General features: G+C 38.8%; 1 protein-coding gene across 1 annotated transcript; it reads right to left on the bottom strand.

Annotated features, from left to right (window-relative positions):
- Positions 1-18,439: 18,439 nt before the first annotated feature.
- b4galt6 (UDP-Gal:betaGlcNAc beta 1,4- galactosyltransferase, polypeptide 6) lies at positions 18,440-50,808 on the bottom strand. The gene is made up of 9 exons (XM_056266421.1): positions 50,130-50,808; positions 43,384-43,500; positions 38,659-38,772; positions 30,183-30,304; positions 29,987-30,103; positions 25,425-25,612; positions 23,727-23,849; positions 23,040-23,141; positions 18,440-19,429 (listed from the first exon to the last, which is right to left on the bottom strand). The coding sequence occupies exons 1-9, from the start codon at positions 50,242-50,244 to the stop codon at positions 19,282-19,284; spliced, it is 1,146 nt and encodes a 381-aa protein (XP_056122396.1). The 5' UTR covers positions 50,245-50,808; the 3' UTR covers positions 18,440-19,281.
- Between the last annotated feature and the right edge of the window lie 1,461 nt (positions 50,809-52,269).

Below are 52,269 nucleotides of genomic sequence, written 5' to 3'. Positions count from 1 at the left end.
CTAAACTGCCAATTCTCGAGTGACACCTGCTCATAAAACAAAGAGGTAAAAGGAAAAAGACCGATGACGATAAACAAGCGAAAAAGAAAGATTTACACAGAGCCCATTGACTCGGTGTCAAAACTCGAGCCGCATAACATGTAGATAAAATGTCACGCACTCTGCTGAGCAACAATTGAAACCTGCTAATTCACTGGCTTGTCGTGTTGCTGAAATAATGTACTAGCACACCTTATCTAGCATTATATATCGCTAGAATAATTACTTACATACTGTAACGTTAGTTACCGTTATATTAACGTTATCTTACTAGCTATTTATAACTTATAGAAAGAGTGCAACGTTATAAAGTTACATGTAGGCTATTGCAAAATACATAATGATTTGAGGACCAAGTTTGTAGTCAAAGTATGGGCAGGCCATAGTCAATGTAAACATATTGTTGACATTTAGTCCCTATTAGTGAATGTGCCATATAACTTTTATCCGCTGTTATGGGTGGCCCTGTTTACTAGCCTGCGCGTTCACGACGGGCTCCGCTGTGGAGGACGAGCTGTGGAGGGAGGGCTGTAGCGCAGCAGAGAGCAAGGGGGCGGGACCTGAAAGTTGTGCTTGTTCAAATTTTCAGGCTAAGTCAACGTTTTCTCAAAACTCCCTACTGCAGCTTTAAACTCATTTTCCGTGAGAAATTCATCCAAGGTTGGGAACATGTCTACATTACCCCCATCAACCTGCCCTCTTCATCACTCCAATTTCCTCACAAACCCCACAATTTTATTGGACATTGTTAGTAGGTTTGAATTTGGGCCCTGAAGAGACGAATTAAGGGTATTGAGTCTTTCAAAAATGTCAGAAAGGTATGCAAGATCTGTGAGCCACTTTGGGTCAGTAAAAAATTTTGCAAAAGTAACGATTCGTATTCTGAGTGACCCCATTTCTTTGCATAATAGGCCAAACAGTCTTGTTTTTATGGGGCAAGTCTTGATGAAATTGACAATTTGTGTTTCTGTTTTAAGCACTGCGTTCAATTCGTCAGGAAGAGTTTTTGCTGCAAGGACCTCCCGGTGGATAATACAGTGGGTGAAACGCACATGCGGAGCTATTTCACGAAGCAAAGCAGCGAGCCCTTTATTTTTTCCCTAACATGGCTCCCGCTCCGTCTGTGCACACACCGACACAGTTGTCCCAACAAAGACCAAGTTCGTCCAATTTACCATTGAGTTTTTCAAAAATATCTCCTCCGGTGCATGTTTTTTCCATTGCTGAGCAAAATAACAGATCTTCAAGCAATTTTCTCTCATGACGGTAGCGAACAAATACAAGTAGTTGCGAGGAGTTTGAGATGTCTGTCGACTTGTCTAAATGCAATGGGAAAAAAAAAATTCCTTCCCGTATTCTCTCAATTAGTTGACATTTGATTTCGGTTGCCATTTCAGTAATACGGCAGCTCAGTGCTGTCTGATACTGGAATTTGTTCACTGGCAAACTTATCTCCAAACATATTTCTACAGATGGCCATTGCTGCTGTACGAATGAGGCTCTCTGCAATTGTATGAGGCAACTAAATACGCCACCTCATATGATGCTGTAAGCGCTTTGACTGCCACAGTGGTTTGGCTGGTCATAGTTTGTTTTTAATTTTTGAATCCTGATTGTTTACGGCGAAAAAAGTCAACCGGTTTATCTTTTAACGGTTTGTAAATGACGTATTAGTTTCACAGGTTTCAAACTGTCATTTGCAAGCACCTCAGAACAAACAACACAATGTGGACGTGGTTCGTGATTAATGCATGTGATGCACGTGAATCCGTATTTTATGTACTGTTCGTCATACTTTCGTCGTTTTGATGCACCCAGGCCTTTGGTTTTTGCTATTAATCCTCTCTGCGTGGACGTGGAGGGTTCGACATCAATTTGCGTTGTTTCAAGTTGTACGGGTTCGGTCGGACACTCTTCTTCTTTTTTGCCTGACGGTTCACCCGTTTTATCACTGGTATTATTACGTTTAAGCCACCGGCCCACCGGTCCATTTTTGTTTTGTTTTAATATTTAGCTTGAACTCGATCGCGTCAACTCTGCTCTGTAGCCAACTAATATGTAGGTCGCCTCGCCTGATTAGCTGCGGGACTAGATTGCCCCCTCTATTGGATGACTAAACAAAGATTTGCTATCTTACATTCACGTTTCACTTAAGCCTCTGAATTCACAGTTTCTCGCTCCCCCAGGTTGAAAACCCCTGTCCTAGATAACCATTTTAAAGAAAAATTCATTAGCATGACTTACAAATTGTTTACTGTATATATCATCACGCATACCAATTGCATCATATTCTAGAGTCTGGCAATTATTCAATTCAATTTAAACCATGCATTATGTTGCGGTCTCTTTAGTCAAGTTTATTTGTATAGCACTGTTCACAATATACATCGGTTCAACGCGGCTTTGCAGAAAGTCGTACTGTAATAATGCCTTAGTATTGTATACCATAGAGCAAATTATGATTAAATAAAACGATCACACAACAGATCCTCTGTATTTAAGACCTAGTTATATTGTATTTATATGTTACAGAACATATATCACATTGACTCGGGCACATGTCTGAGCGTTCAAAGGCAATTAAAGGGATAGTTCACCCTAAAATGAAAAAGAAGTCAAAAATTACTCACCCTGGTGTTATTACTCACCAACTGCCATAAGCTGGGAGTAAGTCACACATGTTCAAGTCAAAAGTCAGTCTCAAGTCCCTACCATCAACTCTCAAGCAAGTCTGCAAGTCTAAGTCAAGTCAGTAGTTCACTTCAAGCAAGTCAAGTCCTGCTAAGGGTCAAGTCGAAGTCAAGTTACAATACCAAACAGAAAAAAAATATACAACCTTATTTATTTTTCCCTCAGAAACCTTTCTTATATCGTAATAGTAATTCATATAATTTATTATAGGGTGTATTTATGATTATCAAAATGTGGAATTATTATTATAATAACAATTATACGAAAACATTTGAAGATAAATCATTTGAAGCTAAATTCACAAGTGTAATGCATTAATTATATTGGTTTTATAGTAAATGTCATATGTTTAACTTTGCTTATATATTTTTTTTATGGAATATCACCGGCAGACATTAACTTTCCCATTAAGAGCCAATATGTGACCCCTTAGATAGATTTCCAGGGGCATTTTTTCCTAACTATGTTCTAACATATTTTTTTCTAACCATCCATTTATACTGCAATTACAACACCATATAATGTTATGAGATTAATGATTTAAATATAATCATTTTAATATAGAGAAAATTAGATGCTAAAAAATAAAAAAAATTATGAAATTAAAACCGCCAATAGGTGACGCCAAATCACCGTCTCAATGTACGAGTCATAGAAGCATTCATTCAATTGATTCGTTTAAAACGTAACGTTAGATTCATTCTGGAAGTAAGCCACTCTTTGTTTACTGAACTGTTTACTAAATACCATATGTTATAAATATAAAAATAACTCATAGCCTACTAGGGCCATTTTTTCCACCACATCTTGAATTTTGGGTGCATATTAATTCTGCTGGCATTTTACCAGATAATCTGACCCTGCTTCAAGAGAAACATAAAACACGACATATTAACAGTTTCTTATGTTGTTTTACGTCATTGGAAAGAGCGACATATGTGGCTTTAAAGCACGATTTGAAAGAAACTGTGGCAAATGTCTGTGTGAATTTATGCACGTTATAAATACCAATTAAGCCATCACTAATTATTATCATTTTAATCTATTGACAGCCTTAAACTTAATTTGAAAACATAATTTGTATAAAGAGGCATGCGGTTTTGACCACTGATCTCTAGATTAAACGTTAGTCATATTAACTATAACAAACAGCAGAGGTGGGAGTAAGTCACACATGTGCAAGTCACAAGCAAGTCTCAAGTCTTAACCTTCGAGTCTCAAGCAAGTCCAAGTCATTTTTTTATAAAAGCAAGCAAGTCAAGTCAAGTCGTAGCTTGGGTCACAAGTCACTGGCAAGTCATACAAACGTTTGATGATTTCACTGAATTTATATATTAAAATAAGTTAAAACTACATAAGTTGTGGACTATGGTTTTATTTGCAACATATTTTTTTTTAAATATGCATTTCCACATACAGCTGAGTGGTTACTACAATAAAAAAATAAAAAATAAAAAAAAAATACAATTTCAAGCTTACATAGCCTAAAATGTAAATGTAACTGAAATTAGGCCAACATTAAAGCATGAGAAAATAAATATGCCTCAAACATTGCAGAAGACCATTAAAAGGTATTAAACAATTCACAATTCAAGTATAATGGTTCCTATGCCACCAAATGGCATTCTTCAAACTGGCATCCCCTTTATATAAGTTATATAACAGCCGTTGGCATTTAGCCTATTATGAAGTTAAAACCGCCAATAGGTGGCGCCAAATCACCGTCTTAATGTACGAGTCATAGAAGCAGTCAACTGATTTGTTCAAAATGACAGATTCGTTCTGGAACTAAGCAACTAGGTCATTGAATCACAAATACGCATAACTCTTTCTGTGGCTTGTTTGGAACTATTGTCATTGGAGAAATAGAGCAAAAACAGAAAATATTTGGAATATTATGTCTAAAATGTCACATCACAATATTCACTCTTTGTTTACTGAACTGTTTTATAAAATCATCACATTGGCAATCGCGCCAATAATCTGGAAATATTTTTTATATATGTTATAATAATGAAAATAACTCATACTAGGGCCATTTTTCCACTACATTTTGAATTTTGGGTGCATATTAATTCTGCTGGCATTTTTTGCCACCAACCCCCTGATAACATTAAGAGAAACATAAACGACAAAACTAACAGTTTTCTATATTGTTTTTCGTCATTGGAAAGAACAACATTTTTGGCTTTAAAGCATGATTTAAAAAGAAATGTGGCAAATGTTATACAAAACATATACCATCATTAATTATCATTTGAATATTGACAACATTAAGCTACATTTGAAAACATAATTGTGTATAAAGAGGCATGCTGTTTTGACCAAGGGGGTAATCCATCGACCGGAAGTTGAAGCCGGCCGGGTGCCGCCATGTTGTAGCAGAACTTCACTTGCGTTAGCATTTCCATTGACTCCCATTCATTTTGGCGTCACTTTGACAGCAAATAACTTTACATCTGAGGCGTTTAAAGACTCCATTTGTCCATTATTTATTTCTAAAGAAACACGACAATGTATAAAGGGCTCCATTACCTTCTATGTTACATTATGGCCCCGTAGAAACAGATTTAGTAAATATAGGCTAACGATTGCGTCATAACCACTCGACTCTCTGTCGCGCTGTACAGAAATGACCGTACAGACAGGAGGAGAAGCTCGCAGGCAATCGGGGGGACGTCCCGTCAAGGGAGAAGCCCATAGATAATGAGTCCATAAAAGCAACGGAATACTTACTCCTGCTCACTCACGATAAAGGACTCTTTGCTCAAGTTCCCCGTCTCTGCAAGATTAACGTTGGCAGTTTTCACGCACAGCTACTAGAAGAGTAACGTCTGTCAGACAGGTTGCTCACGCCATCAAGCTTAGTTTGAGTCGGTCTGAGTCTGCGCGTCAGGAACGGAAGTGCTCAAAAATCGCTAAAAATGGGCTTCAACTGTCTCAACTGAGTTCCAATGAGATGGCTCTGTCCACTTCTTATACTGTCTATGGTTTTGACCAATATTATTCTCTCTAAATTTAAAGATAGTCAAATTAACTATAACAAACAGGTTAAACAAGTCATAGCTTAGCTACTTTTAGATGCGGTGAATGAAGTTCCGACTGTTCGAGGTTGTGATGGTCGTCCGATATCCCTTGCCAGTTATTATGCGTACAACAAATCTTCTTGCAAGAATATGGTCATTTTCTAGTGTTTATATCCAAAAAGATACGATGCAGGGAGATGTTTTTGTATTTAGCGCGCTCACCGCGATGTAGGCTATTTCTGGACTTGTGCAGCGTCACGCAATCGCGCAGAATCTGATGACTGACGTCAATGGTTCCGTTGCTTTCATTTTGTTCATCAATTGATGTTGCGATGATTTATATAAAAATGTATATCAAGTCATTCTCGAGTCATACAGTTCAAGTCAAGTCAAGTCTCAAGTCATTGGATCTCAAGTCAAAGTCAAGTCGAGTCATTTTCTTAATTTAGTCAAGCAAGTCTCAAGTCCTTAAATTTGCGACTCGAGTCTGACTCGAGTCAAGTCATGTGACTCGAGTCCCCCATCTCTGACAAACAGATTAAACAACCTATCTTACTTTTAGACGTGGTGAATGAAGTTCGAGGTTGATCGTCGTGTCCGATATCCCTTGCCAGTTATTATGCGTAGGCTACAGCAAATCTTCTTGTAGAAATATGGTCAATTTCTAGTGTTTATATCCAAAAAGAAACGATGGGAGATGTTTTTGTTTTTAGCGCGCTCACCGCGATGTAAGTGTTGCCAGATTGGGACGGTGATTTCCAGCCTAAAAGCTCACCAAAACCCGCCCACTACAAGAAAAAACCGCCCAAAATTTTACTGCCAAAATAATGTGATATAATTTCATTACCATGTCATTTAAGGTTGATAAGCACAATTTGTATCTCCTTAAAACAAAATAACGAAAAAAAAAAAAAAAAAAAAAAATTCCAGCAAAACAGATCAAAACAGGGCAATAATTAAGGAGAATTAGCCAATATGACTAAAATGTCCAGGTGGACACTGTCAAAACGGCAATCAAGAAATGAACCGATGACTTTAACCCTCGGAAGTACACATTGCAGAACATAACGCAGAATTTAGCAGTCAAAACGGATTCATTGTTGATTCAAACCTTTTTCAGCAGCTGTCAGGGACAAGTAGAGTGCAGTCTGGATGGTGTAAAGTTGCAGATGTTTGGTTAGGCTAGTGTGCACATGGACAGGAATCGTCCCATATTTGATTTCAATTCAAGTCATTCAACTGTGCTCTCCTCTCAGAGTTATATTCACCATAGAGTGATCTCCTTCCACGTGTGCGTTTTTTAGAGTTGCTCACTACTGTACACTCTTTTGTATAGTAGGCTATGCATTAGCGCGGGAAGGGGGGTGCTGCGGGGGCTGCAGCCCCCCTCGTCATAGCCTCAGCCCCCCCTGGTGGTGGGCTGTGGACTATAATATTGTACTTAAAAACGTAATAGAATTTTTTTTTTAAATAGACATAACATACTGTGTTTGATATGGGATAAAAATGATGTGCAGTGTATAAGATATAAACTAATGATTAATTATTTTAATATTCCGCGTGAATCGTTGATATACGCCTACTCCTCAGGAAGTGCTTCCGTCACCTGACACTCGTTTCGGTCATGGCTAGCAATAAGCAGCAGAAACGTATTTCTGACTTTTTTTCGAGTAACACCACGGTTAAGAAAAGTAAAATAAATAGTAGTTATGAGATAAATTCTCAAACAAAGGATGTCAACAACAACGACGATGAAACGGCGACTGAACCCGCGCCAAAGGCTGACACTGACACAAACTCGGTTCAGACTAGCGTCGTTAGTAGGCCTAGTGCTATGTCAGCATCCGCGAGCAGCGAGGTTTGTGAGCTGGACGTTAGCATGAACTCTGCTGAGGTCGGGACACACGATTGGATGGCTGCCAGGGAAGATGACAAGCCCTACCAACCCAGGATGAAATTTCCAGGCAGGAGATTTGGTGGGGAAACGTTTGAGCGTTCATTTCAATGTGGATGATTTGACAAATGGAAATGGCTGCATTACATTAGAGAATCTGACGCTGTGACTTGTTTTATATGTGCTAAAGCCACGGATAAAGGATTAATGCGCCTCCCCAACGACAATCAAAGCTCCTTTGTAAAGGTTGGTGGTGGATATAGTAACTGGAAGAAAGCTCGTGACAAATTTGCTCAACATGAGTTATCCGAATTGCACTCGGATTCAGTGCGTGCTTTGGAATCCTTAAAATTAACACCAATCAACGCTGTGATCTCGGATATTGCCGCTCGAGACCAGGCTACGGGTAGGGCTGTGCTGGAGCTTTTTTTCCGCTCAATTAAGCTCCTGGGCCGCGAAGGGTTGCCACTCAGAGGGCACGCTCACCGAGATGGAGTCCTCTGGCAGTTAATGCTGGAGAGGACACACGCTCTCCCGAAAGAAAGAGAATGGATGTTACGGAGAGACAATTGGATGTCCGATACAATTCAAAACGAAATTCTCTGGATGTTTGCTCATGCCATACAACGTGAAATCATGTCTCAAACTAGCCACTGTTCTTTCTTTGGACTCACAGCTGACGGAACAACCGATATCAGCGCGAGCGAGCAATTTTCATGTTGTTTGCAGTTTGTGGATTCAGATGATTTAAGGGCACAAAACGTCTTTCTTGGATTTTATAACGCGAGTGACTCATCTGCAGAAACATTGTTTTCATGCATTAAAGACATATTTATCCGTTTAAACATACCTCTGGAACGTTTGGCAGGATATTGTTTTGATGGTGCGTCCAACATGTCTGGCCGGATAAATGGTGTGCAGGCAAAGCTAAAAGCAGAGTGTCCAGGGTCCCTATATGTGCATTGCAGTAACCATGCTTTGGACCTCGTTCTGCAAGAGGTAGCAAGGGAAGTGAGACTCATTGCAGACACATTGAATTTTGTTCAGGGAGTGTCTGTGGTCATTTCAGAATCAGCCAAACGTAAGCAGTTGTTCAGGTCTCTTTTTGGCTCTGAAGATGTGGTGTGCAATCTTCTGGGGCTTTGCCCAACTCGATGGTGCATCCGCAGCTCTGCGATTTCAAGAGTCATCTCTGCGTATGCTACACTACTGGGGCCGGTTGCACCAGATGTGCGTAAGTTACAACTTAGCCTAGTTTTGACGTAAATGGGCACTAAGTTACAACTTACGCAATACTAAATATTTTTCCGTTGCACCATTAAACTTAGTTTAAACGTAACTCTACGTTCCAACTAAATATTTATGGCAGCTCCGATCAGGAGTAACGGTTGGAATAAAATATAAGACAGACTGAACTGCATCAATAAGCTCTTGTTTTACCTGACAGACTTCAATTCTTTAGACATATGATAATGCTGACATTTACACTCGCTTACATTTTAAGAGAGAGAACATTATGTGAAAAGATGACTTTGTTAGCAGCTCTTTAACACGAACCCGTCCTAAACAGCGCCGGTGTGTGCATCGGTCCATGTTGTGCATGTCAAATATCAGTCATAATCAATAAACGTAATTTCTTGTTTTTTGTATGAATATTTATTTATTGATCCTTATTAATTTCATTTCAAAAACAGTTTCTGAATGTTATTTATATATAAAAACACTTATGTTATTCATGATCAAGTATCGTATTAAATGGAAACTTATTTTTACCGTTAGTAACGTGAGGCAAAAGAAGTTAGAATGAAGGATAAACTGAAATTCACGGCATTTCAACACAACTTCTGCTCACGTATTTGAAGGCTGCTATTGGTTCATCAAGGCTAAACGTCATATTATGCGACTACGCATTACTTTACGGAGAGTTTACGAACTACTAGCTAAGTTCTACCTTACGAACAAATGGTGCAACGGAATAAAGTACAGAGTTAGTTACAAACTAGCTAGTAGTTACTAAGCCTCTAGTGTGGACTTTACGTTACAATTTAAGAAAGAAGTTACGAACGGCTGGTGCAACCCTACCCTGGAGACCCTAAAGACTCTGGAGCGAGACAAGTCAGTTAGGGCTGAGATTCGGTCTAAGATATCCGGATTGTGCACACAAGCTAAACAAGCAAGGACATATTTTGGATTAGTGTGCAGCCAGGCAGTTTTTGAGCCTTCTGAAGCAGTGGCCCGAAGTCTGCAGAGTGAAACATCAACTGCACGCGCAGCCCTTGAGTGTGTCACAGTCCTCCAGCAACATATGCAGAGACTTCGGGGGGATGACTCTTTCAAAGAGCTGATGGAGAAGGTTAACACCGCTGCAAGATGCAACAATTTGAAAATGCCAAATCCCTCCAGATTGAGCAAAACCCCAGCTCGCATCCGCAACACTTCAGAACCAGAGGCTCTGGTGTGCGAATCTGGAGAAGTACAGTGGCGACGTCAGTTCTTTGAAGCAGTAGACTTAATCCAAACTGAGCTTAAAAGAAGATTTGATCAAAATGGAATGAAAGTGGCTGCACAAAGAGAAACTACTCTTATCGAAGCTGCAAACCAAAACCTGTCTGGACTAAATGAAGAAATGCAACTCCCGGAAAAGTTTGATCGATCACGCCTACAAATGCAACTAACTCTACTGGGTGACCTAACGGTTCACTGCAGTGAAAGAGGTTGCTGAATTCATTTCATCATTGCATCCCCAAACTAGAGAGCTATTTAAAGAAGTTGAGGCATTCGTTGAGCTTTGTTTATGTCTACCTGTGTCAGCTGCTCCATCAGAAAGATCATTCTCAGCACTCAGACGACTGAAAACCTGGACCCGAAGTACCACAAGCCAGAAGAGGTTGACACATCTGGCGCTAATGCACATACATACTGACATTCTGGACAGGCTGGATATACCATCTCTTGTTCGGAGATTCATCAGCAACACACCTGAACGCAAGGCCGTGTTTGGTGCACTTTAAATCGAGGTAAGAAATTGTTTTAAATCCTCTATACTGCCGCCAAGCATTTTAACGTTATTTATTTCTGTATGCTGTTGCCTATTCATCGTAGTCCTGTGGCTGAAGAAGCCTAGGCTAGCATAAGGCAACACATCACTAAATATTATGCATGTATTATAGTGATTATATATGACATTAGTTAATTTATTTTCTTTTTTCCCCCCAGAAATGATCATCCCTGTTCTCAGTGGCGGTTTCTACCAGAAGCCAAGGGAAGCCAGTCATCCCCTATATCCAATCTCGTCCGACAATCACTTTTATCGTAAATAAAACATTTTATTTGACTTGTGACTTGGCCTCTCATTTTACGTGATTGATGATTGATGAAGTGGGCATCAAGCTGAGTTTCGGCACCCTCCAAGTTCACGTGCAATGCATGCAAGGGGCGGGGTTAGGGGTAGGCCATCGTGGGGTCCGGATAACAGGAAAGTACCTCAAAATTAAGATACAATTTATATAAAACGAAAATCTTTTAAAAAGAGTCTTTCTACATAACAAAACTCAATGAAGTGGTCAAAATCATGTCTTACCCCTCATATCTCCAGACATTGCGCATCTCATTATGTGTTAGCCTATAATATTTAAACATAAATATGAAACTAAATATGTTTACTTTAAAGGCTACAACACGTTTACAGCAGGCACGGCGCCAGGATTCCAGGTTTGGATGGGCGGATGGGCCAGACCAATTGTGCATGGGCCTTAAATTAAAAACGTTATCCAATCACTGTTTAACCTAATAAGAATTACTGACTAATATACTGTTATATTATCTGTACGTATAAATAATATAGATTTTAATAGCTTGATGCTCTTTGAATATTATCAACATGATTGATATTCAAACTGGTATGCTTTTTTTTAGTTTGTTTATATGCAGTCCAAGTTTCGGATTCTCTTAATGAATGAAGATTATTGGTACCCGTCTAGTTATTTCCTTACACGCAAATGCAGAACACACAAGGCTAGTTGGCAGTCAGCTGTAGTCTTCGCAGTGTTTCTCAAGCGCAGCTTCTTAAAGCAGCACTAGGTTACTTTTCAACCTTCATAATATATTTCCAAGTCTCTTGTGATGGTACATCGACTTACAATAGGTTGAATGACACGTCTGCCATAGCCTGACGGGGTCTGTAGCGTTTTTAATCGTACTTAAACTTCGGGTTTCGGGTAGTAACCGGCGAACAAAGAGAACTACAAAATTCGACTGCTTTACGGCATATACGTCACTTCCACCACCACCCCCACTTCCTTAAAATCGGACGTGCGAGCCAAATGTTATAGTCAAGGCCGAAGCAGCACAGAAAAACAAGAAAGCAAAGGTTTTATCGGAGCAAAGCAAAAAGAGAAAAAGAGAAAGTGATCGCGTTAAAGGCAGAACGAGGATCAACATTGGGCCAGCATTTTCTCGCTGGCGTGAGCTGGAGGAGGAGGAGGGGTGCCCGACCGATGCGGACTTGGCAAAAAAAAAAAATCAAAATCAAATGAAAGCCTGTGTCTAAACGGCGTGCACAAGTTTGGTAGGGGCTACATTCTTGCAAGTAAATATATAAGATGTACAAAATCATATTTTAGGATACCTAACATGTCTGTGATATTTGTTTATTTGTCTTGCCTCAAGCTATAATGCAAATCGATTTGTAAAATTTGCAGATTCATTTATGGTAGCTTGATATTATAATATTGACGATATATGGTTATTATCAACCACTCAAACATTGCATTGAAGTATCATATAGATTCAGTAAAACGGTAACCAATAGACTAGGCTACTATAATGACGCTGGCTTGTAAACGTGATCATCGCGATCATTTGTCGTTAGAAAAAAAAGAAAACCCATGAAATTATATTCATATGACATGCTGAAATATAGAGTAGGGGGAGGCTGCAGACCTGGAGCCGGCAGATATACGCCCCTGGCAGTTTTACGACCCTGTTGTTCCTGATGCGTCCAGTAGAGGGATATACTGCGAAATAACATAATTAAATCGACGCTTAATAAGCCGTCCATAGACTTGACAATTTTGTGTTTTTTGTTAATTTAAATATAAACGTTATAGTGTAGATCTGCACGGATTAAATTATCTGTTTAACAAAAAAACAAGGGGGGTAAACGGACATCAAAAGAGATTGAATTAGGTTACACAAATCAATGTAATATTACATTTTGTGAATATAAAAACATGTAAGGTTCTTTACAACAGACTCAATGATATTATTTGTTTGATAAACCTTTGAGTTTAAAGGTTCTGATATTTTCTTAAAGGAAGAAAAAAATGAACTTTATATCAGAGGAGAATATTCTAGAATCAGGATTACTTTGAATGGTTCTGTCTTTATGAAGATGAAACTTGCCCAGAAGACAAAGTAATAATACCGTATAATCAAGTTTAACATCGTTAGAATTAAAATCTGACAAAAATAGATTCTGTCATTTGTATGTTAAATAATCTGCTAAAGTTATTGTTTTTTAGCAATGATGCAATATTTATTATTTATAAACGATTAGCTCGATAGAGCTAGGGTAGGTAGATATCAATTCATTTATATATCAATGGATGGGTCTATAATGTATTTTGACAGGTTTCTGTTCTATCTGGCTTAAACTTAGCTAACCACGTGTAGGTTTAGCTTCCTCTATCTTCTCTACTCAATTTAAAATTAAAATTTTAATTTTCTTTTGTTGCCTGTCTTTAGCTTGGCCTCTTCTGGTAAGACTCTGTTTACTCCTTGCATTAAAACATACTCCACGTGGTTTATAGAGCAATATTACAGTAGATAATGGAAATATGTTAATTTTTTTTACAGTCTATGGTGTGAACACACAAAAGACACATTTATAGGTATGTAAATGTCTCTCTCTCTCTCTCTCTCTAAGTAAAGAGTTAAACTGCACACTCACTCAAATACATTAAAACACATTAAAAACTTTCCCCATATGGTTTGAATGTAGATTCTGGTTTGAGTTGTTTCTTATAAATGAGATGATCTAATTATCTCATTTATATCTTAATATACATTTTTTCTTAAAATAGCTTACTGATCTGGACTCAAATGTAGGGTATGTGCACTTAATGTGGGTTTTTATCATACTCTGTCTTTACCAAGTTCTCTTTAACTTGGATCTCATAAAGGTGTGTTTGCTTTAGCTACTTAAAGAAATACACACACACACACACACACACACACACAGAGGGACAGGACAAGGTCAAATTCACCATGGATGTCCTTTTTAAACTTTTTTAATGTTTCATTTTTAAATGTTTCATCAGTGAGCAGGAGCAGTTAAAGAGAAAAAAAACAGTTAAAGAAGAGTGGCAAACCATAGGGGAGTCATTATAATTCATAAATGGTGTTAATAAATATTTTTTTGTGAACAACAATATTGTCTATATCTTCTAAATGGCCCATGGAATTTTAGAAAAGGGATAAATTGTGTTTGTCTTCATAAAATGCTGTGTAGGACACTGTTTTGTAGCTGTATGATGACCAATAGAATAGTACAGCAGATATTTCATTGAGGATCCATATTATTACACGGTACTGCATGTCTAATGGGCTAAATATATTTAATATCTAAATGTGACTATATAAATTCACAAAAACATATTTCACTCAGTCTCCTGTATATAAAAAACTACGGTGAATTGGCCTATAACTGCAGTAGGTCATAGCATCACCTGTCATAACACATAGTTGATCCAACTATGCGTATTTTTAATTTTTCAATTCACAAAAACAAATAGGTTGAGTGAAGAGAGTGAAGCCCAACTGAATATCTACAGAAAATTTAATCCGTGGAGATCTACACTGTAACGTTTATATTTAAATTAACAAAAAACACAAAATTGTCAAGTCTATGGACGGGATATTAATGTGTAAGCATCGATTTAATTATGTTATTTCGCAGTATATCCCTCTACTGGACGCATCAGGAACAACAGGGTCCTAAAACTGCCGGGGTGTAAAACTGCCAGGGGCGTATATCTGCCGGCTCCAGGTCTGCAGCCTCCCCATATAGGAAATATATGCCACTGTACCTGTGATGAAGACATTTCAGACGCGACGCAAGCAGAACACCTGCATGTGACCTCCTCCTACAGTGTTCAGGGCTATCATGGTTGTCAATAATTGCACGTGCATGTAGGATGACAGAGTTTACGACAGTAGTAGAGGTCTAGAGGACAATACTGTTTCCCAACTGTAGGGGGACCCCACCCCGAGAGCAAAAGTTCCCTGGTGTTACTTTAACCCAGACGTATGAGGAAGTTCTTTGACATCGGCTTGGTGTGTCACAACCTTTAAAGGTGCCCTATGTAAAAATTGAGGTAAAATTATCCAAAAATTGAGCTACACGCATCAAAAGAATGAGAAGAAATAAGTGCAATGATGTCATTAAAAAATTGACAAGTTATAGTGCTGCCGAGATATAAACCTAAATTAGCACGCTAAATTACTAGCGCCGGCCCGACTGGTGTCGTAATACCAGTTTCGGCCATGGGAGGCGGTATGCGGGCAACATACATAACCACCAGCCAAACTGCAGTACACGAATAACTCGCACGGCTTGTGGGCGTACTTGAACCTGATGTCAATCGCGTCTATATGAGACCGGCCTTTATAATTTAGTGTTGAGATGTTGTTCATTGAGTCTCTAATCTCTAAAAATCTCCAAATGAACTGCGGTCTTACTATCGTGTCAATTGATTTGATTAATATGCGCGAGGGAGAGAGAGAGCAGGAGGACTGCGCTCGTGTTGTTTGAAGACGTGAGAGTGCGCGCGCGCGGCCGGGGCTCTCTCTCTCTCTCTGCTCGTTATAAGCCCTGTCAAGCGCAGCAGTCATTATATTCTACATCACTCACGGATCAAAATAGGCTTTGGCGGGACAAAGCGGACGATTTGACGGTTTTAGAAGATTAACAACCCGAAACTAAAAACAGACTAGAGTAGGCCAACTTTCTGGAGGTATACTGCCCCCATCTGGTATGGAATATGTGGAGTATGAATTTATTTTTTGGCAGACATTCCACATGGCACCTTTAAACAATGTCAACTTAAACATTAACAAGTGTCTTTGTGGCTTGCCTGTAATAAAAGAAGCGGGTAACTATTTCTTCAACAAAACAAAAAAATTCACTTGCATTTGGTGCTTGGCAAGAGTTATTTTGGACCCTGATTACACCCACTCACCCTTAGACCAATTGAAGAGATCAGACTCAGAATAAGTTTTCAACTATAAAGTCTTTTAATGATCGTTACAGAGTGAAACGCAGTGAACAGACCGGTACAACAAAAACAAAACAACAAAAAAGAAGTCTGGAACCAAGATCGTACATGTCAGTTGAAGCAGCTGGCATCTCAAGACATTCTGCTTCTCATACTGGTGTTACAGTTAAAGTGGACCCTCAACCTTGGAGATACAAACACGGGGGAAATTCCTCATGTTTTCAGTTCCCACTGAATGACCAGCAGACATTTTAGATTTATAGACACAGCTCCAGATTGAAACAAAACACTGGGTTAAAGAAAAATCTAAATGTGCTCCCAATTCTACCTTTAAACACCATCCACACACACCCCACTGCACATCCCAACAAACAATGCGAAATTGAAGAAAAATAAATCAAGGCACAAATATGAATACTGCAAAAAATGTAACACTCTACACATTACAGATCTGTAATGGTGAATAAATTATCTTTTAAAATGTTCTATCTATTGTTTCTTCTGGATATTTTCGGAAAGACAGCTGAACAGGATGAGAGGGGTCGGTTTGGGGTGTAAAATGAGATGAGGACAAATGACTGCACTGAACAAATCTTCCTTAAAAGCTACAACTGATTTACCACCAGACCCAAACACACCAGGGCAGTCCGTTTCCCATAAAACACTTTATATCAGGGGAATGGGGCATGACACCACCACCACCACCACCACCACCACCAAAAAGTTAAATAAAAAAATAATTCAAATCAACTTAACATTCAATATTCATATTGCAACCCACCTCACTTTAAGAACGCTGTGTAAATTTCTGTACCTATCTGTGTAACCAAATAAAAGCATTTTGCAGCGGCACAAAAGCTAATGATTAACACACTCCGTAACAGGCCTACCCGACTCCGTATTGCAGCATAAGATCACGTTTTCACTCTGTTAGCACACTAAAGTGTGGCCAACTGCCTGCAAAACAAGAAACCAGTGCACTGTGAAGATGGAATGATACTTCTTTATTTGAGCATTCTGGAAACTAGTACTTCCCCTCTCGAAAGCCTATAACCGGTCTAAAATGCCTCTATTTCTACATTGAACAACACCTATTAATCTCATCAGCTGCCTCAACACAAACACAGGGCGTAAAACAATAGCTTGGCATCCCATTTGGACGCCGACTTTGCTTATGTAAATTCGTTGGCCCTGTGCGGTGGAAAAGCGAGGTGACGTTTTTTTCAGTCGTGTTCCACTTCATTCTCTCTAGCCTACAGCCTCTTACACCAGACTGCATATGACACATACTCACTTCATGCATACCAAAAAACACTCGCAGACCTTCAAAGCGACTGGCTTGAAATGTTTAGATTGAGATTTACCACACAATGCTGAAAGAGGAAGAGAGTAAAAAAAAAAGGGGGTGTTTAATGAGGAAAAGCAGACTTTGGCACCAGTAACCTCCATTTAAGTATATTATATTCAGTTTATTTCTGAAATGACAGAATTTTTCAATTCCTCATCCGAGTTGGTCAAATGGTTTTTTTGTAACCTGTAACCACAGTAAACGGGTCTGATTAGACCCAACTGCTAGTCTGATGGTTTAAGAAGAGACTGTAAACAACAGACTGGGCACTGGAGATCACTTCGGGAACACCATACTAGGGTTTCAGGAAATCATCCAACTGAGAAAAAGACAAAGCAAGCTGAGGACCTCAGAGATGCCATGGCTCAACTACACTTTAGAGACATGCAGATGGAAAGAACCTAAAGCAGGTGCAATAAAGTGTTTTTGTGAGCTGTGAGTGTCTCAACTTCAAGTGTCATTAAGTCCAGTTAATATCGCAGACCATGCTGCTGACAAAATATCACCATCAATGTCTAATTCTGAGTGGACGCATACACAAGCACACAGACAGCATGAGAAGATATGAAATAGCAGTTTTAGGACATTTATATGATAACTTAAAATATACACACAAAAACTAAAGCAATGTATGATTCATCGACAACTCCACAAAAAAAAAAATAATAATAATATATATATATACAAAAAGGCAAACATGTACCAACAGCTTGTACTGCTCAAAACTTTAACAGCATAAAGTCGTCATGGCCCAAGGGTACTCCGAATGCCATTCAAGAGTAACGGAGAAGTCGCTCTCTCATCTTGGCCCTAAACATCACCCAGTACTTCACACTGAGAGCTACACACACACACAAACAGACAAAAACACACAGGTTGAGACACACGCCAAACCCGGCGAAGGGCGTTTTGGCTTTAGCAGCTGCGAACCTGACTGACCTACAGGTCATCCTGCGAACGGCCCGTCTCCTAAACACCTTGCTATCATTTCAGTCATATCTTTTACTACCTTGGAGTGCACTTCAAAAGTGAAACATGAGAATGATTATGCTATTAACAAAAGTAAAGACAAAAAAATGCAATATGACAAAAAATAAAAATTCTTTAAGACAAAATAATCATTTAACAAAAAATAAATTAAGGCATGCAGCAGGTAATGATATCGGTATTTTTTTTTTTGCATTCTGCAGTCATCGCTGATATTCACTGTCAGTCGTGTCGCACACCATTGAAGAATAAAAAAAAATAATGAACAGAAGTCAAAAAACAACAATTAGCTGCCAAAAAGAAGAGTGTTTCCACTGGAATCACAGGCGTCTTTTGGGGGGACAGAGCTAAAGCATTGTTTAAAAGGCCGGTTATTTACAGGGGAGTCAGGGTCATGCACGCAACTCGTCACAGCCTTCTGTTCAGCCATGGAATTGGGGGGAAAATAAACTTAACACCACCGAGGTGAAATGTATATCGTAATACAAGAAAAAAAGTTGAAGTGAAGGACAGATTTAAAATACATCCATTTAAACGGCGTTGACGTCTTCTAAACAATTTGTCTCTTAAAAAACGATATGTATAAAAAATTATACTAACAGAACATGACAAAATGTCTATTGGCGTCAAGAGTGCTGTTGTAATGTAAAACCAAGCTTTCTACAATGTAAGCACAGATGACTAGATCTAAAGTTTGATAGCCTATAAAATTCAATTAAGGCTTCGCAGTAAACATCTGATTTGTTGACGCTGGCACTCCCCACCTTTTTTTAAAATGTGTTGTGATCTGATTCGCTAAAGCCAGCATGGACATAGGAACATGCAATTAAACGCACGCAGTCACGCTAATACACTTTCACAGATATGATCCAGTAATCTTACATACGCACACACACTCACGTCACACAACTAACTGTGCATTAGACAGGCCTTTGCCCTCCTCACTCCTGTTTTTAAGGGCATTTGGCATCGATACATCACATTTTCTGACTCTGGGTCACGCCGAGGGGGCGAAGCCTGTCAGTACTCTGCTATGGGGGCGAGCTCGGGATTCAGATTGACCGTTATGTTCTTATACAGGCTGCTCAGAGAGATCTCCGGAGAGTACTGCAGATTGTTCAAGCCGTCCAGATGCTGTCGCTCTTTAGAGTACCTCAGCAACTTGTACCTGAGGGGAGGGCGAGATGAACGTGGGTTAGTGTGTCCTTGAGATAATCTGCTACAATTTGCAGAGATCTATATACATATGACTGCAAATATGATTTTTTCACACATGGGTCAATCCACTCTAGGCTACAAAACAAAAGAGGAATGCAACTTTTGTTTAAGGTCATGTGGTAAAGCAGGTCAGAGGTAAAGATCGAACAGTGCAGTGAAAAGAAAGCTGTTTTTCACCTTGCAAATATTAGTTCTTGAAGTCCTAGCCTCCAAAATTGGGGATAAACAGAAAGGAGATTGATTAGGAAGGGGGAGCAGGGACAATTTTCCTTCACAAAGTGCTTGTTAGAACAAAAAAAAGGTGCTTCCTCAGTGTCGACTTGACCCTCTGCTAAGCATGCAGTTCCTGTTTTTAGGGCCCAAGCCCAGGGGACGCAGGGTCCTATTGTTTTCCAAAGGATACTCATTATTATTGTTTTTCTTTCAACCTTTTGGGGGCCTTAACATGCTCGAACTCTTGAAACTTGCACACGCAATGGAATTGTCGGCCATTAAGGCTGGAGAAATAGTTGACATGGGGGGGGGGGATATTCCATGTTCTGGAATCTAATACTTAAAGGATTAGTTCACTTTTAAAAAAAACTTTTGCTGATAATTTACTCACCCCCATGTCATCCAAGATGTCCATGTTTTTCTTTCTTCAGTCGAAAAGAAATTAAGGTTTTTGATGAAAACATTCCAGGATTTTTCTCCATAAAATGGACTTCAATGGGCACCAAACGGTTCAAGGTACAAAAGACAGTTTCAGTGCAAACTGCAAACTGTTCAAATGGCTTTAAACGACACCAGATGATGAACAATGGTCTTATCAAGCGAAACGATCACTCATTTAAAAAAGAAATAACGTTTAAGTTTTATAAGCTCAAATGCTCGCCTTGCTCTGTTCTGTGTGACTCTCCTGTTCGAACTCGTTCAGCAAAATGAACAAATCTTTTTATGAGTCAATTCGTTCATTTTGGTCGTTAAATGAATCAAATGACTCGAAAAAAGATTTGTTCATTTTGATGAACGAGTTCGAACAGGAGAGTCACACAGAACAGAGAAAGGCGGGCATTTGAGCTTATAAAACTTAAACTTTGTTATTTCTTTTTTAAATGAGCGATCGTTTCGCTTGATAAGACCATTATTCATCGTCTGGTGTCGTTTAAAGCCCTTTGAACAGTTTGCACTGAAACTGTCTTTTGTACCTTGAACCGTTTGGTGCCCAGTAAAGTGCATTATATGGAGAAAAATCCTGGAATGTTTTCATCAAAAACCTTAATTTCTTTTCGACTGAAGAAAGAAAGACATGGACATCTTGGATGACATGGGGGTGAGTAAATTATCAGCAAAAGTTTTTTTTAAAGTGAACTAATCCTTTAAGGTCAGGAATCAAATACTGTATATAAAATAAAAAATTCAATTCCTCTTATCCTTACTGTGTGCATTTTAATACGACTTTAAACCATTCAAGCGCAAGACCCGCGCGCTGTACACACATCCAAAGCGCGCTCACAGAAAGTGATATTTATGTTTTTTTAAACCGTTCAAGTGCAAGAAGACTCGCACGCTATTTTCTGTGCACATCCAAAAAATGCACACAGAAAGCCGCATCTCATACTGTATATAGCGTGAGATACTGAAGTGAGTTCTCTTCCACGTCTTTTTGCACTTGAACAGACAAATACACACAAAAATATGTCAAAATAAACTCGTAGACACAGTCGGTTAAGTCTTAAGTGAACAAATGGTATTTTGGATCTGTGCAGCTCTTAAAGAGACAGCAGCCTAATATTCCTGCCGCAGTCTCTAGAATAATGTTAATCAAACAACAAAAGACAGAGAAAATTCACTCGCTACTTTAAAAACACACAACCAAGAACAAAATTTTAACTTAGCCCGTCAAATTTCGTTTTACAATTATCTTCTCTCTCTGAGTGCTCTGTGTGTGTTTGTGAGAGAGAGCTCACACAGCACTGATACAACAGTACTTTTTAATCCGTAAGTAACTAACGCGCTAGTTTTCATACAAAAGAATTATGCAACATAATTAGGTACTTTAGTTATTATTAACACAATAACGTAACACGTGCAGGCTACGTTTCTCAACACTGAGAATGAATAAATAAACGCCTGTTTCTCCAGACTCACGCTTATCAGTCATCCACAAATCACAGCACTTTCATAATCACTAAGCCATTGCGATTTTAATTTTATTTAGATGTATTGTTCATCAATACTTAAAGGGTTAGTTCACCCAAAAATGACAATTCTGTCAGTAATTTCTCTCCCTCATGTTGTTCCAACCCCGTAAGACTTTCGTTCATCTGCGGAACACAAATTAAGATATGTTTTATTAAATCTGAGAGCTGGATCACTCCTCCATACTAGTCCATAGGCTTCTTAAGGGATCGAAACTGGCCGGCCCAAAAGTTGCGAAAGACATCGTTAAAATAGTCCAAGTGACTACAGTGGCTCAATCTTAAGTTTATCAAGCGACGAGAATACTTTTTGTGCGCAAAAAAACAAACAAAAATAACGACTTTATTCAACTAATCATTTCCTTCTCTGTACGGCCGTGAAATTTCACGTAGTAATTTTGCGCAAAGCTTCTAGGTTGGACGTCACACGTAGGCTCACTATTGGCCGACGCTGGTCATGTGTGTGATGCGTGACGTACAACTTAGAAGCTTTGCGTAGTTTCACTACGTGAAATATCACGGCCGAACAGAGAAGGAAATGATTAGTTGAATAAAGTGGTTATTTTTGTTTGTGTTTTTTGCGCACAAAAAGTATTCTCGTCGCTTGATAAACTTAAGATTGAGCCACTGTAGTCACTCGGACTATTTTAACGATGTCTTTAATAACTTTTCGAGGCCGGCAAGTTCAATCCCTGAAGAAGCCTATGGACTAGTATGGAGGAGTGATCCAGCTCTCAGATTTAATCAAAAATATCTTAATTCGTGTTCCGAAGATGAACGAAGGTCTTACGGGGTTGAACAACATGAGTGTGAGTAATTACTGACAGAATTTTCATTTTTGGGTGAACTAACCCTATAAGCATTTTATAATTTGCATGGCTGAATGATGTCTTCCTCTTATCTGAGTGACCATGAATGACGGAGTATTTTAAGATAATCCATGTGATCACGCCCGTGTGATCATCGAATCCAGATTAAGTTAACTCAATACAATACTTCAACTTTCCACATCCACCCCAGCCCGTTTCCCTTCAGGAGTCAGAAGTATCATGACTACTGTACTGTCCTCGCTTATGAACTCAGACGGCGGGCCGCGGGAGTGGAAGGGGGATCGAGCGGGATTCTTTAGTGCTGTCGATTTTCAGTCTCTTTTTAATGATAGGCCTTACGCATCTGTCAATCATCCCCGCTTGCTATTTGGGGAATGAACCCAGTCCTACGATTGGTCGAACTCCGCTTCTTTTGCTGTTGCTTGATTTGAGGACTGCACAGAGGCGTCACCAGGTTTTTGCGTAGTTTAGAGTGACAAATCGTACCAGCGTACTTTGAGGTCAAAATGCATACAGGTTAGCAGGTCTGTGTGTGTGTGTGTGTACTGACCTCCCCAGAAACTGCACTTCTCCTCGGTGGTGATGGGGAATAGATTTGTATTTGCCAATATCACCTTCTGGCCTGGTCACATTGAAACCTGCATAATGAACCCTGAGAACAAGAAACCCACCCACACACACGCTTCTGTTACATATGCATTTATTTGTTTATGATAACATGACACATACTTTAGTCACGCACAGAAATCACCACTCTCCACTCTCACCCTGCTTAGCATCTCTTTAATCTCCTTCCATCAGGAAGAAGATATAGGAGCATTAAGACTTCTACATCAGAGATGTAGCTTCAGAGACAGCACCTTCCCTCTGGCTATTAGACATCTGAATTTGCACTGACTGCTAGCAGCACCTTATTAACAGCAGGCACTGTGCACTTTCTGGGCCGTGGGGTATTATCCTTAGAACGACTGCAGGTTCTGGTCTAATGTCTTATTGTTGTTGGGATTGTTGATGTACATTGTTGGTGTATTTTTGATGTTTGTCTTTTAGGTCATTTATGTCTGAGTTGTACCAAAACAAATTCCTATCAACTTGTTGACATGGCAATAAATTATTATTGAAATGAAATATGGTGAAGCAACAAATTGTTGTTACACAAAAGTAACTGGATGGTTATAAACTAAGTGTTATGCTGCTCTTAGAAATATGCACATACATCCAATTAAACATAACTGACCTGTTCCAGAGATCATCGTCCTCTCCGCCCCAGCCCCAGAATGCATTGGGAAAGCCATTGATCTTGAGGAATTGTTCGACAGTAAGTCCACTTACTCCACCGAAAAACTCATTGTAGGGAAGACTGAAAACACACACACACACACACACACATCAACACTCAGTAAACTAAAGTACCACTATGCAATCAAAAGAGAAGGAGCGGGGGGAAAAATAAAAAGAAGAAACAGAAACCTTACCATCAGGAATCACTTGAAAGCAATAGGCAACAAAAAACAAGCCTTTTAATAGCACAGACTATAATGCTACTTCACAAGGTGATGAGGAGATACAGCACACTTACTTCCTTGCAATCTCCCCACAAAGCATTTTGGTTTCAACCAGAATACGTTCACATGAACAACCGTCCTTAAAACTCAACCATGGCAAAGCTGAACCACGGGGTCTAAAATCAGTCCTTGGTCACATGCAAAATAAGGGCAAATTCTCCAACAACCCCAAATACTTTTGAGGGACAATTAGAGCTGTGTTTACACCTCATTACACAAATGACAATCTGCATAACAAAGACTCCTAAAATCACCACGTCCCAAAAGCATTTCAGTCTTACATTACATCAAAGTTCTATGAGCTGCTGTGAAAATGCAATAATGTGAGGATGAACTGCTGCAGCCCTGCATTTATTTGACCAAAAACGTGAGCTGGTCTTTTATAACAAGATACACATACAGAAACAATACACCAGGAAGTGAATTTAAGGATTAAGGGTTTTCAGGCCCTTAACATTTCCATGACCCATTAAACCCATTAAAATGATAGATACAAATAAAAAGACTCTAAACAATGGCATGAAAGAATGGAGAAAATAATGGTTAAACAAGATTAATGACACATTATTTAAGAAACGCAATAGCCACAAAAAAAAAAAATTCAAATCAATGCAAACACACCCTGAATATTGAATAGCCCAAATATAGCGTGAATTTGATGACCTCACATTTTCTATCAAATTAAAGCTGAATACAAACGCTAATGTTGAGGAAATCACAAATGTTTTTTTCAACTAGTTTTGTCTTAACTAAGCCAATTAGATTTGCAAGTAAAAAGGCAGTTCACACGTTCACATCTCATGATCATGGAAGTGGCAAAATACGGCAAATCTAAAGAGGCAACAAATCACAAAAAGACACTGATGTTTATAGTGAGAAACTATATTTTGTGGCATTCAAGATTAAGCTTTGAACATTCTTGACTAGGTTTTTAAAAATGTCCTCTTTTTGGTTACACAAATAAATTTTTTTTTTTTTTAAGTTGTCGTCTTTGTTTAAGTGAAAAGGCTAATTTTAGATCTTAATCAGAAAGATAAAACCAAACAAACAACCAACTAACTAAACACAAATCGCTTAAAATCCACAAGGGTCTACAGGCAGTGGATAACATCACAACAGTTTATACACACACACACACACACACACACACTTAACACGACAATGTGTGCTCTAAAACACTAGAAATGTCTAAAATACGCACTTTGAAAACAAACTGAACTCAACTTATCTGCATTTAAAAACCTGGAATATCAAGAGCCGGGCAATAAAGAAAATAAACGTTAAACAATCAGAGAAAAAGCAGAAAGAGGAGAGTAAAAGTAATGAAAAGAGAGAATAACTAAAGTAAACCTTTCAGACAGATCACTTACATGTACATGTACTTGTCGAGCTTGGCGGCGAAGTGACGAGGCATCTGACCACAGCCGTAGTAATTACGGTCGTTTTCTGGGATGTGATCGACGTCGTGAAACACCACACAGTCCCAGTCCAGGTCTTTCATGGCCTCTTTAAAGCCCACGTTAAACAGCATGGCACGGTTAAACGGCTGAGTACCCGCCTGAAAGCACAAATGCAAGACTGAAAAAATGCAGACTAGAACGCGGCAGCACAATTCACCGTGAGGCTCACGCAATAGTCACTTTTTACACGCCACACATCCATTTCCTCAGGGTTCCGTTTTTTGAGAATGTGCGATTTAAAATGTTATGTGGTCGCATTTGTGCGAGTGGACGCCAGTGTTGCCAGATTGGGACGGTGATTTCCAGCCCAAAAGCTCACCAAAACCCGCCCACTACAAGAAAAAACCGCCCAAAATTTTACTGCCAAAATAATGTGATATAATTTCATTACCATGTCATTTAAGGTTGATAAGCACAATTTGTATCTCCTTAAAACAAAATAACGATGATAAAATAAAAAATAAATAAATTTTCCAGCAAAACAGATCAAAACAGGGCAATAATTAAGGAGAATTAGCCAATATGACTAAAATGTCCAGGTGGACACTGTCAAAACGGCAATCAAGAAATGAACCGATGACTTTAACCCTCGGAAGTACACATTGCAGAACATAACGCAGAATTTAGCAGTCAAAACGGATTCATTGTTGATTCAAACCTTTTTCAGCAGCTGTCAGGGACAAGTAGAGTACGAATGCAGTCTGGATGGTGTAAAGTTGCAGATGTTTGGTTAGGCTAGTGTGCACATGGACAGGAATCGTCCCATATTTGATTTCAATTCAAGTCATTCAACTGTGCTCTCCTCTCAGAGTTATATTCACCATAGAGTGATCTCCTTCCACGTGTGCGTTTTTTAGAGTTGCTCACTACTGTACACTCTTTTGTATAGTAGGCTATGTCACTTTGCCTTAGCGATAACTTGAATATACAGCTACAACTTCTCGCGCTCAATCGCGTCTGCCTGCGGATCGCTGATTGGCTAAAAGTGCGTGCTCGTCGGTGATGTCAACACTAACGCCAGCTGACTCTGCATGAGTGTGTGTGTACAGTAATGTCATGATGACTGGTTTTATGGACTACATGCACTTTAGTTTGGTTTTTTTAACCAATTAGACTTTAAAATGTAGATGTTTGAAAACCGCCGAAATTATCCCAAACCAGCCCAAATTTTGACCACCCGCGTCCCGCCCAAACCCTTTTTTACCCGCACAATCAAATTCAAAACCGCCCAATCTGGCAACACTGGTGGACGCTTGAGCAACAGAACGCTGTTGTATCAGCTGCTGCAGTCCGTAACTTATGTTCAAAATGAACGAGTAGCCTAGGCTACATCATGAATCCATTTTCCAAACCGTGTTTTTGACTTATTCTGAATCACTACGGTACGCCTATAATAAGTGTTTATATTCGGACTATTTTATCCCGGGGTCGTCTCGGCTGCGGAGTAGCCCAGTGCCTGCGTGACTCGCCATACGCCCGTTTCACACATACTCCGTATGCGGTGCGTCTGCGGTACAGGAGCAGCACGCGCTATAGTGCTTTCACATATGCTGCGTTTGCGGTGCGTAACTGATCCGCGGCTGTACCACAAACACTAGGCCTACTCACTATTTTTATTTCAAATCCAGAAGTTATGCAGCTACTTTTTATTTTTTTTTAAAAAAGTTTTGTCAGCATTGCGATTCTCTTTGTACACATATACAAACTTGAATGGAAGTTGAATGCACGTTTAAACACAATTTAAACAACATAGCATATAGGCCTATAATTTCATGCATTACTTGTATATATATTAAGTTGCTTAAGCAGGTGGTCAAATATTTAACCATGTAGCCTACTTATATTAAAATCGCAAACATTTTAAATTAAACCTTAAAATTGACAAAAAACAGCCGACTCTCATGCCTTTTCTTTTGCATTTAAATTTTAATACAAGAAATCTTGCATGTCACAAAGAACTTGTTTTTCCACCTCCACGAATGAGACGAGTGTCGTTCATTTATGTCCTTGTTGAGGTAAATTGTCGTTTTCCTTGCTTAAAACCCCGGTCTTAAAGTAAAAAGATGAAAAGTAGTATTTAATTAAATACATTTATGGTGAGATTACTACATTTTATTGAATTAAATGCATTTATGGTGAAATTACTACATATTCAGGTCAGTCTTTGTTCATTTTGACCACGAACCGTGCGCTGTCACTTTAATTCAGCGTTTGCAGCACAGCAGAAATAGACTCGGTGCGGAAACGATCTCTGCACTGCTGTATACGCACCGCAACTGGAACGCATCGACGGACCGCATCCGCGTGCAGTGTGAAAGCTCTAACCTGTTAACATGGGTACGGAAAAAAATACGCACTGCAACGGAGTATGTGTGAAACGGGCCTTAGACATTAACGGAGAGCAGTTCCGTCTACAATGTTCTTCCGCAAGACACGTGCAGTTTATTTATTGACGAACGTAGACGTCACGCGCATTGCACACTGATGGTGAAACGCGCCAATTACGAATTCACGAATTAAGGCATATAAAAATGATAAAAAATGGTCTCACGAAACACAGAGCCTCCTCCTCCTACGTCTTTTCAGCGGTTATATCTTCCTCTGTCGAGCGATTACGATTATGATCGCTCGACAGAGGAAAAGGAAATTATTATAAAATGCAGAAGGTAAGGAGTGTGAGATTTCTGCTTTTTGTTACAACTATAAACTTTGATAACGAAAAATCTGTATCAGTTTATTATAATACTCTAATCTTTTAAAATGTAATGCATACATTTGAATGTTTAATGATTTTTAAAAGATAGAAAGATGATAATAGACAGATAGATAGATAGATAGATAGATAGATAGATAGATAGATAGATAGATAGATAGATAGATAGATAGATAGATAGATAGATAGATAGATAGATAGATAGATAGAATATGATTCAAATATAAATAGATAGATTGTATATAATTCAAATGTAAAATGCTTAAAATTACAGATTAAAATTACTGTCCAAAATCCATGAAAATCCTGAAATTTGGCAATGATAATTAATATATTAGGTATTTCTGCTTTAACCCAGAAAGCCTTTGCTAGCCTTGGTCCATTAAAACCACTATTCATCAGCATGCATTGATTAATCCCATGGCATGTAGCAAAAAAAAAAAAAAAAAGGTGCGACCAAATCATATGCTGGTGTGACCAACTGAGAAAGTTGGTAGCACCAGTGCAACCAGTGGAAAAGTTAGTCTGGAGCCCTGCTCACGCAGAGAAAAATCGCGAAGCAAAGAGGACACTGACACACCGACAGACAAGATTATTATTGATATGAAACAAATTCTCAGCTCTCAGATTCTGTCAATTTAATTACGAAATTCAAACAATAAACACCGTTTTGGCGCTTGTAAATGTGACGTGACAGACCTCAGTTCAAGCCGCACGACGTGAACCGATCATCTGTTACTCTTTACTACTAGTTAATAGTAAATAAACACGAATGATCAATAGGTAATTTGAAAGTTACAGTTCAACTTACCGAAATGCAATAAAATCGATCGATCAGTGTTTTTCAACCGTGGAAAGAGGTCCATAAAACCGCTGGAGAACAATATGTCACGTAACGTTACATTTACCTCAGGAAAGCCATTTAATGACCATAGCACGTTAGTTGGACTTGCTACAGAGAGGAGTATTTTGCTAAATATGATAAATATATTAACGTTGCATATTTATTTATTTTTTTACCTATATCATTCAAATATTATAACGTTGTTGTCGTAAGAAACACATTTGAGATGTTATTTTTAACCTTTAATAATAATACCAGGTGACGGGGCTCTGTATGTTTACAGCATTAGGTGTTTGGATAACAATAACAATTAACATAACACATTAACGTAATATACTTAATACTTATCCAAAAGAATCGATATTGAGTCAAGATCAGAATCAAACCACAAGAATTTAATTGAAATTGTGAAATTTGTGTCAAGCAATAATAAAAACAGTAGCATACCAGTCCTTGTACCATCATGTAAACATTGTGTTGTCACTAAACTTAATAAAATTATGTTTAGTTACCAAATGTTTTGACAATCACAATTTTTTTTTATAAAAATTTTACACCCCCCCCCCCCCCCCCCCCAATCCCAATCCACCCATTTTATGTTATGTTACGTTATGTTATATTTTCACTGTTTACAATGGCAGGGCCTGTCATCTTGTCTTTTTGGCTTCTTCTTCCTGATTGCACTCCAGATCAAATCCCAGAAGGGAAAATCAAAACAAAATTAAATTAAAACTTATTTTGAACAATTTCTTTGTCATCTGCAGATTGATTTTGAGATTTTTGTGAAAAAAATCGGGGAATTTTTTTTAGGCCATATCGCCCAGCCCTAATGTTATTATTGTTGATGAGCTCACCAGGAAAAATTCCAGACAAATATGTAATGGCAATAAAGTTTTGGAGTATTAGAGCGCTTACCTGTTCAATGACATAAAAGGCAAACTGCAAGCGTTGGCGTTGGAGCATAGGGGCGAGATGCTGAAAGAGGATGGGAAGATGCTCATGTCGATTCCTAAAAGGGATTAGTATGGCCACCTGAGAGAACGACACAAAAACAGTCATGCTGATGTCCTGATAATCTTTTTTAAATGATGTAACCACAACAGTGCCACACCTTCCAGCGTGGTTTGCAATCTTTGGGCTTCCAGTGGCCTCCAAATTGAATGTCCAGAAGTTTGAGCCTCACTTCAATCTCCTCCACAGGAACCTCCGTCATGTTGACTTCCATCTGACCCTCTGCAAGCAAATAAGAAAACGAGATTTGAGAATACAATTTCTGTATGAGAAGTGTGTGAACACTAGGAGTGTGACGAGATTTCTCCTAGTCTCGCAAGACTAAAATGTGACAATATTTCTCGTCAATAGCCATGACGGAGCCTGAGGGTGAAATTAGCATAGAATATGCCACCGCTACATTTCACAATACATTAATAGTGCCGACCGTGGCACCGCCTCCACTGTCGTTTTGCCGTTTTTATCAAAATAAACGTCTGCTCATCCAGCACGAGTTGCAGTCGCACGAATGACAGTCCACTGATCGCGTGTGTGACGATGGCGGAGGAGAACAGAGCCTAAGCGTCTGATAAATGTCTTATCTTGTAGAATATGCGTTCTGCACCGCTGCTCCCTATACACAGAGTATGTGCGATCGCAGACCCGAAAGGATTTCTATAAAATCATATAATCTTTATAAATCTATCAAATATTGTGTAAAAATCTCATCTCGTGAACCCAATCTCGTGAGAAGTGTCTCGTCACACCCCTAGTGAATACCAGTTAAAAGCTTCTGACAGCCACTTTGATGCTAGGGATGGACCTATACCATCTTTTTCAGAATCGATCCGATACTTTTTAAATCAAGTAGAATTTCTATAACTCTGTGTTGAACTGATAATCACTCTTTTGTGTGTTAAACACAATCTACTTAATACAGACAACGTCATTATAAAGAAAAACAACAAATAAAAAAAATTATCTATGACAAAAATGCTATTATAAACTAGATTAGTGGATAATTCTAGGGCTGTCAACTTTAGTCGTTTAGTCGACTAATCGGTCGATGCCGTCTTGGTCGACTGACATTTTATTGGTCGACCAGTTTTTTTACCAATAGAAAGAAATGTTCAATGATTTACTCCTTGATATTTATTCCTTTATAAGCAGTTATATATTACTGTATTCTAAATATAATTAGCCTATGGTTTATCCCCAACTTTAAATGCTTTAATTTAGGCTATTTTGTAACAGCGCCACAGTTTAGCGCACACACACACACAGTGGTGGAGGAAGTACTGAATCTCAGTACTTAAGTAAAAGTACAAATAACCAGAGACATATTTACTTTAGTAAAAGTAGAAGTACCACAATGACAACCCTACTTAAGTAAAAAGTAAAAAGTACCTGATTTTAAATGTACTTTAAGTATTAAAAGTAAAAGTACTTGCATAACAATTTATTCTCTTAATGTCTATATTCTAATGATTAATAAAACAGTTAATTCTAACTCATTCAACCTAATACTCATATAATGATGTTCAATATGATGGAAAAGCAGTTATATTTTAAGTTTTTGTCACCATTTCTGAACAAGCTTGCAATTAGGCAATATACATATCAAGCTTACTATATAGGCCTACCCTTACTATATACGGTATATATATATATATATAGGCTATATATAAACACACATAATGTTAAAACGCCGTATATGACGGCGTTTGGCTGTAAACGAGATTCATTTATGGCCTAATTCTGAACCTCTTGGCTTGCCATACTAATCCTAACCAAACGTATAATACACACGCACCCCACATCACTACTAAACCTACCAATGCGTTTCCTATGCATGTAAAAACTAATTTTCGCGTATAAATTGCACGATAAACACACTGCGTGCTATAGAGACACATTTAGACACATATATCTATGGCAACCAAACTTCACTGGTGAGACAGAAACGTGCGATGAACGGACGGTCAGGATGACATTTTGGCAGGGAAAAACTGATCAGAAAATTTAACGCAAATGTAACAGAACGTTGTAGAAATGTAGTGGAGTAGAAAGTATAATAATTGCTGCAAAATGTAACGAAGTAAAAGTAAAAAGTATGCACAATTGATTCTACTTAAGTAAAGTACAGATACGTAAAAAATTTACTTAAGTAAAGTAACGAAGTATTTGTACTCCGTTAGTTCGTTACATTCCACCACTGCACACACAACACTCGGTTCGCACCTGTGGCTGCGCTGCTGCTTCGTGCTCAGTAAGGGATATAGGTAGTTTAGCTGTATTCATTCAGTTAGAAAGCTACTTGTTTCGGTTTTTATACACTATGTTTTTATCTCGATGCGGCGTGGACGCACTTGGAAAAAAAGAGCGCGTCGAACCGCGACCGCGTTGCTTCCATCATGAGCGCGCGCACCGCGCGCCTACATTTGAAATCGAACTTGAGCGCGCAAAAGACGTGAGCAGTCCCTTTAACGGCTTTATCATGCGGACTCAATAGATTGGGTTTTCTTAATATGTTTTTGTTTTTATTTGTACATTTGACGCATTTGAAAATAGCCTAAATAATGTAACAAAACGAAAATAAACCTATATGCGGTCCTACAATACAGCCTATTATTATTAGGATTGTTTTTTAAGCTCTTTGGGGTTTTTTGTGTGTTTGTTTTAAAACGCCTAGATCGGCTGGACAAAAGTTAACCCATAGCTTTGAAAGTAAAGAAGAATATACAGCCTGTATAAACGAGAGCTTTTGTTAGGATTGTTCATTGTGGCAGATAGCAGTTATATTTTTTGTAGCGTGTGGTGTGTCAGGTGCGCGATTGTGACTGTTACTATAGACCTACCTAGGACAGAGCTCCTCACTTTTTGCAGTTAAGAAAAAATCACTTAATTTTCAAAGAATTGTATTATTATTATATTTTTATGTATTTTTGATGTTTTTTCGTTGTTGTTTTTTTTTAAATGCTCTATGACAATTCTTAAAAAAATGTTCAATCAAAACATCGCGTCTTTTTTTATTTTTTATTTTTTTAGTCGACTAATCGTTGCGCAGGACAGGACTTTGGTCGACTAAGGATTTCTTTGGTTGAATACAGCCCTAGATAATTCAGAAGTAAAATTTAGTCTAGAAAAATCATGAGTGCACAATTATTGTATAAAATCTAAACATTTAGTGAAAAAAACATTTAGTGGGGAACAAATAAGAGACAATAAGTGTAACACTAAATCTGGTAAAACGTTACACATTGCTCTTTGTATTGTTGTAAAATACATTCATGAAAAACAATAAAAAATATCAAAAAGATACATTATTTTAGATATAGCCTAGGCTACTATAAAATTTAGACATGTTTTAAATGCATAGCACAGCTATTTAATGAGGCAGCAACATATGATAGATAGGACAGAACAAGAAAGGCTATTAATAATCTTTCATTGCGTCACTGCATTATGATATGAAAGGCTCCAACACAGTGTGGCAAACAGCACTTATGCGCAGAATGATGCGCTTGAAACGTTCAAAGCACAAAGGAAAGACATATTGATGCGTAGTAGTGTATTATACAGTATCTATGCAATAGTTTATTGAGCCTTTTCTTTTAATAGTTTTAAATTTCAGTTACTGTGCGCGTGAAGAACAATTATAGTGCTCTGAGTGTGTTGTGATCTAACAGACACCCGGTAGAAAGTAACATGATTAAGTTACAGCAATAAAGTCCAGCAAGATAAAGTTGTTTTAAGTGAAACCATAGACCTTTATCTACAGATCAAGTATAATAATAGTAACATTGAATCATTTTGGAGAGGGTTTCATCGCGTTGACTGTCGTAACCGAACGCGACGCGCTGTTTGAATGCTGAATGAAGATTGATTGACAGCCGCAGCGGAGGGAAAAGTTTACGCAATCTTGAATTTAATGACTTAAATGTTCATTTCTATCTCACATTAAACTATATAATGGCTTCAGAACACTTATAATAGAGTGCAAGAAAACTTTATGGTGCTTTAGAATGTTTTTGTGCTTTTTGTGGGGCTTAACAATAACAGAATAGTACACGCACAATATCGGATTTGGATCGGCCTCGTCTGACCGATACCCGATCCGGCAAAAATGGCAGTATCGGAGCCGATACCGATACTAGGGATGCGCGGTATACCGGTACTGCAAAAATACCGGTATATATTATATTTCAAACGGTACAATATCATAATTTTGTTCAATTCGGTATTTGATGCGCTGCTATTTCGAAGTTCACCGCTAGTCGGCAGTGCGCTACCTGACGCGAAACCGGCAAACGGTGACAACAACAGAGGAACACGATGGATCAAACCGGATCAAACGAAGCTCATTCGAATTTCTACACGCCCGAAATTAATAAATAGAGAGAGCAGTATGAGTGAAATAAGGCATTGCTTTGCCTACAAAAATAATGAGAAAAATAAAGAAACAGATCTCAATGCACCACTCTGCAAACGGGGAGGCAATGAACACATCAAATCTGCCGAAGCACTTGTCAGTTGCTCATCTTGACTTGTTCAAAGAGTTCAGAGATCGACAGGTTAGTCCATCATTCAACTAATTTAATTTAGACTTTTTTTGAACACTGAACAGCGCACATACATAAGAGCTTATCAATTATATATGATACGGTAAACACGAAAGCTCAAATCTGCTTGCATGACACGCTAGAACCAATTAAGTTTAGGTCTCTCTCATCATTTTTGCACTTTCAAACAAACATGTATTCATTGAATTTGAATGAATAAAGAATACAAATTTGAATAATATTAATTTTAGTATTAGTGATAGTAAAATGAATGGCATATTAGTGCCGCTCTGGCACGCGAGAGAGAGAGAGAGAGAGAGAGAGAGAGAGAGAGGAATAGTAGAAATATGAATATTACTAATATTACAATTAAGCTACATTTGTCAACATTCATTAGGTAACCTGACCTAACAGTATTATAGCATGTATTAATCTATATCAATCAGTAATTAAATGACCTAGAAAATGAAATATACTAATGCATGTTTAGCATGTTAACATTACTTTATGCAATGCATTAATATGAACCCAAAAAGTAACCAAACCAAGATGAATAAATGCAATAAATGTTGATAATTCTCTGTTGATGCATGACAGCTAATGGTTTACATGTCATTTCATTATTCCATTATTATTATTATTATATGTTAATCTATTATAGATATTAACCTATTTTAAATGTATCATTTCAAGTTTTTTTTTTTTCAAAATCAAAATTTAACCTATGTTCCCTGACTGAATTATTATTATTTACATTTTGATACCTTTTCTTTGCATATTTGGTAGTGGAGAGTTTCAAGCAGTGTTTTTAAGTGTCACTTAAATTGAGACCGTTTTTTTTTTTAACCTGTGGTATCGATTTAGTATCGATACCGAGGTATTAGGTTCTAATATCGTACCGAAGCCAAAATTGTGGTATCGAGCCATCCCTAACTGATACTGAGTATCGGATCGGTGCATCCCTAGGCTGTGTCCAACATCACATACTTTCTCAGAGTATATACTTAATTTGAATAAGTAATTACTTCATGACTGTTGAAAAAATATATGTTATACTTAGTGCTGGGCAACGATTAAAAAATTTAATCGCGACTAATCGCATGATTTTCTTGCGATTAATCGCATTGTTACGCGCAAAATTGAATAATGAATTCTAAAGTAGTGTATTGCGCACTTTTGATTTAAATGTACTGCTACAAAAGTGCAATAACATGTGGTTTGCAAAAACTTTAAACAAATAAGCTGCTTTATACCAGCAGTATTCCCTTTACACAGTATCAATAAAATATTTCTTGTAAATCTCAACTTAAACATTAATGTAATCAAATCAAATATTTAAACAAAGCTATTTGCCACTGCCAGGGCTTTACCTTTTATCTAGCTTGTTAAAAGAGTCCAGTTTTCTTTTTTTCTGAACAGGTATCTTGTATCAGGGAGCAGCAGAAACAGTCTGTGTAGTCAAAGGGTCATGATCACTACTACAGATATAAGTCGACCAACGTTACTTCTCTGATAGCAGCTTAGGTTTGGTCATGGCATGCCATGGTTTCCCACGTAAGATTACATTAAAGCTGCTGTCCGTAGCTTTTTTTGGGTTAAAAATTATCCAAAATACATATTTGATATAATACATAACCAGCCAGTGTTCAAAACTATCTGCTTGCCTTAGCTCGATGCAAAACGGTAAGCTTGTAATAATGTTTTTAATTTTAGTGGTACTGGTGGATTTCCGCAGGAGATTCGAGCATGTCTTTGCGTCATTACATCACATCTGTACACATAAAGAAGGAGTCTCGGCTAGTATAAGCTATATTGCGTGTGAGGATGTTGGAGGTAGAGATGTATAGCCTTTTCTCACAGCACTTGATATAATTAAACTTATCAATTTGATGGCGGATCCAGAAAGGTTCAAACGACGATCATCATCAGTGACAACTAGAGACTCACCCGCTGTAACATGCAAAAGACTTCGTTCGGAGTTCGGAGTGGCTACAGAAAAAAAGAGACTGCAACCGGACCCATGCGAAAACAAGGATAATATCGGAAGGACATTACATGATGTATTCACGCAATGCTTGCTGACGTTGTTAACATTAACAATTTGAGAACATAGTATAGCTACTTTGCACGGTTTTGCGTGAAATGATAATTTATAAGCAATTGTTAGATTTAATCAGCGCGATTTACTGCAATGTCAGAACCAGAACAAAGGTGAATGTTTCTTACTAGTTCAGATGACATTTCCCGGTGAAAATTGTTATGTTGGTTATACTTCCAAAAAGAATAATCTGTGATTCTGAATGACAATATCCACATCGGCGCGGTGACTGACAGCTGCACTCTCCTCAAACATTGTGTTCATCCGCGCTGTGCCGTGTCGAGGGTGTTGAACTACAACCCACGTAAAGTTGATAATTCCGCGAATGACTGCAATTGCAGATTTCGAACAGAGATGGCGACAAAGAGGAAAAATGCCGGACTGCAGCTTTAAACAGAGGTAAAGCCCAATTTATACTTCTGCGTCGAACTCACGCCGTAGCTGTGTAGCGCGCGTACCCTGACGTGCATCTCTCCAAAAATGTAACGTCAATTCTACGCGTACCGCAAGCGCTGTGATTGCTAGAACTGCTCCCCAGGTTTCACACTCTCCCTCTGCATGTGTAATTGCGCGTCAACGCGGACAACGACGCAGATATATAAATGAAAACCAACGCGTAGTCTATAGCGTAGAGGCTCCGGCGTAGGTCTGACGCAGAAGTATAAATCAGCCTAGAGTGAGGTGAAGTGGTCGAGCACAGGTGCAGCGACAAGCGGGTGCGTTCCTGTGAAACTGTTGCGGTCATGCTCGCCTCACGCACGCGCCCGCGCGTTGCCGAAGTTGAATTGTCTAACTTTTTGTACACGACGCGCAGCACAAATCATTGGAAGAGAGACTGATCCTCGGCTCGCTGTTTGTGAGTTTCCAGAATCTAAATAGCTATCAGGATATCAGCAGGAGGGAATTCACATGGCAGAGAATCCCCGCTAAACTAAACGCAGGCCTATCAGGTAAAGTTATGTATAATTTTTATTTAAGTTAAAAAGGCTACAGCTGCGTTGCGCACAGAAGCCGTTGCCATGGTTACTATCCATAGAGCGCCTGTCATTCACTCGCGGAGCGCTGTCTCCCTTTCTGTTCACCTGAGAGAACCTGCCAAAGCCTCTCCACTGCTTGTTTGGGTGGGTTATTTGCTGGCTGACCAACATCCCACCCCTCCTGTGATCATGGTTTGACTGTAGGCCTATGTGTATTCAGAGGCAGTGAGCAACGGACTTTCAAAATAATAAAATAAAAAAACTGCGTTAACGCGCGATAAAAAAATTGTCGGCATTAATTAATAAATGCGTTAACGCGATAATAACGCGTTAACTTGCCCAGCACCAACCCTGCTCCTGGAGAGCTACTGTCCTGCAGATTTTAGTTCCAACCCCAATCAAACACACCTGGACCAGCTAATCAAGCTGTTCAGGGTTACTTGATAATTACATGCATGTGTGTTGGAACAGGGTTGGATCTGAAGTCTGCAGGACAGTAGCCCTCCAGGAGCAGGGTTGGTGATCCCTGCTATATAGTATGAATGTAATCCAGAGGTACCACGCCATGTTGTCATTGTTATGTGACCTACACCATCAGTTGCACTGCTTCACTACCATTCACAAATCCTCTAACATGGCCCGATGGGATAGTAAAGTGTCCATTGGATGTGCACATCACAATAGCCAGAAATATTTCATTATCCATGTACTTTTTGCCAACTGTTTAATGAATACGGACATATTACTCTTTTCACAAACTGTTTTTCCATCCACTACATGGGCGATTTCAGATGCAGCCCAAAAAGTCAGCCTAATTAAAGCAAATAAGTTTACCCAATGTGCACTTTCAAGTGTATTTGTATACTTATTTGAGTAAGGCATATTTGGCTTAGCAACATCTAACACATAACTGTATTCAAATAATTTGAGTCAAGTAGACAAATTAATTGTTGAACTTACTCATAGAAGGTAACCGTTCAGGACAGGGCAGGTTCTGAGCATATGTGAAGTTCTCAGGGAGGTATGTGGTTGGCTGAGCGATATACTCGCTAGAATTATTTCCATCAGGATAATCTGTTAAAACAAATTGAGACGGACACAAATTAAAGTTAATGTGAATTGCCGTTCCCATTTTATTTCCATAATGTGACTTATTCATGAGTGAAAATGTGTTCAACGGGGGGGGGGGGGGGGGGGGGGGGGGAATGTGCAGCGGCGGCACTTGGTTTTATCCATTGGGAATTGATTGGACAGTGAAAAGAATTGAGCCAGAGTGAATGAGTGTCTGAACAGCTCTTTGGCTGTTGGTTAAGATCATTCAACAGCCTATACGGTCTATGACACCAGAGAATTTGTGAATTTCATTCTGACTTCTGAGATTATACAAATACTTTTTTTTGCCGTGGAACAACAATGTTCACAGTGAGACCAGGGACATTCATTAAGTGGGGAAATAAGGCCAAATTGAACCAGAGGAACAGGAACTACTTAGCCAAAAGTGTACCACCCATGTCAATGTTCCGCTCCAGCTTGTGTGATGTAAATTTCATCGTTGTCACAGTTCTCTGATGTCCGTATAAACCATTTTTTTTATGCACACGGACAACAACAATACATGAGCAAGTCATTTGAGCACTCAAAAACAAAGGTCCAGGATGTAGTACGAACTCACTGAACACATCCATCTGCATTCACGGTCAATGGAGTATATTTTGAAAAACTTGCATACTCAACTGCATGGTTGGGCAAGTTACTTTTAAAAAGTAATTAGTTACAGTTACTAGTTACATCTTCCAAAAAGTAACTATATTAGTTACTCAGTTACAAATTTTAAAAGTAACTAGTTGCTTAAGAAAGTAACTATTGCATTTAGGGATGCACGATGATATCGGTACAACATCGGTATCGGCCAATAAAAGCTTAAAATGACCATCATCGGCATCGGCCGATATGAATATTTCTACCGATGAGTCTTGCCGATAGGGTGGTGTGTTTCCTATGCGCACGTGACGACCGTGAACGAAGCATGAGCGCCAGCAACTTAAACTTCCAACTAGGGGTGTGCCGTGCGTCTCACGGTTTTTGATCGTGGACGATTAAAATGTCTCCACGATCTGCTTTTGAAGAAAAATCATAGTATCGTGCATTCTATCAGTTCAATTCTGGCGCCTTCATCTCAACATACTGTACAACGCGGCGTACATTCACATCACATGTAAACGCAGAGGTAGAGTTACACTCACGGGACACCGCAATTCACAAAAGTTCATTGTTTGCATGTGCGTCAAAGTCTTGCTAGGTAAACATCATTCACGTGCTGATGCGCTGTTCTAACATCCGCTTTTCTGAGCGCGTACACCCGACGCTCACAGGAACTAAAAGCCTGTCACAGCGCCTGCATACTGGACTAATCTTTCGAGTCTTATTGCGCTGATACTGTCAAATACACACACGGTTTACATAAACAAAGTTGGTTATGTCTAAAGTGAAAGCAAACAGAGAAAATCTGCTTGTCAAATGCGTGTATATTAGACGCGTCGCGTTACTCGCGTGCAGTTCTTAAAGAGACAGTAATAATATTCTGCCGCTTGTCTTTAAAGAGATACTGCACCCAGAAATAAAAATTCTGTCTATCTAATGTTGTTTCAAACCTGGATTCATTTCTTTCTTGTGCTTAAATATACTATGGAAGTCACTGAAGTACAGCAACTGTTTGGTTAGCCACATTCTTCCAAATAACTTTTATAATTTCAACAGAAGAAAGAAACTTGAGAGAGTAAATGATGACAATTTAAATGTTTGGGAGAACTATCCCGTTAATGTTAATAAAACAACAAAACACAAAGAGGAAATCACTCACTGCTCTTGACTGAGAACATTAATAGAAGCTTTAATAAGCTTTTTTTGCACTTAAAAAAAAATACAAATATATCGGTATCGGTATCGGCATCGGGCAAAATTAGTTTGAAAATATCGGCATATCGAATATCGGCCAAAATCCTATATCGTGCATCCCTAATTGCATTACTTTCAAGTAAAATTAAATTTTAAATGCTCAAATGTGACCCCACCTCTACCCCTCTTTAACGGAACTTAAAATACATGTGCATGTTCAATTATTTATGATAAATCTGAATATTATAATGAAATGGACACTTAATACAATACATTATTAAGAGAAACATGAAACATTGTACACACATCAAAAAAAAAAAAAAAAGTTGCTGTGGGACAAAGTGAGACTAGCCTCCAATCAAATGCCATGTGTGTAGATATTATGTTTATATAGTGGATCAATGCAAATAACACAATAGATGTTTTGGAACTTTTGATATTTATTGCCCCTCAACAGGCCACAACTGGGCCAAATTAAATTAAGCTTGTTAAGCTCGTCGCCATACCTGTCTCTCGTTGACTGACTGGCTTGTGTTGTTCCTTGTGTGTCCTGTCCTGTCCGACTATGCGTTATGATGATGGGTCGTTTGCAATTCATGAGCGTTAGCCGTTAGTGATGATGGGTCGTTCGCGAATGAGCGTTAGTGATGATGGATCGACTCGTTCGCGATTCGCGAATGAGCCGACTCTAAGAGCCGGCTCTTTTAGGTGAACGTCGGGAGCTGGCTCGCATATCTGAAGAGCCGACTCTATTTTTTACAAATTTAGCCTATAGAAATTAAATAATTATGTAATAAAAATTGAAATATTATAGTCAAAGTCATTTAAAGAGCCGTTTGTGAGCCAAAAGAGCCGGCTCTTTTCAGTGAGCTGAGTCAAAAGAGCCGAATGCCCATCGCTAGCCTACTATGCGTGCTTTCGAACACCCGCCCACCTCTATCTCTGATTGGCTTACAATGACATTTTACTCTACCTCAGTCTTCAGCATTTATGCGCTTGTCTCGTGCTCTGCCCACTAACCAAGGAAGAACAGTAAAAAAAGTATTTGCCTCTCGCTCAGAGATCTAGTTGGTCTGATGAAAAAAAAAACAGCTTCATCAGTTATAGTAACACGCCGCATTTTTTGGCAGTAACGGTAAGGCCATCCTTAAAAATATTCTTGTTTGCCGTAACCCGACCGTCCCTGTCAAATTAGGACCGACCCAATTATTTTTTTTTTTTCCCTTTTAGTCCGACCGACTTGACGGTTGTAAACTTGTATTAAGACCGACCGATTTTTTTTTTTACTCTTCAAACAACTAATACAAATGCAATAAAATAATATACATTTATTATAGTAAGTATTGTGAATATAAATTGCGTAGGCTACGTTCTTTCTTTTAAATAAAAACCCGTGGCGTCATCTATTATGATTATGTTTACACCATTGGTTTACGCATGTCACACTATGGCCTGTGCGTTCGCTTCGTTTCATTCACTGTCAATGGTTCGCGCTCGGTGATGATGGCTGCGGCGCGGCTGCTTGTGAAATACGTCTGTGTGAGCCTACATTTAGTCGCTCATTATTCGAAATTCTTAATGGTCAAATAGGGAATCGATGGTAACGGCCTTTTCTCGGAGCCCGTCCAGCTCGTCATGACATGCCCACCGCGAACGCGCGTCACACAGCAACTGCAGGCTCTGACAAACAAACACACATAAGTGTGGGAAGCCAAACACACCGAAAGGGGGACGAAACGGTGTGTTACAGAGTTCGCGCTGCGCTGACTTGTAATCTGCGTGGCTCAATGGACCGAGAAGCGCGAGCGCGACAGACTCGACAGCGCAGGAGAAGTGTTTGCTTGCGCCAGCCAATGGTCAGCGCGGCGCAAACTAATCTCACCAGCGCCGCGCTGACCAATAAAACAGCACATCCCATACCGAAATGTACTAAATTGCACAAAAGAAAATCGACCATTCCATAATATGTCAGGACTACTTAATCGGCCTATAGTTTCCTACAATGCGCCTAGCTATTTGACCACACTGATTTCCGTTAATAATAGCAGATGTTTATGGGTCAAATCTCTCACTCTCTTCCTGCAACTTTTTGTTACCCTCCTTTCCTGCCCCTAGACCAGAAAGGGGGCTTGTAACAGTATGGGTCAAATGTAAACGAATGGTGCCAAACGCGCTGTTTTATTGGTCGGCGCGGCGCTGGTGAGATAAGTCATTTTAATTTATTTGTTTCCCTCTGAAAATCCACTTTCATTGAAATCTAGTGGCTCCTTTTTTTTTTTTTTTGATTCTGCCTTTTTTTTTTTTAAATGAATGCAGCTGGAATTAATGGTTTTTACAAAGATTTCAAATTGTTTGTGGTCTATAACCTGTATCAGAATGAGGTTCACAATGGTGCGCCCGAAGGCATGGGGGTTGAAGACCCAGTCAGTGACGTCACGATATGCAAATTTGTTTAAATTCATACCGACCTAATCACCATGACCAAAATTAGCCTTTTTTTTTTACATTGAATCTTGAAAAAAAAATATATAGACCTACCTACCGACCCTTTTTTTTTTTTTTTTTGCTGTTACTGCAAACCAAAATATTTTTAAGGATGGCCTAACGGCGTTATTAAGATGAGAAGAGTAATCAATTAGATTACTCGTTACTGGAAAAACTAATTCCGTTAGTAACACTGCTCAACTGTGCGCTACACAAAGCATATACCTGGGCCCTTGCAATAGGGTTCAGTTCAAAGATCAGCCTTGGTCAATGTTATTATGAAGAGATGTTGTCGTTGACTCTTACCTGTGCCGTTGAGTGTACTGTTCTTATTGGTGTATAGCCTGATCATGTGACCAATGGTCCGCACATTGTCTCGTAACATGATACCCTGAGCCTGTACCATGAAGAAATATGTGTTGACTGAAACAGAGAAAGAGAGAGGGCGTTTAAGGAATTTCCCAAATGATGTAAAGAGGAAACAGTGCAATGACCAAGTACCGCAGAGCTGCTGAATTACAAAAATGTGCAAATGTCCACATTGTAAAACATTTGTACCTGGACAGCAAAACTGAAAGCTTTTTTCCCCCTCTTCCTGAGAAGCTCTTAAGAGCAGCATTATTAGAAAATGGCAAATGCTGAAACTATAAGCAGCTATCATTGTAAGCATCAATGGCTGTCTGTGGTTTAGCCTCAGCTCTTGTCGGTGTAATGTAGTTTTGTTTTAGGTTAACTGCTACAATAAGATTATGTCAGCATTCCTGAGTCCAACATTTCCGAGTCCAGATATGAGAAGAAATGAACCGAGATACGCAGAATGTCAACCATTACGCATCAACTGTAGGTCTGAAGGGAAGTCTGAACTGAGATTCACATCCTGCTATGGGACAAACTGTGTAAGCAGATGACAAGTATAAACTCTTGACATATAGACTAATATCTAAATGACTGAATAATCTTTTGGTTATTGCATATACAGGACAAGCTCGCTTGCATATATACACATAAATATAAATATGTATCTATATTTAACCCTTTAAAAGTTCAGGGGTCAGTAACAGGGATGGAAATTAGCACCCGCCACCAGCCAAATGTGGGTGATTTTGTGTTGTGGCGGGTAAACTCGCTTCACCTACCGGCCACCGTGGCGGGTAAATAAAAATAGCATACTGTTTCACCCGGACGGCGGACACTTTTAGAGGAGGCACACCTTCAAACAAAATGTGGCGTTACATCGCAGGCGTAGAGGTCTGCAGAGAAAACATCATGGTGCGTTCACACCAGACGAGAATAGAGCGTCTGGCGCGAGTGATTTCATTGTTAAGTCAATGCAAAGACACGTTACGCGCGTAAAAAATTCCTGCGGCGCGAATGAGGTTTAGAGCGCGCCGTGGTAGATGCGAATACGCCTCATTCGCGCGGCAAGTTCGAGCTGACGCGTTCCGCGCGCATGATTTTATTGAGTGCTTTTGTGCATTCACGCGTTTGACGCGAATTCGCGTCTGCCGCCCGAGTTGAAAAATCTGAACTTTAGCGTCAATTCGCGCCGCGTTAACCAATCAGGAGCCTAGCTGCTGTCACGTGGTGAAGTATCTGGATGCTTCAATAAATTATTTTGTACTAAATGCCTGATGTGGTTCTGATGCACAACAAAGCAAATATTTTATCACATAAAACTTGATTTCAATATATGAGACATATTAATTTTGTATTGAATGCTATTTATTCCATTTCATATCTAGATTATATTAAATATTATTCTAATGTAAAGGCAACCAACATACTATAGCTCATAAATCCGTGTCTGGAGAGTGTTGTGTGAGAGAAAAAAAAAATCACAGGACAGGTTAATTACTTTTGGAGGCTGGCTCAATTTATCATCAAAACAAAAATAAATGACAGATTAGGTGGATGAGGCCGAGGGTGAGAGAAAGAGAAAATGTCAGTATTTCATTGAGACTTGAGATTAAATGAACTGCTTAAGTATTCTTGTAGTATTAATTTTCACATGCAGTTACACATTGTCGGTTAAAAACAAGAAAGTGGCTGGTAAAAACATTGAGTGGCTGGTAGATTTTGAAATCCACCAGCCACAGTGGCCGGTGGACAAAAAAGTAAATTTCCATCCCTGGTCAGTAAGATATGTATTTAAAAGAAAATAAATTATTCCTTTTATTAGGAAAGTATGCATTAAATTGATTAAAAGTGAAAGTAAAGACACTTATGTTTCAAGATTTCCATTTTAAATAAATGCTGTTCTTTCAGTTGTTACTTACTATTTTTGTGAAATCATACAGAAAACTGATACTGGTTCAGATTTCTTTTTTCTTTTTTTTCAGGTTCCTTTGATGAATAGAAAGTGATTCATCAAAGAATCCTGAAAAAAATCAGAACCAGTATCAGTTTTCTGTATGTATCAGATTTCACAAAAATAGTAAGCAACAACTGTTTTCAACACTGATAGTAATAATAAATGCTCCTTGAGCATCAAATCAGCATGATTTCTGAAGGAACTTGTGACTGAAGGCTGGAGAAATATTCAGCTTTCCCATTAGAGAATTAAATTACATTTTAAAATATAAAAACAGAAAACAGTTATTGGGTCAAATCGATCAAATTTCTTTTGTTAATCCTTTTTTAAGAAGAAAGACAAATATAAATAGTGATGAAAAAGCCAATATTTTACATTTTAAACACCATGGATGTATGTTTACTGGGTAATTCACTATTTTTTTTAGAGGGGGGACAAAAAGTACCATTTTTACCTGAGAGTTGGAGCCAAATTACAGGGGGGTAAAAAATGACATCATTATTTTATTTTTACACAGAGATTATAATAGCCAATGGGGACAGTTCAAAACTGGAAAAAAGCACTTGTGTTTTTTGCCCAAAGTTGATTCTGGTTTAACACTGGTGGGGAAAGTAAAAAAAAAAAATCTTGCCAACCCCAAACAATAAACTATGATGCATTTAAAATGCACAAAGCTACACAACTTTGACAAGTGTACTAAAGAGGGCCAAAGACAGGCATTAACAACAACAATACACTGTACATTTTAGATAATACATCAGTTGACATTTGGATAGTTTGAGATTATCAGTATTGGCCGATAACTGCTGTACTGATTAACAAAAATCATGCAAGTGAAAATGTCCTGTTCTCTCTTTAGTTCATTTTGCTGAAATAGTGTAAAATAAAATAAAAATCATTTCATTAATATTATTCATTCATGTATATAAAAACTGTATTTCATATTTACATGAAATTATATATTTAATTAATGTTGAAAGTGGCCAATGACACCCAAAGCCATTTTTTCTTGTTTAGCATTTAGCCTTACTTCTATACGATTTATTTATGGACTTCACTCGCAAGGGAATCCTCACCTTGTAAACGAAAAGGCTCTATATGGGTGTAGTCCAAAGAAAAAGTATTTTATATGTAAATTATAACTGTGGGTTGTTCACATAAATACATGTAAAGTAGACATCAGATTTGCATAATAATGCAAAACCTAAATTATCCATTATATTCCAAATAAAAAAATGTATTGTAGTATAATCATGAAATGAAACCAACTGCTTTATTTGGCAGTCAGATTTGCTTTGCTGTATGGAAACAGCAAGTAGATTCCCAACGCTGATACAAATCTTCAAGCCAGAATATAAACAGCAGCCATTAATGGTACAAAACAATTAACTCCAAGCCAAGGGACAAAAAAAAACACATTGGTTCTTCCTAACCACCCAGAGCTCTTCATATATTAGACACAGTCCAGTGAACACTGGTCAAACAACAGTGAGGAAAACATTACCTTTCTTGGGCACTGATTATACAAACACAGCAAGAGCTATTAAACAGGATTTGGTTGTGTGTTGCTGGTGTAGTGCATGTGTTGGAGGGTTGCCTAGAGTAAGATTTTAGTACAGAGAGACACTGACAAAAGAACTGCAGACTGATGTGTCAAGTCCACAAATCAACACATAACTGTTATTCAAGGCTGTGAAATCCCTGCTTTCTTTGATATTCTAACAGGACAACAACATTCAGGCTGATGTTAAAGATTACAGCTGGTTAACAGCAACAAAAAATGTGTGAAGATATTCAGTTAAGCAAGTCGAGACAAACTGCAAACGATTTAAGACACACGTGTGCGAGCATCCCAATAGAGCTACAGTGTAAAGAGAGCACATTATTATGAGTGTTTCTTAAAGGGATAGTTCGGCCAAAAATGATATTTAAACCATGCATTACTCACCCTCAAGCCGTTCGAGATGCATATGTAAATCTTGTTTCAGACGAACACATTTTCAGTTATTTTAGAAAATGTCTTAGACCCTTCAGTGGATATAATGTGAAGCAATGGGGTCCACCTCCTTCAAGTCCCAAAATGTGCATATATCCTTCACAGAAGTAATCCATCCGGCTCCAGGGGGATAAACGAAGGCCTTATGAGGGTAATCCGTGCGGTTTTGTCGTAAAAATATACATATTTAAACCTTTATAAATGAAAATATCTGACTTCCGGCAACGATCGACGGGCGTTCACGGGTGATGTTTTGCTCTGCTCTCTGGCTGCGCGGGCGCGTTCGTTCTACGTCACGACGCTACGTCCTACCTCGTACGCCGACTTCCACCCGTGGACGCGCGTCGATCGTTGCCGGAAGTCAGATATTTTCATTTATAAAGGTTTAAATATGTATATTTTTACGACAAAACCGCACGGATTACCCTCAGAAGGCCTTCGTTTATCCCCCTGGAGCCGGATCGATCCCTTTAACACGCGTTGTAGTAATGACAAATCAAAGGTTTTGCTTTAAAGTAGCCTACGCTTTATCTTTCGTCATGCTTTCAAGTAGTCTAAACTGACTTACATGCTAAAGCACATGTAAAGTACTTGATTCTAATTTTAACTGTAGTGTGCTACTTGATGTTATAGTTAACATTGTAAATGTAGCTACTAAATTGCTATTTTACCACTGATAATTACGACTTTATAAATACACAACAAGTTTAAATGGAAATGACATTAAAGATTATCAAATACTTGTCAGTATATTTGGCACTTAAACCATTTCAAAGACAATTACATAGTTTCATTACAAGACGTACTCAAGTCCTACTTGGGTCAGCTGTTCACTTCACCCTAAAGCCATCCTAGATATGACATTCTTCTTTCAGCCAAACACAATCATAGTTTTATTAAAGCTCCAGTCGGCAAGTCTGGCAGATTGAGTGGATTTTTGAACATTTTGAATGTTTACAACTCTCATGCCCCTCCCCCACTATCAACGGATACCCTCCCACCCAGTTCATGCTCCTCAGTGCGTGTGCACCAGATTTTCAGTGAACGCCAGGGCTCTCAAGTGTCACTCATTTCGGTCTTTTGTCACGCTCTCCCGCCACACATTGTATTTCTCACGCTGAAAAACTATTTGTAATATATTTAATATGCCGCAGCGCCCAAAACTCTGGCCGCGCCGCTCTCACTGTGGAACCGGCATGAATCAAGCGAGTTTCCTCTGGTGTTGTTCGTCGAGCTACACAATAGCCAATCAGAAAATAGCACTATTGTATCTGGGTAAGATTTAACGCAACAACCAATGACAAAAATGTATCCAACCCCCCGTCGGCTGGGTGTCACTCTTACCTGTCTTCAAAACTTGAGAGCCCTGGAACGCGCCCGTCTCATCAGCATCCATCAACACCATGGAGTATTTGGAGGTATGCTGTCCTGGCTAATGTACCGATAGATTGCAATTGCTAACGTCATTTATACTCTAAATGAGCGTACTTGATTTTCCGCCATCACTCTTCGTTACTGCGCGAACTTCCGCGAACTTCAGGCGTGTGCATGTGATTGTAACGTGCGCGAGGGGTGGCGTGTGCCCGATCTGTGATTGACAGTCAGATCTCACACCCCCCTGCGCTGATTGGACATGATGAACCGGGAGCTGTGGATTTTTGCAAAACAAATAACACGCTCCAGGTGGAGTTAGAAGCTCGGGGTTTTTTCTAAAACCACTTTATTTATGTTGTTCTGTCAGATTGTAGTGTCGATTTCACTGAATATGATCAAAAAAATGTTGCCGACGGCAGCTTTAAAAAATATCCTGGCTCTTCCAAAGGTTATAATGGGAGTGAATGGTACATTAGATTTTTAGCCCCCAAAAAACCACATCCATCCATCCATCATAAAAGTAATCCATACGACTCCAGGGTGTTAATAAAGGGCTTCTGAAGTGAAGTGATGTATTTTTTAAGAAAAAAATTCAGATTTATAACTTTATACTATCTTGCCGAGCGATTGTTGCACTTTAGATCGGTCGTAGGGCCTCATCTGGTTGTCTGTTGACGGCAACATTGCTCAAAAAGTTGCCCTGTGCATCATCACCTTTAGAAGAAAGTCATATGCTAAACCTACTAGGATGGCTTGATGATTGGATAATTTTATGTTCAACTAATTGCATTTCACAACATTTAAAATATAAAAATAGAAGTCATTTAATTGTAAATATCATACTAGCTAAACCAACCAACCTGGAATCTACTTCCATGTTAGAACTAGGACACCATTGATAGTTTTAAAATGCATTAGGTATAATAATAATTATTAGTATTATTAAAAAACTGGTGGATAAGCCTCAATGACAAATTAACCTTCCGTAGTCATGTGGTTTATGATATGAGCAGGTCCAACAAGAGCAATTGAGCTTTACATAAACACGTTAACAGCTCATTAATCAATATATCTCAAGGAGGAACATAAACTGAAAGTCAAATCTGAATTTACTGTGCTCGCATATCTAACACTGTCTGCGTTTCAAAATCTATGAGTCGCCTAACTGGATGGCATTTCTGAGCATCACAGCAATAGCAATTCAATGCCAGTTTAGTTAGATAGCTCACTGGGGTTTTTAAACACAGCCTGTCTGTCACTAGTGCTTGTTTGGGAGGTGATGATCAGTATCTGGAGTCAGTGATGTATGAAACACGATTAACACGTTTAATCACATCACTCGTGATGCTGGGAGTTATCAGACGGACTCACCTATTCCAGGAGCCGCATAAATGAAGTAGAGGCAGGTCGTGGACATGGAGAAGAAAAAGATGAAGGCCATTAAGGAGCGGTTGGACAACCGCATCAGCCGCCTCCACTTCCACATTTTATCCCGGCTACTAGCTATCCGTCACTCCCATAAAAACACAGAAAGGAGAAAAGAGATGCTGTTTGGTGGGGTGAAACGGTCATCCGTGGGAAATGGGGAGCTAAATCAGGGTGCTGGTAAAGTCCGCATCGTTCATTCAGTTGGATGCAAGGCCGCAGTGCTCGATCGCTCTCCCAACAAAGTCAAGAAAATTCCGGATCAAAAAAATAAATAAATAATAAAACGTGCTACATCAAACGGCGTCCGGGCTCGGCGTGCGGTCAACGCGATTCATTTTGTTCGGTGCTGCTGCTGCTGCTGCTGCTGCTGCTGGTGGTTTAGTGTTGCGGTATGTTTCTAGTGAGCGCAGACACGCCTCGTCGCGTTGATGATGATGATGATGATGTTTGGAGATGATGAAGGGAGTGAAAGTGATGGTGATGAGGGACCTGCCCTTCCTCCCACTTCTCCCTCTCTGTAAAATCCCCCCACACTCCAGCGATCAGTCCTCCGACACGGCGGCGTGAAAAGGAGATCGACCCGCAGAGCAAACCGCGATGAGCGGGATGGGAGAGCAGGGGATGGGAGTGGGAGAGCCGACAGAAACGTGACGAGGCTCGAACGGGATTCCTTCGATTTCGGTTCTGCTGTCGGTGCAGGTGCAGACACCGTTTCCGGTAGGCGTGACCTACAAAATGGCTGCCAGTGAGAAGCTCACGCATGAGGAATGTTTTCAAAATAAAAGTCTTCACGGGCCGGTTGCACAAACCATCCGACCTTCAGATAAAAAGGCTGATAAAAAATCAAAATACATGAAACATTTGAAAGATTTGAAGATGAATGGACAATTTCAGCAAAAGTACCTATCTTATACCACTGACAGAGGTGCTGAAATATTTTCAATCTTGGCAGATTTTAAGCTTTATTTTGATAAAAAATATTTGTGAGCTTCTATTTGGTATTACACATCTACTTGTAGCTACGACGTCCCACAACCAAAAAAACACATTAAAAAAAGCATTTAAGTATTCAAATCTTAGATGTTTACTGAGATCATTGAATCCCAAGATATCAAAAATATCAGTAAGCTTAATATATTTTTAAAAAATCATAATTTATTGGGTGCTTCCAATAGGGGGGTGGCTGTCCCAAACCCCTAAATTTCAACTTGTGGAAATGAAATGTAAATAATTTTTCCAATTTCTTCCGTTGTTTAAAAAAAAAAGTTAGATATATTATTTTCTTTGTAAATCATCAAACTTTATGTAAAAAAATGTGTCCCACATTTTCATCAAAACAGTGTGTTTTATTTAGTCCATTGGCTGAGACTGATTTTCACCACACCCTACATTTTTGATCAGGAAATATTCCTGTCTCTCTCTCTCATAGCCTCTCTTTCATAGATAGATAGATAGATAGATAGATAGATAGATAGATAGATAGATAGATAGATAGATAGATAGATAGATAGATAGATAGATAGATAGATAGATAGATAGATAGATAGATAGATAGATAGATAGATAGATAATTTTGAGAAAATGTGTTAAAAAAGAAAATCTGTGTGTAACTTTAAGGAATGTCACTAGCAAACACCTATTTTCTCCAAAAAGGAGGAAACTTTTTTGGTCGTTATTCCATAAAATTGAGTTGTTATGTGTATACAACTGTTCAGGTCACCATGTACTGATTAGCATCTTTGGACTATTATCTAAAATTGTCACTGAGTCAGTCACACACAACAAGCATCTCTAAACTTTGATAACCCTCACTCTTCAGGCATATACAGAACAGAACCAAAGAAGACACATGGGTTACTGCAATGCTTATGTTGGTATTCGTCTTCATGAGCAAACTCTGAGACTTAAAGGTGCATGAATTAGAATTAGGGGTCCCAAGGGAACATGTGAGGACGGAACTTACTTGGAGGCTGGTGGGGGTTATCAAACACCTTGATTTACAAGAGAGGGACGGGGTGGTTATTCAAATGAGCTTCATGGTTTATAGCAACCTGATGAATGCATGTTGTTATTCACTGTTTAC

Source organism: Rhinichthys klamathensis, unplaced genomic scaffold, assembly GCF_029890125.1.
Source record: "Rhinichthys klamathensis goyatoka isolate OS25496 unplaced genomic scaffold, OSU_Roscu_1.1 h1tg000248l_1, whole genome shotgun sequence".
NCBI classification, from domain to species: Eukaryota; Metazoa; Chordata; class Actinopteri; order Cypriniformes; family Leuciscidae; genus Rhinichthys; species Rhinichthys klamathensis.
Note: the sequence above shows the minus strand (reverse complement) of the source record. Positions and strands in the feature narration are given on the sequence as shown.

Excerpts from the sequence above, each read along its gene's own strand:
- b4galt6 (XM_056266421.1), bottom strand. The coding sequence starts at position 50,244 with ATGTGGAAGTGGAGGCGGCTGATGCGGTTGTCCAACCGCTCCTTAATG. Across the intron at positions 43,501-50,129 it reads TTATGCGGCTCCTGGAATAG|TCAACACATATTTCTTCATG; the intron begins GTGAGTCCGTCT and ends TCTCTGTTTCAG. Across the intron at positions 25,613-29,986 it reads CCTTTTATGTCATTGAACAG|GCGGGTACTCAGCCGTTTAA; the intron begins GTAAGCGCTCTA and ends TTGTGCTTTCAG.